The 72089-nt window shown below is 40.3% G+C and overlaps 4 protein-coding genes across 6 annotated transcripts in view; 2 read left to right on the top strand and 2 right to left on the bottom strand.

Moving 5' to 3' along the window:
• mtfmt (mitochondrial methionyl-tRNA formyltransferase) overlaps positions 1-131 on the bottom strand; it is a 4468-nt gene extending 4337 nt beyond the window's left edge. For both annotated transcript variants that reach the window (XM_035164164.2, XM_035164171.1), the window contains exon 1: positions 1-131. This exon is cut by the window's left edge and continues 243 nt beyond it. The gene's annotated coding sequence lies outside the window, so the exon portion shown is untranslated.
• Positions 132-1243: 1112 nt separating this feature from the next.
• vps35 (VPS35 retromer complex component) lies at positions 1244-18883 on the top strand. Its single transcript, XM_035152251.2, has 17 exons — positions 1244-1381; positions 3474-3572; positions 4168-4264; positions 5333-5456; positions 6781-6963; positions 9014-9233; positions 10282-10365; positions 11278-11387; positions 11935-12031; positions 12931-13079; positions 13431-13638; positions 14429-14584; positions 14937-15059; positions 15150-15329; positions 16154-16393; positions 17006-17149; positions 17294-18883. Exons 1-17 carry the CDS (start codon positions 1379-1381, stop codon positions 17471-17473), a joined length of 2397 nt encoding a protein of 798 aa, XP_035008142.1. The 5' UTR covers positions 1244-1378; the 3' UTR covers positions 17474-18883.
• Positions 18884-21048: 2165 nt separating this feature from the next.
• Positions 21049-28653, top strand: c1h16orf87 (chromosome 1 C16orf87 homolog). Its single transcript, XM_035152265.2, has 4 exons — positions 21049-21370; positions 23891-23987; positions 24230-24409; positions 26885-28653. Exons 1-4 carry the CDS (start codon positions 21305-21307, stop codon positions 27001-27003), a joined length of 462 nt encoding a protein of 153 aa, XP_035008156.1. The 5' UTR covers positions 21049-21304; the 3' UTR covers positions 27004-28653.
• Positions 28654-35678: 7025 nt separating this feature from the next.
• LOC118111039 (plakophilin-3) lies at positions 35679-67978 on the bottom strand. Of its 2 annotated transcripts, XM_035159321.2 has the most exons (13): positions 67589-67978; positions 56783-56871; positions 53887-54494; positions 53532-53655; positions 49469-49673; positions 49156-49315; positions 48320-48428; positions 45464-45628; positions 42780-42959; positions 42461-42614; positions 41987-42182; positions 41488-41575; positions 35679-36324 (listed from the first exon to the last, which is right to left on the bottom strand). In XM_035159321.2, the coding sequence occupies exons 1-13, from the start codon at positions 67791-67793 to the stop codon at positions 36283-36285; spliced, it is 2325 nt and encodes a 774-aa protein (XP_035015212.2). In that variant the 5' UTR covers positions 67794-67978; the 3' UTR covers positions 35679-36282. The 2 variants fall into 2 exon arrangements, with proteins under 2 accessions (XP_035015212.2, XP_035015204.2); XM_035159313.2 differs by lacking the exon at positions 56783-56871 and having other exon boundaries at positions 67589-67724.
• Between the last annotated feature and the right edge of the window lie 4111 nt (positions 67979-72089).

Here is a 72089-nt window from a genome sequence, read left to right as displayed (position 1 = left end):
GTCCAAATAGTCATTGATGACACCGAGGAAGTTTCTGTAGCAGAAATGGATTTGCCCTAAGTGTGTCCACATCGGGCGCTGCCATGTTTTCCACTAATGCTTCCGCCTCCGTCTTCTTCGTGAGCGATACCTGGTGGTAGGCAAACAATATTACTGCCACCATCTGGATAAACTGAACACTGAACTGGTATTCATGAATTAGTCTTATTTTAGGTAATAAAATAAAATGATATAAAATAATACTTTCTCTCTGGTTAAAGATCGGGGGAGATGATAGAAATTCCACCATAAACATTTTACATCACAGTTTAATTGATAATTTGTGACAATATTTTCTTTTCTTAGTTCAATTTAGACACAGTTTGGGGTAAACCTACTTTCTTTGTGTATTTTGAATGTTAACTCATGGTTATATCTCTAAATCTGCAGGTTTAACCTATTTAACCTCTTACGTTTATGTAAGCTACTGAAAACAACAACAACAATGTAGTCATCATCATCCTCATTAGAATTATTATAACAATGGTAATTGGAGTAGAAGAATATAGTTTAGAAAACAAGCCCTAGTCCTTTTAATTTTAACTTATTTTATGATTCATTTCTTTCTTTCTTGCCTTACAGTATTTTGGCTTCATGTTTGTCTCCTGCTTACCATGTTTCTTGTTTTTTATTTGTCACCGTTACAACGAAAAGTGTTGGACGAGACAGACAGGTCAGCTCAACAGCACAATAAGATGCAAACGAGAGAAGAAAACTGAAATCACGTCAGTTTACATAAAGTAAAAGAGGTCAATGTTAAAAAACAAAAACAAATGCAATCCTATAAATATTAGAGGACGGGAGTGTAAAACCCAAGTGACAAGTGTATACTGTATAAAGATATGTGTATATGGTTATTGCAGATTTTCCAGAGGCGAGTAAACAAACAATGCTAACAGGCAGGTATATGCAGAGGATGTATCTATTTACAGAGCTGCACCTGTTCCTCTTTTCATATGCAGTATCTTGATCTAAGTGCCATATTGTTTGGACATTTGACAATGGTTCAATAATAAAAAAGGGTGAAGTTCCTGACTTATAAGGATGGCGTGCTGACGTCAGGTTCCTTGTAAGGAAATCCAAAATATATGTGTCTATGTTACATAACTTTTTACATTAACTGTGACCACCTGGGGTTTTGTGTCGTTGGGTCTTGAACAGTCAACATGTGTACAGATGTTCAGCTCACTTCATGCATATACATCCTGGCCACAGTGGAGCTGAGGCCACGCCCGGTCTGTGATGTGCTGCTCGCTGAGAGCGGACCGTGAAGGCACCGTGAATGTGGGTCACATGACAGGCCAGCCTCTCCGACTGATCTGATACACAGCTAATAATCATGGTGAGCACCTTCCTAACACTGTTTCGTTCTGTTCTCATGTTTGCTCCTGGGTCAGGTCCGTGTTCAGTGTGGGTCAGTGTGAACAAGCACACTCCGCTGTGTGAGGCGGAACTAAAATTGGACTAGAAAGTGAGCGCTGCTGTGGCCTAACGTCAGACAGCGGCTAGCGAGGCTAGCAAGCTACCAACTGACTGCAGCTAGCCGTCTCTCGCTAATGTTCATTTAATCCACGTTATATATACGAAAAATGCCATCGTGTCAGCTCCATATAATGTGTCGGGTCAGACGAGCCTCTATTTCCAGCGTCGGAGATTTCCCGGACGGAGCAGGTGACAGCTAGCTGTTGTTTAGCATGTTCTTCCGCTTTGCTGTGTCATATGTTACAGTCGCTATATGTTGTGGCCTGAACTCAACAAAAACAAAGTGGAAACGGTGTCTGTTGGTTAACAGCGGCGCCATGTCCGCCACCCTGCGAGAGCACAACACCTTTACATTTCAGACATGTTTACGTACCGACACATGCACGACTGTATTTAGCGCAGACTCGCCCGAGTTACACTCAAACACAGTAGTTCGTTTTTAATTGTGTCACGTTGTCATGTGGAAGATAATGGACAAGCTGAGCTCGGGGTTAGTTTTGTGCAGTCTGGGTTTTATTCATGTTGGAACACAGAACATGTTCACTTACACTTAACACTGGTAGTAGGCTACACTAAATAAAGCCTCAGTAAACTCTTGTATGTCTTGTCATCAGTTTTAAAGTCATTAAAGAGATACTGCACTTGAATGTGCTTTTTGAGCTGTAGCTAATTTTGATGACGATGAAACACATAAATGCCTATTTTAATATCACATTAAAGGGATAGTTAACTTAAAAAATTGAATTCACTCATTATCTACTCACCACGATGTAGGGTTGGGTGGAGTGTTTGAGTCCACAGAACACTTTTGGAGGGGTAAACAGTGTTGCTGCCAAATCCAATACAATTGAAGTAAATGGTGACCACTTCTTCAAACGTAAAAAACAACAGAAAACAACATAAAAGGCCTCCATACTGCTCCTGTGATGTCATCCAAGTGTGTCCGTAAGCCCCGACATTCATATTCATCTCGAAAGGACGTCATTTACACCTTGTTTTTAGCCTGAATATCTGCTGTGATCCACGCACGAACGCAGATCCAGAGGAGGATAACAGCGGACTATGAATGCTCGGCCCCGTGCGTAGGCTACGTGGCGTAGCTTTGACACAGAAGCAATAATTGGACTTTATGTAGATTCAACCATTTGGGACGTCTCTAATTCATGATATTTACTTATCTATATTTAAAAAATTTGACACCTGGGTGGGTGGCCCCCTGCCGCCAGAGACTGTTCGTGAGTGGGAATATGGAGAGCTGCACTAAATTTCACATCTATGTTGACATTAAACCTTTTAAACCACCACATCGTCTACCATTTAAAGACTTCCCCATCCTCTCCTGCCCCTTGACTGTCTCTCTCACACACACCGTTTGAACCGCTGCCTCAGGACCACCACGCCCCTCAGACATGGTTTAGCCCCGGCTGTTTCATAACGACTGTGATCTTGGCCATCAGGAAATTCTGGAGGCGAAAAGCCTTTACCTCATACCCCTTCTGTCACAAAAGTGTGTGTGCTGCTACTGGAGTCTTAGACAACCTAGATAACTTAGCTTTAGCAAGCTATGGTATCTATGTCAGTGTGTGGGTGAGCAAGAGATGAGGATATATGGGCGTGTCTTAGCAGTGTCTTAGCCCCGCCTCCCTGCAGTGCATTATTAAGGCTTTTATTTAAATTTCCAGGGAGAAACACTTCAGCCAAAATGTAAGGGTGAAGTTACACTTTAAGTTTGTGTGGATCTTATTATAATGTCTCCAGAATAATAACCAGATAATGTGATATCGATCAAGTCCTCTCACTTTTTTGTTAATATTTTTCTTTTCCAGTTATTATGCTTATGAAGAAATAAAATTATGATGAAGTGCTGTTTTCCTGATTAATGCTGCAGAACAAAATATCTTTTAATATGTAAAACATCCAACATTTAAAGAAGTTGTGTTTCTCTCTTCCAGCCGACCACGCAGCAGTCTCCCCAGGATGAGCAGGAGAAGCTTCTGGATGAAGCTGTGCAGGCTGTCAAGGTCCAGTCTTTCCAGATGAAGCGATGTCTGGTAGGGGCGACTTCAGTCTGTGACAATCATTGTCATGGTGGTGATAATTTGTGATGAGCTGAGGGGAAACCACTGACATTTTCCATTTCATGTATTAGATGTCTTCAGGAGAATTGATTTCCTCGTCATATGTGAAAGAGGACTTATTGTCTTCACCCTGCAAGTCTATATTTGAGTCATTCAGTCTGCTGAAGAGTTAGGTTAAGGATGGGGTTAGGCTTCTGTCCATTTTTGTGAGCCGGGTTCAGATCAATTAATCACTGCCCAGCTCTGATTATTGATCAAATAGCAATTTCCAATTCCTCAATTTAAACAAAAGTAATATTGTCTGATCACCAAGATACATTTTAGAGATGACATTTGTTCATACTGTTGGATATCTATGTCAAAGCGTATTGAAACTACTGTGGATGACCTTACTAAGATATTCCTGGGTGGGTAGCTAAAATAAGATTCACATGGTAAATGGACACTGTCCACAATTTCTAATGACATTCATACCAAGGGAGTTAAGAGAGGTTACAGTTAATACTTGTCATACATGTGATATTATGCTACATATCTATTTGTTCATAGCTTGACTCTTGGTTTGCAGGACAAGAACAAGCTGATGGATGCTCTGAAGCATGCCTCTAACATGCTGGGTGAGCTGAGGACCTCCATGCTCTCTCCAAAGAGCTACTATGAGCTCTGTATCCTTTGCAGTTGTGGATGAAGACCGATACTACACTTTGTAATGGTGTTTTTTTTGTTCACTTTATACTTTGACAGCATAATTAATGTTAAATCTTCTCTAAACATGTTTGACTGTCTTGATAGTGCAGACCTTTCTCTCGACAACCAAGATTGTATTACCGTAACACCAGGAAAACAATTAGCTTCAATCATTCAATTATCTTGATTGTTATATTCTTTCTGAAAAATATAAACTCTAGGTGAAAATTCAAATAATATAAGTAACTCCATCAGGATCTTCAGCACACATGGTGATTGACAGCTCCTCTTTTGACTACACCTGATATGATGGACATTCTTGCCCAACTTTTCAGAAAATGTCACTTATGTCACCCATGTAAAAAAATAATTCCTTAGAGATGGCATGAGAGGCAGAACAACTTGGCTGGAAAGCAATATTGCACCCAGTGGATGTTGGCTGCAGGGGTATTATTGCAAAATCCAACATCAGGACAAGCCCTGTGCCACAACATAAAAGAAACATCACACACTGCAGAACACTGCAGCCAGTGGCTCTGGATCAGGAGGAATGACCCCATCTGGGCCCCAAGATATGAGGGACATACACCCAGGTCTGATCAGCCTCTGGTGGGCCTGCCTTAGAGGAGGGTATCTTGTGATTAAAAGGCAGAAACAGCTGATGACGCCAAGGTACACAACTGAAGATATGTCCCTAACATCTGTTGGTATCTTTCAGACTGAGCCCTGCAGGCACAACCACTAGATTCTCAATTGTGAGAAATGGGACTTTACAATTAGAAATGAACAACTTTCTCATGTTTCTGACCATATTGACGTCAGAACGTCCGTAAATTATGTCCGTATGTAAATTACGTGCTCAGTACAACACTCACACACCCAGAGCAGCCAAAGACGCCCAGATACCTTTTAGGTTTATTAGTGAACGCAACATACAGGGAATCACTCTTGCACTGTGTCCATGCAATAAGAGTAGTGTGAGCAGCATATTAGTGCAGTAATGCCTGTTAAAACGTATTGTTACTGGTCCTTAACAGTCTTTTCAGATATGGCCATCTCTGACGAACTCCACTACCTGGAGGTTTATTTGACTGATGAGTTTGCGAAGGGACGCAAGGTAGCCGATCTGTATGAGCTGGTCCAGTATGCAGGGAACATCATCCCCAGACTGTGAGTATCACCTGAACTGAACTACCATCAATCAGGAAGTAGCTTCAGATATTTAAATATAGACAGGCCTTGCAGTCTGTGTTCTGACTGTGAATCTCTGAGCCTCTACTCAGACACTGATGTGAAACAATGATTATCAGGGTTTAGCATTGAGTTTGTATTTTTATTTACTTTGGTGACCTGTGATTATTTACCTGGATGGGGCTACTGTCACTATCAGCCTCTATTGACACACTAGCAATGTTCGCATCAAGCTTGCCCTACTCTTTGACTATTGAAGGCCATTACATGAAGAACAAATTATAGTCAGACAAATTGAAATTAAAATATTTAACACAGAAAAGTAAACACAGAGTTAACCGTTAACAGTTCAAATGATTTATTTAATCTGTCTCTTTTGTCACCAAGCAAAAATGATCTACTAGTCAGCAAAGGAAACCTTGGATTATCGTAAATAATTAACATTTAACGGTTGTGGGGAGGGATGATTTCATATTGGTCAATGAATATGCTAATCAAATTGTTATTGACCACACTACCTCTGTTCATTTTGATTTGTATGTATTTATTTTTAATGAAATTTTATATATTTGAAGTAGTAATGTAATAAATATTAATAATATAGTAAAACATGTAATTGTTATGTATTTAGCTCAGCCAGTAGTAAATTGCATGAAGCTCTTGCTGTGATAATATAGTTTTCCCCTGGATAATGTTTCAAATCGACTAGCCGGCCATCTGAGGAGTTGGATTGCAAACTGCTGGTCAAACTCCAGGTTGAGCCTACGTCACTACCTGTAGCTTCCTAAAAAATCTAGTCTAAATAAAGTAAATATCATTTGAATGTCATTATAAATAAGTTATCCACATTCAGATAATTAATGAATATTAGTAAAACTAACAAACAAATTAACAAATAGCTTTTACACCTTTTAAACTCAAAGTTGTCCCAGCAACTTCTGTTATATTACTTCAAACTTTACTCAAGTGTGGTTCTGTACAAGTCTGGTTCTGTATAAGTTCCCTCTGGTTTTGGTAGTGTGGAAATGAAAAAAGGTTAACTGGAACTGTTCAATACATGTGGATTATATGGAGTTTTCTGATTCTGCTATGTCCCTATATCAGAATATACAACTATAAAACTAGTAAAAACACATCCTTCACGGAACATGGTGTGTATGAAATGAAAAAGCAGTGCACTGTCTATACCTCTATGTCTTCACATGCTTCATACTGGTGTTTGATCCGGGTTCATACTTAAAGTGTTGGCAAAAATGAACATTTTATCAGATCAAGACTCTTTGCTTTGCCCTTCTCTCCCCAGGTATCTGTTAATCACAGTGGGTGTGGTGTACGTTCGCTCCTTCCCCCAGTCTCGTAAGGACATCTTGAAGGACCTGGTTGAGATGTGTCGTGGTGTCCAGCACCCACTCAGAGGTCTCTTCCTCAGAAACTACCTGTTGCAGTGCACCCGCAATATCTTGCCGGATGATGGAGAGCAGCCAGAGTAAGTCAGTCAAGCCTTTTCTCTTTGTATCTCCAATCACTTCTCAGAGCATGTTGTCCTGGCCTGACCACCCCTTTGGTCACTTTTAGTTTGCATTTAAGTTAAGGTTGTTTCAATCAGGATTTTGGGGGCCAATCGCCAATCAGTGATCCTTTTGGAGTAGTATCGGCCGATACAATCACAGGGTCTATGGACCTGTTTACTCCTGATTAACATGCGTCTTGGGTGATCCAATTGACCACATACAATAGATCTTGCTCACTCTATATGCAAATAAACACTACAGAGCTGAATCCTACTCACAATTTTGTTAGTAAATGTCCATTATTACTGTCAAGTTGTTCCTTTTTGTTTTTTCAATTCAGCACCACATTAAACTCCTGTATCAGCCTGTGTCTTTGACACATGCTTCACCTGCGCTATCAGCAGCGGCATGAGTGACGCTGTGCAGGATTTTATAACTGAACTATATGACCAGGACACACACTTGAACTTCCTCTGACTGTGATGAAATCTGATGTTTTCAATTCACAGATAGATGATGAAGAAAGGCATTAACACCAGAGATGAGAGGAGATGCAAGATGCTTCACTCGTTAGCTATTTCCACCATCTGCTCTGAGATCTCTATAAATGCTTATCAAACTAATTAGAGTGACCGATCAATCGGATCACCCTTCATTTAAATTAGTTCTATAAACTATTAACTCAATGACACTGAAATGCATCTCTTTTCTAACACCCTGAATGCAGCACATGTTGGGAGAGCTGTTGGTGGTGTAAGAGTGGTCAGGACTTTTTTCTCACAGCAAGAATGTCCTGTATGTTGGAAACTCCCCCCACTAACTCCCCCTTAAATCAAGCTCAGTTTAAACAAATCCATCATGTTAATTAAAGCTGTAGATAATTACGGGTTCGAAGCTCATTGCTTGACATTCATGCATTATAGAAAAATAGAATAATGAAGAATAACTTACTAACAGGAAGATAACACTCAACAAAACAAAGGTCTCAAACCAGGAGCTTTATCTTTGAGCCACCAGGACACCTCCTGAACTCTGTGTCTCCTGTTTTCACAGTCTGAATTACACATATAACAAAAACTCTCTTATGATTCTAATAAACGTAGAAAAGGTGTCATTAGATTTGAGAACAAACAATCCTAAAGAATGGTGAATATGGGGAATGTTTCATTTTGTCCAGTTTATACATGGAAACTGTGCTCCCCTCGTAATGTCAGACCTGCGAGGGGAATTCACTGCCAAGTGTCTGGTAGACAGGTCCAGTCAGGCACAGCTCAACTTACACAGGGTCACCACCCTGTGGGCCCTCCACCTGCAGGGATAAGAATTGGGTAGCAGGGACCTGGTTGTACCGATCCCTGGCATGGGAGACTGGTCCGTGTGATGTGAAATAACACCTCTCTGTAGGGGAGAGTAGGTGTCGGAGATGGAGCAGTACCAAGTAGATATAGTTGGACTGGGTTCCACGCACAGTACTGGCTGTGAAACCAAACTCCTGGAGAGGGGCTGTACTCTCTCTAGGCTGGGATGTGCTGGCTAGATATTGACGAGTATTCAGAGTTGTCATCCTAAACTTCACCCCAATGAATGCAAGGGTTTTCTCCTTGTGACTGCAAGTTTCTGAGGCTCTGACTGTTATTTGTGCTTATGCACCTTACAGGAGATTAGGGTATCTGCCTCTTACAGAACTGGTTTGCTGTTAAGCTGAGGTCTGCCTGCTTAGAAATGTATGCTTGTTACATGAACGTGCACACTGACAATGGTATCTATAGAGTTTGTGCTGAATCTGCTTTGTGTGTGTGTGTGTGAGTGAGTGAGAGAGAGAGAGACCTGCACACAGGTCTACGGTGAAGCATCAGAGTAAAAAACACTACATTAGAGATCTGTTATGTGGTTAAAAAATAATATATATATCATTATGAAACTGTTGTGAGACAAATATAGTGTACATACACACAATAGTTAAGCACTCAAATGATGCTTTTAATTTTACAAGCTTCCTTGTAATAAAATGTCTTTACTCCACAGGGGATCAGAGGAGATGACCGGTGATATCAATGACTCCATTGACTTTGTCCTGCTGAACTTTGCGGAAATGAACAAGTTGTGGGTCCGAATGCAGCATCAGGGTCACAGCCGAGACAGAGAAAAGAGAGAAAAGGAACGACAAGAACTTAGGATTCTGGTTGGCACCAACCTAGTTCGCCTTAGCCAGCTGGAGGGTGTCAATGTGGACAAGTACAAACAGGTATGTGTTTGGCTGTAACACTTAACTAAACAGGAGCTTTCAGTTTGAATGTGGATGGTGAAAATGACTAAAATGTGAACTGCTGAACAGGGGATCCAAATCAAATTGTGGAAGTCCCAGCTCTGCGGCGAGCTCTGCATCAACAGCAGCCTAAGTTAGTGTTAAGTTTGTAGACTGACACAAGAAGCTGGTTCACAGCTGTGCATTGCATAGATCCTGCTTCAGAATTACTACATTGGTAGGTTAAATAGGTTCCTTTTGTGTTCCTAGATGAGTTCTTCATCAGTTTACCAAAACACGTTGACAGTTTTTTCTACAACCACTCCACTCTGAAATATTGTTTTTGTGACTGAAAGGGAAAATCTACTGCACATATATATATGTGATTGGATAGGGAAGTTATGTGTGAATTGTATATTAGCACTTAAGTGTAATGACAGTATGCATCAGCTGAATGCATTTAAAACTGTAACCAGTTTCTATTCTATTACTGTAGACAGAATAAGCCCTTTTTTGTTACATTAAATAAAAATACTATATCGTGTAACTGTTTGTTTTATCAAACAAACATATATTGTGTTAATTATATATTAAATTTGTTTACAAATGCTGTAAACGGTAATTTACATAAGTATATAACTTTTTAGGTTAACGCACTGTTACTTTTTGGACAGCCACAGCCAGAGGCATTTTGTTTGCAGGTTGTTCGTCCCTCTCACGCTTTTGAACTTGATCTTAAAATTTGGCACAAACGTTCACTTGGACTCAAAGATGAACTGATTACATTTTGGTTTTGAAAATAATTTTAGATTTTTGCCAGTGAAAAATCTGCCCTCATATATACTCATAGAGCACTTAATTGATAAGACCACACTAATACCGGGGTAGGGCCTCTGTCTGCTCTCATAACAGCATCAGTTCCGTTAACTGATTTAATAATTGCATGAATAAGCCAGTGTTATTTATTTTTACTTGTATCTTGTTACGTAATGTACAATTACAAAACTATGTGGGTAAATTGATATCTCTCTGTTTTCCCTCTGCACAGATTGTTCTTGCTGGAGTGCTGGAGCAGGTTGTGAACTGCAGAGACCCGTTGGCTCAGGAGTATCTAATGGAGTGCATCATTCAGGTATTAACCCTCTGTGTTGATGCCACCATTGACCTTATTGAACTGATCTGTTTCTGGCCATGATGTGGACTTGACCAATCCACATTCAATACAGTTTCTTTGTTACACTCACTATCACATGAACGCGAGTGATCCCAGCAGCCTGCTGACTTCTTCAAACACTGGCCTCATGTTACTTTACGTAGAAATTATCCCAGTGGATACAACACATTTTGATAGGCAGGCTTGAAGTTGACTGGTTTGACACAAGCTCTGGGCTGACTGGCTTCAGTGAACCTTTTTTCTATTAGTTATGGAAATGTATTGATTAACATGTTATTTTATAAGTCCCTATATAAGGAGAGGAAACGACAAAACAAAATGGAGAGAAATAGAAAGAGTGCACATATTGGTGAGCAGAAGGTGGAGGGGAAATCAGAATTTTATTTGGTAGTTATTGGATCTGGTTTGGACTCGATACAACCACAGGGACAGATGGATACATTTTTTTCATCCTGTCTGAACCCCAGCCCCTGTAGTTGGAAAGTTTATGTGAGTGTTTAATTATATGGTCTGATCAGGGTCTGTGTCTGTAGGTTAGAGGTTCCAAAATGGAAAGACACTGCAGATATACCCCTCCCTGATGGTGTTTCATGATAAATAAGAATCTTAACATCTAAATTTGTTTCCAAATCATATATGAAAGGTCTATTTTGATTTTATGTCAGTGAAAATGTTATGTTAATTTAAAGACAAATTACCGATGGCTATAAAATGATATTCAACCAGCCCTTGAATCCTAAATACAACTAGAATTATAACATTGTCAGTTTCTTGTTTGAAACTCCAACCTTCATTTTAGTTTCATAGATAAATAGATAATATAAAAGCCCAGCTCCAAAGTTCGGGTCTAAAAAACTCTTGTCTTGTCAGGTTTTTCCCGATGAGTTCCACCTTCAGACCCTGAACCCTTTCCTGCGCTCCTGTGCTGAGCTTCATCAACACGTCAATGTCAAGAACATCATCATCGCCCTCATTGACAGGTACAGTCGGATTCAGTGTAAACCAACTAAGTCAAAAAAATAGAAACTCTCTAAATACCTTTTTGTTGTCAATATTTGCATTTGCAGCTTTTGTTAAAGCAAAATGAACTAATTTTACATTAACTGATATGGATTGTTTGTGTCCCTGTAGTGACTGAAAAATACATTCAATATAATATCCAATATAATAGATGAGCAAAAGACACTAATGAAGAGAAACACAGTGTAAAATATTGTATAATATTTCAGTATAATCTAACTACAGACCCTCACCATTATGTCTCAAACATTATATGTATATAAAAGTTTTAATGTATTTTTCTGTAAAAGAGAAATAACCTCTTCCGTGGTTAATGTTATATAATAGTGTCCTGGATCACCAGATGGTAAAATAAAGTGACTGTACATGTTGTTTTACTAAAGAAAAAAGTGGATTTATTATTAAACTATAACGAAGAATAAACAAGACGACCTATTTGCTCCCTGTTTGTGACCTTAACAGCAGAAATCTACTCAGCTCTAATCTTTTTTTCATTTTTTTTTTCAGACTCGCTCTGTTTGCTCATCGAGAAGACGGCCCCGGCATTCCAGCTGAGATCAAACTGTTTGACATCTTCTCTCAACAAGTGGCCACTGTCATTCAGGTAGGTTATATTAGTTTAACCTGCTGTGTAAGACAATTTAATTAGTATGTAAGAATATAAAAATGCTGGTTTAAGTCGCATTCAGGCAGGATTTATTTCAGAAAAGGTGATTTTTATTTAACATGATCAATAGCCACATGTGTTTTTTCTCCTTCTACTCCACTTTCCCTGAATCACCTTTCTGTAACAGTCCCAGTAATAACAATTGATTGCAGTCACTTCACTCAACTCAAGGACAAGCAGTGGAGGGCCTGATGACTGCACTTTATTATTTAAAAAAACAGGCTTTTCTGGTTCCAATAAAACTGACTCCGCTGCTACTTGCTTTTGCTGTTGGCTGTTTTGATAGCTGTTGTTCCTGGTTTTCGCTGCTCATTTTCTACACAAGCGTGGGTTTCAGGAAACTGACTCAGTCATGCCCACTGTCATTGTGTTGCTGATGCAGGCTCATCTGTTTGCAATTCACTTTCTTAGGTAGGTAGAATTTAGACAAAGGGCAAGGCTGAAGTGTCAAACCTAATGTTTATTTGTCCTCATTTAAGGAGCTACCAGTTTATCTGTATGAGAACGCTGGGCATGATTGAACTAATCTTTATTTTGCCTGAGCAAAGCTCACAGAGCGACAGGAAGTGGGTTCAATGCAGAGTGTAGCAGCTGGTTGTGCAGAGAGATGTTTACACATGAGATAAAACAAAAAAGTGGAGTAAATCTAATCATCCAATTACTGATCTACATGGGTTTTGAACTTTCAGTCTTGTCAGCTCCCTCCAGTATGATAAACCAGCAGAATGTTCTTACTACACTGTCCCTCTCAAGCTCTACTGACCTCAAGTTAAAGTTTCAAACAAATGCTGGACTGACTATGCTGATGCTTGTATTGTATGTTCCACCTCCTTCAGTCTCGCCAGGACATGCCATCAGAGGACGTGGTCTCTCTCCAAGTGTCCCTCATCAATTTGGCCATGAAATGTTACCCTGACCGTGTTGACTATGTAGATAAGGTCCTGGAGAGCACTGTGGAGATATTCAACAAGCTCAACTTGGAACAGTAAGTCTCCATACACTTGAAACACGGGGTTTAAGTTAATGCTGTGTATTTGGGCTGTTCTGAATCGTCATGGGGTACCACCATATTACAAGGTCTTATAGGTGGGTTCAAGATTTGTCAATTTATTAATGTTATACAGTCATTCTTCTAAGCTGTAAGGCCTAAGATTGGTCAAATAGCAGGGTTGGAGGGTGGTATTATTAAAACATAAAAAACATAAACTTCTCAAGTAGTTGCAAATGCAGTCTTTAGTCAAATAACAAAAAACTGGAAGTTATTTCAGTTGGCATGAGAGTGGAAAATGATCAGGAAGCTGGATACCACTGTGCATACGCTTTATCCCACTTGCAGCATAGCGACCAGCAGTGCAGTGTCAAAGGAGCTCACCAGACTGTTGAAGATCCCAGTGGACACCTACAACAACATCCTGACCGTGTTGCAGCTCAAGCACTTTCCACCTCTCTTCGAGTACTTTGACTACGAGTCACGCAAGAGCATGAGTTGCTACGTGCTGAGCAACACGCTGGAATACAACACCACCATTGTGGCCCAGGAACAGGTCAGATTCCAAGCTAACACTACAGCACAAGGATGTCACTCCACTAGTTTGTAGTTTATTAGGTACACTCTAAGCTAAGAGTAATACAGTCTTACACACTGGTCCTGAAATGAATCCTACATTCATGAAGGTTATAATATTCTGTTTGTGTTGAAACTGTTAGAGAGGCTGAATAACAGAGAAACCTAATTTCATAATGAAATATATTTCAACAGCAACAAAACTACACCCTCAAATCATCACTCAAATGCCAATTTAAATCTAATACAATTTAAATAAAGACAGATCATTATACTCAAACTCTGGTCCTTATTTTAAATCAGTCCTCACTTTTAGAGGAAGGCTATTTTTTAAAAATAGTAATTCTGTCATTTATCTAGTTTCTATTCCTCTGGCATTTTATTTTATGTTTTTATTATCAGGTCTCAAGTTCTAGGTTTTGTCCGTTTGTTTTTTACACAACTACTCAAAATTGACTAGTCTTGCATTGGCAAGACCTGAAGCCAGGTTTATGCTTGATGGAAAAGGTTAAGAGGAGTCTAGACATATACCCAACTGTAGAGAACTATGATTAGATGTAGAATCAGATAAATTGGCGAGAACAGGGCAGCATTACCTAGTGTTTATTCAGGTTAACTCCTGACTGTGGTCCTCTCCTGCTACTCTGACTCACTTGAGCTGCTTGATGCCGGCCTCTGACACATGACCTCAGAGTGATTCACTCTCTCAGCCAAAAGCAGTGGGAAAAATGTTGAAAATTAAATCATCTCTCCCTCTCTGATGTCTTTAGGTGGATTCCATTTTGACTTTGGCATCCACGCTGATCCAGGACCAGCCAGACCAGCCAGCTGATGATCCTGACCCTGAGGACTTTGCTGAGGAGCAAAGCCTTGTGGGTCGTTTCATCCACCTTCTCCACTCTGAAGATCCAGATCAACAGTACCTTGTGAGTATCTCATGTAGTAGATTTTACCACATTCTACTGTGCTGGCCTTTATATTACTGCTGAATACTTTGGAAGTTATACTATAGTGTTTCCTCTTTTCAAAGTATTTTCCCTCCTTGGTCAATTAAGACTTTTGAACTGTGAGGAATTAATTTATATATTAATTTACTGAATGAAAATTAATGCTAACAGTAGCTGCCTTAAAAGTAGGAAACTGTATTTAAAACTTTGAAAATTGACAGCAAATTTTGAATTTTTGTCATAGTTCTTTAACTTACTGATCCCAAACATGGTTGGCAGACAATACGTCTGTTTTGTTAATTGAAGGTAACTTTCAGATTTTTGTGGTCAGATTCTGAACACAGCCCGAAAACACTTTGGCGCCGGTGGAAACCAAAGGATTCGCTACACACTCCCTCCTCTGGTGTTCGCTGCCTACCAGCTGGCCTTCAGATACAAGGAAACCTCCTCACTGGTGAGCAAACCACACTTTTCACTCCACCTCACATGCTTTGTGGTCTTTTCTGTACTGTTATTAAATGATCCCAAATGTGTCTGTCCTCAGGATGACAAGTGGGAAAAGAAGTGTCAGAAGATCTTTTCCTTCGCCCACCAGACCATCAGTGCACTTATCAAGGCTGAGCTTGCTGAGCTGCCTCTTCGACTCTTCTTGCAGGGGGCGCTGGCTGCAGGCGAGATCGGCTTTGAGAACCATGAGACTGTAGCATATGAGTTCATGTCCCAGGTAGTAAAAGACTGTCAGTTCTTTGACTCTCTTGAGAGTTCAGCCTTACATCATGTCCACACATTGAAAGCAGCCAAAGTATAGGTGTGAAAGTGAACGAAGATTAAAACCAAGTGTTAGGACCCTCTTGTAAACGAGATGATACACATAAAGGGGTTTATTCCATGATGATACATTTCTATATAAAACAACAAACCGTGTCTCCTTTTGGCCTTATATTCAAGTACAATGGATTAGGGTGAAAGCTACAGTTGCTGTTGCACATTTCATACAGTAGATACACAGAGTTCAGGCACACACTGAATACATAACTTTCCCACTGGCTCCATTGTTCATGCCATTGTTTTATAGACCTTAAACCTACTTGGTTCATTTTTGTATATCAGCAATGATGCCTACATTCATAAATAGAAAGTTGGCTCCATGCCGCAGCAGTGTCACATTACACAAGGAGAGGTTTTGACCAATAAGGCAGAGGATTTGATGTTGTTGGGATGAGTGAAATGTTTAAAAAATGTAAATATGAATTTAAGCATTGTTTGGGGGTTTGTGTAGATAAGCATCTCTGAGCAGTTTCATTCAAAATAGGTTTACTAGCCCAAGGCTGAAAAGCTATTTTAAAACATTCCCGAGGCAACCATGGTGATTTCAGTTATTTATATATATTTTTTGTTTTGTCTCTCTGTTAATCTAAAAGACTTATTCTGTAGCTCTCTCCTTTCACCATCCTTTGTCTTATTTGTATTCTTCTCTCTCTCCTTCCTCACTGACCCCACCTTTCCCCTTATTTCTCTTATTGCTCAATCCTTCCCCCTCCTCACCAGGCCTTCTCCCTGTATGAGGATGAGATAAGTGACTCCAAAGCCCAGTTGGCAGCCATCACACTAATCATCGGTACCTTTGAGCGAATGCGTTGTTTCAGTGAGGAAAACCACGAGCCACTGAGGACTCAGTGTGCGCTAGCTGCCTCCAAGCTCCTGAAGAAGCCTGACCAGTGCCGAGCCGTCAGCATCTGCGCCCATCTCTTCTGGTCAGGTCGCAGCACTGAAAAAAACGGTGAAGAGGTGTGTTTGAGATATATGCAAAAACAGATATAAATGTGATTTGCTCATATTGACCAGTTATTTGTTGCTATAAAAACAGTGTAATATGTCATGATTGACTCATTTGGTTTGATGATTTAATTAACTGGAACTTTAGCCCACTGCTCCACACAATGATAACCACGGTGCGTACTGTGGCTCCAAATGGCATCAACAGTGAAAGATGGCGGCCCCCATAGCTGACATGTTTTGGCTTCCATTTTGTACAATGGGAGAAAGTTGAGACACTTTGTCCATTTTTATGTAAAGTGATAGACCGAGCTCAGACTGACTGAATGTATATTTGTATGCCAAAGGGAACTAAATGTGTTGTGCTGTGAGTATGTGCCCCAGCACATTCTGTGTGAGTTAGGTTGTTGTTTTAATGGCGTCCACACAATGAAACTTTAAATCCATGATGGGAGCAGATGTTACAGAATAATGAAAAATGCAGATTAGTAAAAGATTTTCGATTTTCAAACTACTATGTCTCAATAATATACATGATTCTAGGAAGTTTGAAAGATCATGGTATGGACACTTAAATCTGTTTCAACAGCTGTTGTGGCTAACTAGTACTGTTGCACCTTTTAGATACGCGATGGTAAGCGGGTGATGGAGTGTCTAAAGAAAGCCCTGAAGATTGCCAACCAGTGCATGGACCCATCGCTGCAAGTCCAGCTTTTCATTGAAATCCTCAACAGATACGTCTGCTTCTATGAGAGAGAAAACGACGCGGTAGGACACCACAAATGTCAAATTTCCACACCAAAAATAATAAATCACATAGACATTTCCTTCTATATAATGTTAACGCAGTCTGTACAAGTTCTGTAAACATCACTTCACACATATAATGTCCTCCATCCTCCAACCATCCAGGTGACTGTCCAGGTATTAAATCAGCTGATCCAAAAGATAAGGGAAGATCTTCCCAATCTGGAGGCAAGTGAGGAAACGGAGCAGATCAACAAACACTTCCACAACACACTGGAGCATCTTCGCCTGCAGAGGGAATCCCCTGAGTCCGAGGGTCCTGCTTATGAGGGCCTGGTCCTTTAAAACTAGGCAGGTTGGAAGGATGAGAAGCCCATCCATAGATGTCTCACTATATTATGAGTATAAAACTACACACACTCACAAGGACACACAAAGGCGAGGGATAAAAATAAACATCAAGAAATGCTAAAAGAACTCAGCCCTTTATTTTTTTTATTTTATTATTATTATTATTCATTTTTGGCATCATTTTCTCCTCACTTTCCCTTAAGAGCAGAACTATTCTCTGCAACTGGTTGGAGATGTTACATTTTAAGAAATGTGTGTCAGCAACATTGTACTTAGCTTCGATTTGCAAATGTGGCAAGTCTCAGGCATCATTCCTTTATGAATTCATACTTGACCAATTTATCTTTAACCTGCATCACGTTATTGTTGATAGTAGACTTACTAGCTGTGATAGGTGTATACACTGAGTCATCAACCCCTCACTTGTTCACATCTTTCCATACAGAAAAGTGGATTTATTAGCTGAGCGTATAAAGGCTACATAACATTGTAGTTGTGTTACAGCTGTGAAACACGTGAGCTAGTTTCCAAATCTGAATAATGAATAACTCTGCTGTTCTTTAGGATGGCTTTGTGGCACATTGTAAACAGGATGGCACCGACCAAGTCTAAACAAATTGAACCACATGAAAACTTTGGCCCTGCAGGAATGACACAGATACTTTTATTCCCACTAAAAAAACAGACCAATGTTTCGGAGTGGAGCACCTTTTCATCACATCATGCTTTGACTGTGGGAACTTATGTCAGTTCAGTTAATGATTGTGCCAGCATTGCATGAACCTCAGTTCTTACGCCATCCCAGCTGGGCTGCAAGTTAACAACCTAAAGTCTAGTCATTTGTATGTGGGAAATATTTCATATTTTTTCAAAAGATCCTATATCCTCTCACTTCTTAGTAGTGCTTCTTTTTGATTCCATCATAATTGTCTCTCCATATCATGTGTATTAGTTTATATCTGGACTTCTCATCAATGAATTGACACGTTCAGAACTGCAGCATGTATTTGCATGCTCTAGTATGCTTGTACCATAAGGCCCAATTTACTCTACATTGATCCCACCAACTATAATGTCTGACTTTGTCAAAACAAATTCTGTGAAATCCTGGGGGAGCTGCAGCAATTCCTCAGGATTGTAGATGCTTGACAACTTGCCATACTGAGTACGTAACCATGTACTGTTTGTGTGTAAAATTTTGGAATTATTTGCTGCAGCATCTGACAGTGTCTGCTGATCTCTCTTCTTTTTATTTTTAGCTATTGTTGATTTGTTGAAGACACTCTTCACCAATTTCTCTCCCTTTTTGAATCTGTGTGTAAACCCACTTGTAAATCAGATAAAGAAGATTAAATAGCAAATATCATTGTCATTTACTGAAATAAAATTGAAATTAACAATAAATATTTGCATTTTGTTAATTTTACACACCGCATATGAATATAATAAAATCTTATCATTATTAATATATTGACTGGCTGTCATATATTTTGGGCTTATGTTATTATCTTGTATGTTTTTTTTCTTGAATTATGATAACATCAAATTTTTTACCCTGAAGGTGAGATTCCAAAAATTCCTGGTCAGTCTAAGAATATTGTCAAAAAACTAAATGTGTCCCCTTTGGCCTGTTTGTCTGATGACTTGCACAAAACATGTGAACAGTAAATCAGACTGACTCAAGGCATCGCATAAAATTGCATTTCAACTCTGACGTGATGTGGTAAACCGTCCACATATTTGTATACTGTACATGCCTGTAGTAAATTGTCGTACAATATAGATTTCATGAGGAAACACATGCAATATATTTAAAACCTGCAAGACGATTAGATATAAATGTTGATACAACTAGAGCTGGTACGATATGGTTAAGTGTTAGATGAATGACAACAATTGATGCCTATTCAATTTAAGTAATTTGAAGAATGGATGGGGAAAAATTGCGAAGGATGAAAATAAGCCACTTTTCCTAACAAACAGAAGGAATTGTGTTAAACTTCAACTCTTTTGTTGTAAAAACTCAACTGTTATGTTGCCACATTTTACAGTTACTCAAGTGCATTTTGGGGAAACAAATAGATATTCAACATAGTTACATTTTAATATATATTTTTTCCATATTCATTGTACAGTTCTTTCCCATTTCAACCTGGCTGGTGGTGAAGGGATGTGAGGCCTTCTGTGGCTCTGTCATTAGATACGTTTAGAAAGATTCTTGACATCATATTTTAGTTTGTGTTAAAATATATTTGAACATATTGAGCAACAAAGTAGCCTAACAGAGCAACTGAAGTCATGTCCTTCTGACCGGCTGTCAGTTTTCTAATCCACCTGATTATTCGACTGAAGCAATGGTGATCTTGCAGCTATAAAAAGGAAAGGTATGGGGGTCAACAGATTCTCATACTGTACAAATAAAGTTATTATTATTTTTACTGTATTAAGTGGGATTCAGACTAAAAACATTGCAGGGGTCTGTCATGGTGTTTTACCAGTGAGTGTGACACATTAATACATTCAATTGTTTATTAAATGCCAAAACACTGAACTATGGATTATAATACTCAGACAGGATTTTACAAGGGATATATTGTTTGACTGCATGACCTGTGCTGCGACTTGAGAAAGTAGGCTGTAAATAAACAATTATTAAATAATATGAATAAATACAGTTTTCTTAAAATGACACCACCAAAGAAGGAAACCAGCAAATAGGCCTACATCCCCTGATGGTTCCTAAAGCTTTCTGGTTTTTAAACACTCCTGTACAGTCTATGGGTTCTCATAAAGACAACATCAGGGGGAACATTTGCTAAATGTTAATGGATTGCTTCCTAATTGCTTCCTGTGAAGTCTCATGGTTAGTAAGCAAAGTAAATAAAAATAACAGCAATAATAATAATAACATATCTGCACGGTATGGGGAACCCAGCAAACAGGTCCCCTAACATTCCCTGATGGTTCCCTAAAGCTTACTTCAGTGTTACGACCTTTAAAGAAGCTGCAGCAGCATTGGGAAGTCCTTAATGAATTAGCATAGGGTGCGTTCACGAACATAGGCGAATCGATAATTGTTTCCTGGGCGGTCGTAACAAAAAAAACTCTGTAAGATGAATATGAACAGCAAGGCTCCAGAGACACATCAGACTAGTTCAAAATGTGGCGCTTACATATTTCACAAAGGTGAGGACAGTAATCCGATTTAAAAAGAACAAACAAACCTAAAACCAAAAGATTTAGCTCTACAGAACAACGCGGATATGGAGTATTTGAGTGGGTAGTATACAACTCGAGACCTATGAGCAGAAATGTGTTTAATTTTACTATATGGTTATTGTAATATTACGATATTTATTCCTTGAAATATGGCTGGGTGTGGATACAGGTCTGGACGTAGGACAACCTATCATCACAAACCCCGCTGTAGTCACATGTCAGCGCTGAGCAGTTTGAACAGTATTATTATAATCTCATATCATTATGATTCATTATGATGTCTTTCTCTTGTGATTGTACACGAGGACTGAACCTGAGTGCGAAAACTCTGCAGTGATTTCTTTTCCGCGCGGAACGTGAACGCTGCTCTGGAGGAGGGAGTGCGCATGCTCGCAGCCTGAGTAAAAATAATAGTGTAGTGTAGCTTAGATATGAGCTTATTTACAGGTTAGCCGTCAGTAAGCTTCGCCTCTGTGTGTGTCCGCCTGTGTGTGCGTCCTGTCGGGCCGTGTACGTCGGGACGAGCCGGGGAGCACCGTCCATGAGCCGCAGACACAACTTCCAGCTCGTGTAGAAGAGTCGGCGCGGCGCTGCAGGAAACGGACTATGTCGGCTAATAAAACAAAGAAAGTCAAAATGGCTACTAAATCTTGTCCTGAGTGCGACCAACAGGTGAGAGACCGAGCGGACGCCTCGTCCCCGTGAGTGTGAGTGATGTGGAGTTTATTGTTGAAGGTGGTCATGGCTGCACAGACGGAAATGGAGGGTTCAGTGTCAGTGATTCGTCCAAAACACACAAACACAGCAGAGACCTGAGGCTCAGCAACTTACTGCTGCTCTGTTCTGCCTCTGCCTCTCTCTCTCCTGTAACACACACTCTGATGTCCTGTTGTGACAGTCTGCTGTCCAGCACGTGTCATACTTGTGTTCTTTATATTTCATATTGTATTCATGTGAATTAATCACTAGATTTAAAAATGTCTGGGTGTAATTTACTATCAAGAGCTTAAAGTAGTTAGCTATCGTTTATGGACATTTAAACCCAAGGTGTATTACAGTACATTTGCTTTTCAGATACTTCCTATTTATTAACCAGAAAGTTATGTGCCATTGTCCAGGACAAGTCGATACATAATGTCCTTCTGGGAGAAGGAACTTGGAACCAGAACTGAAATAATCAATATTTTATGTCTGTGACTAGTAAATGTGTCAGGGGGAAATAGTTCTGATGAGGATGATTATTATTATTAGCATTGTTGTTGTTGTAGTATTTTAAAGGGGTATTACACCACTTTAAACTGCAATTTAAACATCCGAGCAGGTATATGTGAGTAAATGTTGAGTGTCTGAATCTGACATTTGAATCTCTTGAGTCAAAGCCTGTCTGGGCTGATAATAACACAATCAGAGGTTGTTGTTGTTGTTGTTGTTGTTGTGTCCCGTAGACCTAACATGCTGTGTGTCTCTCCCCCTGCTCTTTCTACACATGGACGGTTCAGAGTAGCATTTTATTTAATCATGGCATCAGTTACTTAAATATGCCAGACTTTTGCAATGTTAAAGAAAGTGATAAAAACAATTCCTCAATCATCACAGCATTCTTCCACCAAGTTGTGTAGTAATCCTTCCTGTGGTTTTGGCTTAATCTAGTTTACAAACCAACAAACAGACAGGGGTGAAAACACACCCTCCCTTAGCCTGAACTTAACCACAATCAGGAGAAAATAGTGTAATTTCTCCTAGAACGGCTCCTGCTCCTATTAGCGCTCTGTGGACACATGGACTGTTGGCAGCAAACTATTTTCACAGCTCAGCTTTCCTCAAAGAAGTTTATTAGAAATTATTATTATTATCACTAAAAAAGCATTTGTGCAAGGTCAGAAAGCTGCTCCTCTACTGACAGATCTCCGACTCACATGGCAGTATACAACTACACACTGGCTGCAAAGGTTGGGAGTGGCAGAGTTCTGAGGAAGCAAACTCTTTGTGTTGCATCACCTGTTTTTCATCACCTGACCCAACACTGAAACCAGCGATGGGACTTTCACACCCACTTCATGTTTTCTTAGTTGTGCAAAGGTGAGAGGGGATCCAGCTTTGAACCCTCCCCTCGCTTTCATTCTTGACACAACTATTTCTGACAACTGTCATGAACAAGCCGAGTGCAGCACTATGAAGGCCTCTCGGAGGAGACGTTCTGAGAATATGCACAGACTTTACATTATGTGGTGTTCCCATCATTTTGCCTTCCACTGTGGCTCTTCAGAACAGGTGTAAACACATGTGGGTTATTGATGTGTATGTCATATGTACTTGATCTGTTTGAGGTTAATCAGACACAAGGGATGCTTTCGCATCTATTTTGTTTGGTCTGGACCTTCGCATTATGTAGTGTTTGAACGACGAGAACGTTCATATTCAAACTAATGTCGTGTACTACATCTGAAGTTGGTGATACTGGTACTAAAACCATAATGATATTACAGTGGCAATGAAATTAGGGAAATATATTCTCCATTCAAAAAGATAGGCATAGCCCACATAGGTGATGACGACAGGACGTATGTATGTCATAGAAAATGAACAACTGAAAGGATTAGCTTGGTGGAAGGATGTAGTTTGGGTCAGGGAAAATTCCATTAGTGTGGATCCAGGATTTTTATTTTCCCCTTCAGTTACTTTACAAAACAGGGTGTTTTTCAACATTTTCTAGTATTATAGTTGTTTTCTTAAGTGTAGAGTATTCATGTGGATGAGATGTTAAAATGTATATCACATACATGTAGCAGCACAGGGCCGGGAAAGGAATCCAATGTGTAAATTGCCAATCACTAAGATCAGAATTAAACACTTGACAAATTCAATTTGTGTACTTTCTCTCTCTGATAGCCAACACATTTTAATACATTTTTTCTAAAGCTTTATTGATTTTATTGAAGTGTAAATAAATAACTATGTTGAGCCTTTCAACTCTGCTACAGTATGCAAGTAAAATCCTGCCCATGGAACATGATGTGAAAATCCCTTGGGTGATACCACTCTGCATGTATCTGCTTGTATAATTTAACTGGTTGAAAATCCCTGTCTTCTGTATGTGCTGATTCTATGAGTTGCTCTGCTGTGGCGTTCATGGGTCAAAGGAAAAATGTCACAGAGATTAAATCTCAGTGTTTCCTGTTTGTTTCTCTCTAGATCCCAGTTGCGTGCAAATCCTGCCCGTGTGGGTATGTGTTTATTAGCAGAAAACTGCTAAATGCCAAGTTAACGGAGCGCTCTCCAGCCATAGCAGGTAAGACTCAGCTGGAACAAAGCTCTTTATTATGTCGGCAAATTAAGTTTGACCTTGTGTGAAAAACACTTTCTTCATCATTCTAAGTGTGTATGGCTGTAAGAAACATTAGTTAAATAAAGAAGTGTATTACTTTTTCCAGTGCTGTCATTTGTGCAAATACATTTCATATATATTAACATATATTTCAGAGTGGTTGGACCACACTGTCAGTTTTTCATTATCCATATTTTCCTCTTTAGAGAAGCTGGACTTAAAACGTAGGAGGACAGAGCGCATTCGCAGAGAGCGGATCGACTCTCCTCTAACCAGTGACATGGAGAACAGGAGAAGGTCCCGAGCCAACAGCCAGTCAGATCCAATCCGCAGGGGAAGGGGCAGACCAAAAACAGTGGGGCTGAAGAAACAGGAAGAGGAGAAAGGTGAAATAACTGATCATTTATATACAGTTGGATATTACAGGCCTTCAAGTAGATACTGTCTGAAAATGTGCACCATGCGAATAATTTTGTTACTGTGCAAAAATGTTCGAGTAACTACTGCTTCAAAGTTTGATTTTCTGTCTGGGAAAGCAAATGTTTCTGAAACTGGTTCTGAAACGTATTATATTTATCATGTCATGCTACTGACCATTTCCCCCATGTTAAGCTTAAACCCCCTCTGCTTAGCTGGGTAATGGAAATATAAAAGTTACTTGTTTAGTACAGGCTGGTAAGGCAAGTAGGAGTCTGGAACCAGGAGTGGTCTGACTGCATTTTTATATCTCCCATACCATCACAGTAATATCTGTCATCATTACTGAATGTCAGAGAGATACAAGATGATAAAAGTATTAATTAGCAGTTGAGGATAATATTTGATGGGAAATTGTGGCTGAAATGCAAATAATAAGTGAGAAAAACATACATCACTCCTGACTAGTTTTTTTTTTAATTGATTGAAAATTTTGCTTTGATTGAAATCTTACAGATTGCTTCATAGATCTCAAACATAAGCAATGAAATTGGCCAAAAGACATGAACAAAGTCTTACTATACATGTACGTCTCTTACTTACAACCTTCTCATATCACCTTGCTCTTATGGACCATGTGTACGCCTGGTCTCAAGGATGCACGAAGTTTGCACATTCTTCCTTTATTAAAACAGGTTAAATCATCAAGTCTGGTTTTTGTGTATGCATTGTTCACACATCTGACCGTCCACAGTCCACTTGCTCGTATTGCTTGTTGTGCTCTCTTTATATTTGTCCTCTTAGTGAAGTTCTCTTCCTGAACATTCTTCCTCTGTGAAAGTCTTTTTTGATGCTTGTAAAACAGAAATTAGTTTTTGTCTTTGAGGTTGTGCTGGGTGTTAGTGCAGAGGACAAGTTCGGATTGTGTCCCAGCCCCTGCAGTCAGGGACATTTTACATGTTCTTCTTTGCCTTCACTTTAAATAACTTACTCTGTAATTGTCGCTGGAGACTGACTCGCTCTCACTACAACGTTGTTTAAAGATGAATCCATCATTTCTGAGCTGGACCGTGTGCACGGATAAGAAGTGTTTCATTATATCAGAAGATTTCTTTGTGGTCAAACTGCTCCCTGTACTAAACTTTGTGCACTAGTCAGTAAAGACGCCACACACCCAGTTCAAGTTCATGCAGATCTACAATGTTAGATATCAAATTCACCTGCTTACGTGGGAACGACTGACGGCTATAACAAGTTGTTCCACTCCAGTCCACCAGGTGGCCGTAATGCAGAAAACATGGCGGAGATCTGTTGGGCATGCTCTAGCTCTTTGGAAATGAGATAATTGAGTTAATGCTGGTAAAGAGACGATCATGAGAAATAAAGTGTATTTAAAACACCTGAAATGGTGGACTTACAGTGAGGAAACCTATTTTACAAGCTGTTGCAGAGATTTACTGAAATAAAAAGCTGGAGAAATTTGTTTTGGGTGGAAACAGTTCTTCTGTATCTTCATTATCAAACTACTAGAGTAGCCTCTGTGTTCTGTATGAATTGTTTATGTAGTTCAAGTAGATGCAGCTCAGATCAACCAACATGTAGTCCACCGTGTAAAATTGGGTCCTTTAATTTGTTGTCACATATTGTTTCATTGGCAAAAGCCTCCTGCAGAGTCTAGGGTTTGTTTAGTGTCTCTCGTCCAGAGAATCTTTCAGTAGTGTTTGACAGGATTCTTGTGTGGGTGGTAAAAGAGGTTGGTTGTGTTTTCATTCTGTTGTGGGACCAGTGTGAGGCGTTATTTAGTTTTCTTTTCTGTGTCAGACTTTTTATACCCAAACCACATCCATGTGAAAGAAGTAGCTCCTCTTTTAGTACCAGACTTCTTGTTTTGTTGCGACTCGTCAAAGCCCTTCCTGTTCACAATGACCACATTCTGTCTCACATTCACTCTCTTCCATGTGTGTTTGTGTTGCCTTCAAGTAAATTCCCTTCTTGCTTCAGTGCTGTGGGGCAGAGCATCAAGTGCCGTCCAAATGTCATAGATTATTGTAGTTAGTATTTCTTTACAGATCACCCACTGGGACTCTTCTGAGCCAGTACAAGTACAACCCAGCTGTTAGTAATTTTTTCATTCTGGTTTAGTTCCTGCAGTTTAAGCTTGTGATGCTCGTGGTATCAAACATCATTTTATTTAGCATCTTCAAAAACAGATCCCCAACACTGGCCTCCCCCTATCGCTTTCCCTTCTCATTGTGTCTTTCCCTCCATGTCCTTAATTCCCCCTGTAATGTAGGTTGTTTTTTTTTGCGGTACAGTTCTGTGTCACATTTGCAGAAGTAGGTTAATTTAGTCAAACTCAAATATATTTTAGTGTGATCATGGTTTAAATGATATTAGATAAAAAACCTTTTTCTGTGCTGATTGTGTTTTGTTTTCGTCCACAGAGAAACAAGAGAAGGAGGTGGATATTTACGCTGGTCTCTCTGATGAGAAGGCCTTTGTGTTTTCTGTGGCCTTGGCTGAGATCAACCGCAAGATCCTGGGTCAGAAACTCATCTTATAAATGAAACAATGAAAAACTTGAGAAACCCAGCACACAGGACCTACTGTAGGAAATCTTTTAATGAGGACGACCAAAGAGGACAGAACTGGATGGAGCTAAACTTTGACCTGGACGTGCTTCACTTGGATATTGATGAAGACGATGGATTTTTTTTACAGGATTCTAAACGTACTGTCATCGATTCCTGCTATGTGCAGTACACAGCATGTGTTTAATACAAATACGTATAGACTCTGTCAGGTCACTTTATTTAAGATGAATTTTTCCTCATTGTGAGTGCTGATGTTTAAAGTCAGAGAAAGCTGCAGTCAACTCACGGCAGTGTCCATATTTCCTGCAGTGATACAGAAGTATTTCTGAGACTGTGAGGTTTTGCCTATGTAGTGAATGAGTTGATGACCACAGCAGAATGCCATATATAATTGTATAATGTGATGATATCACAATATACTGTATGTATTATAAACACAACATACAACCTGAATAGGGCAGGCTGTCTGGGCTCAAACATCATTCCTTACAAATAGTTTTTAAATTGTCTCATCTTAGTGTTTTTTATTAATTAATTAATTATTATTTAATTATTATATGGACTCATCCTGAACAACCAAACATTTATTTGTTCACAGAATGAACAGTTGACCAGAGACCAACAGTGGAATATTATATATATATATATATATATATATACATTCAGCAAAAATACATTAAAAAAAACCGCAAGAATTCCATCTGCCATGTTTTGTGTGGTTATAACTGCTGATCTGTTTAATTCTCTACAAGTATGGCTCATCTCAAACCTATTGATAAAGTTTATTGAAAGGGATTTGACAGGTTTGTAGCTTAAAAATAGTTCAGTGGCCAATGGATGCTTTGTATTTTGCAAGAGACATAACCACCCAGTTCTGGCTTTTTAGCTTAGTTTTAGAAAATTCATTTTTTACCAACAGCAGTTTTAAATCTACTTTTTAGTCTGGCTTGCTTTCAGGTTTAGTTTCATCTCAGGGAAAGGTAAGGTAAAATAAACAGAACACACTCTCTGGTTCTGTGGGTCAAATCCAGCTGGGGACATGGAGAACTGTGAATAAAAGAAAAAGTGATACAACAACTCTATCTACAATCAAGCCAACCTCTGGATGTAAATTGGAATCTAAAATCTCTTAAAGAAGGAGCCTGATATGACTCAGAAAAGAATGATATTGTTTTTGGGAATGGAACAATGTTACCCAGGCCACCCACCACTTTATAAGCAGTCTAGTCATCTACACAGGGCTTTGAGAATTACTCAACTAATAGTTTGTTTAATTTTAAAAGAGATTATCCATTTAGACCAAATATAACACACCACTTAGTTATCCATTCAGAGGAACGATTAAAGACAAGATCTGCATGTCCCACAATGTCATCATCTCAAAAATGTTAAAACATAAATTCTTGTGAATAGTATTATGTCTCTACAGCAGAAAGTATTTTCACATTTAATCCCTTAATGTATCACAGGTCATTATTTGAACATTTTTGTCATGGTTTTTGTTCTATAGGTAACATGTAAACCACAACTGTAACTTTCTTTTGTTGAACACTTCAGTAATATGGTGAATATACTCTCACTTGGAGATACTGTGGTCAATAAAGTTTTCTTAAAAGAAAGGTTTTTTGGTATGAGTGTTGACTCACTAATATTGGTGTGTAGAGCCCATTCTTATAGGCTGGACAGGAAGCAGGTAACTGTAGTGTGTATAGCTACTTCTGCTGACTCAACGTTGTGCCACATCCCCAAAATCAGTGAGTGAGTGGTTGATCCATCTGTCAGGTTTGAGTTTGAGATGAAGTTACACTGGTTAGCCAGTGATTTAAACATTGTTTTTATTTCCTCTGACTTCCCCTTCCTTACAGGATAAACAAATCCTCACCATAATAATATATTTGAAGTATTTAGCACCTTTCATAACACAAAGTCATCAAGGTTCTTGTCCTGTCAGGCCTAACATGCAGTCTACAAAAAAAGTTTTATTTGATATATTTCAGATCATAATAAACTACATCAACTACTATATATGAAGAAGTGGGAAGGAGGATGAAACACGTTCTATCAGGACACTTTTCTTTTTGTAAAGATTTGTTTCATAGAAACACTCAATGTATAGATAAATTGTACTAAGATGTTTCATGATAAACCTTTGAATGAGAACAATTGTTTTGATTGCGAAATATGCATATAGATACATCAAAAGCACCTTTAGAAAAATAAGTAAATTATACACTCATTCAAACAAATAAACATTGGATAGATGGGACCAGTTTGAGGTGTAATAGTTATTATAGTTAAATATATTACAACTACATAGTGGAAATGTTTGGAAACAATAAATATGTAATGTTAATAATAATATGCAGGCTAAATGAAAGCCTCGTCGACTTTGATCAAACAAACACGTAACACAGAATCTGCAAAACAACAATTCTGGTTCTAAGATCAAATTTCTTCAATAAGAAGCTACACATTTTCTTGTGTTATGGATGTACAGTAATATTTTAATACAATTCCCATGGAGCTAAAAACATTGTTAGTCCTCTGTAAAATTAAATAGCATAACTAAAAATGAATTATCAATCAAATGTAATGTAATGTAATTTCTCATACTTCCTTTCCTCACAGAGGTGTTGTGTCTGTCAGGTCCGTTGTTAAAGAATATAGAAGCATGGCTGTTAATATCTGCTTCTCTTAAGTGATTATTTGGATTTGTATTATTTTATTGTTTTATTTTGATATCACTTACCTTGTGTTACTTCCTGTTTTGGGAATGGTGGGCCCTGTGTGTTTCACCTGAATCCAGTGATCCCTGCTGTTCAGTCTCTGTGCTCCCAGTCTCTCTCTGCCTGTCCTTTCAGCTCCTCAGTGTTTCTTCCTCCTGCTGTTCTGTTCCCTGTACTTTACATCACACAATGAGGACGATGCAGACCTGTTTTTTTACAGCAGACTGCCAAAGCACTTCACAGCAGAGACACGCGCAGAACCTATGATAGGTTAGAATCTGTGGGCAGTCTGCAATAAAAATGGTATTAAAGTGGGTGCCACATCGTATAATCAGATAAAACCGAGGACAAAGCCTTTTCACTATGTACCAGACAATGTTCAGAAAGTGACCTTGTCTACCTTTACCATGACGTTAGACACATTCAACGATGAAAAGGTATGTGCCAACTGTGCAGAGGCATGATGCACAGAATCTCCCCCCCTCATTTCCCACAAGGCCTTTTCATCTGGCAGTTCCATCACGTTGGACTGCTTTACAAAGCAGGGGGTTGTACCTAACCATGAGGGTGATCAGGCATACAGGCAGAGGTGGACTGATTCATTTAACTTTCAACCTGTGCGTTTAGCAAAGACCCCGCTGCTCCAGGGTTTGTTGAAGGAAAGACATGTTTAAACAATTCTATCTCTAATTTGTGTGGAATAGCACTGAATGTGTTCAAAGGAAGGAACAGGCTGGATTAGACTGATAACTGACAGGAAGGTTGGGATTTCTATATAAAAAAAAATGCACCTGCTACGAGTAGACAACATAACTTATGTAACCACTTCTTTCTTGCAAGGCTAAATGTTTTACTTTGTTTTTTTGAAGTGCACTCCAGTCTAGACATGGAACTTAATAAGATCAGTGACTGTCCATGAGTGGCATAGAAACTACTTGCCATGTGGAACTTTATTGCCTGTACAAGCACTACCACAAGAGGGCAGCAAAGATCAGCCTGAGCAGCCCCTCCATCCATTTGGTGTGGAAATGAAAAACTCATACATTTAAATCTGGAATAGCTGAGCACGTTAACATCTAAACTCTTCATTGTGTGATTCGATTCACTACCTCTTGAATTGCGTAGCTTTCTGCTTTGCTGTTGATGTAGGAAATGTAGTTGATTAAAGGTATAAGGTAATATACAACAGAACTAAACAGAAATTCAATTTATTGTGAGTTCAGTAATTGTCATGCTCTAATATCCTAATCCTAATTAACAATACTAATATTGATTGAATACTATGATGATATTAGCTTCTTACACACAACTTAAAGGTGCTATATGTACATGTAAGTGTACTGTGACCATGGTTTCTTGCTGGGGGTGTGGAATTCGTGGTGGTGGTCACTTTCCGAGAGCTTCAGCCCTCGTTGCTTTTACTAGACGAGAGGTTACGATGTAATACGTCCTCTGAGCGGCATTACGTCGTCTTCAGGACAGATGCTGCATCCAGATGTTTTCTAGGGATGCACGATAATATCGGCAGGTCATCGGTATCAGCCGATAAAGGCTTTAATAGGCCTTATCGTCATCGGCCCAAAATGAATATTTCTGCCGATATGACAGACCGATAACATGAAGCTGTTTACCATGTCATAGACGAGAAATGAAATTGCATCGTCTGTGAAAAGGCAGAGATGCTCAGTTTCATACCTCTCATACTTGACATATAGGATATAGGCTTATTATCATTTATTGGACTGAAAAGGAGGGCTATGTTTTCACTAAGGACTGAAGCTGTTTAAATATTGTGCCGTTTCTGGCATGTTGTGTGTAGCTCTTTGTGCAGCACAGATTGAGCTTAGTTTGAAGTTCCAGTTTTAAGGATTGTATAACCCCATTATGGGCCCCTATTTGGATTAATTCAGTTAATATATTATTGAGTTTAAGCAAGTCTGTAACACAGCACACTATGTCTATTGACTTTCTTTCAGTTGGCTTTAATTGCTGTGCAGTTGTACAATGCACTTACTTTCACATGATCCCTGTGGACAGAATTTATATTTAGTGACTTTTTTAGCAATTTTTGAAAAGGGGCCAAATTTGCCCTGGTTGTGGCTATTGTTAGGATTGCCTCAGGGAGAGGTAATCCTAACAATAGAGTCTTGTGGTGTTCACAGCCTTGATCGGACCTCTGAATTCTCTGAATGCCAAGTTCACAAGTTTTCTGACCTTGTTGAAGCCACAGAAGTTTATTTTCCATTATGTTGTGGATAAGCCTCTTTTAATTAATGTTATTTTATGTCTGAGGAAAATGCTGAAATTCCCAAATGCCTCATCATTTCCTGTCATCATGCTTTTGTATGTCCTGCAATAAGTTACCTGCCTGCTAGCTTGCTCGCATATTGCAGTTGCGGAGAAGTTGTGTTGTCGTGACTTAACCACTTGAACGCCAAGCATACACATGTTGTAACTTTCCTTCAGAGCAGTGTATACTGTAATGAAAGGATTGGATTTTGATCTGTTATTTTAGTGGCCCCGATGTTTATCCTTAGGATCAGCTCTGGTCAACTCTAATATCTGTGAATATAAAAACTCCAAGGTCTCAACAAAGAGGCTCAACACTGTTGTTAAACTGTCTAATCAAACATTTATTTATTATGTATTCAGCTTTACCTTCAGACAAATTGGCAGCAAAAAATATATTTCAACTCTGAGCCCAAATTTGATGCTTTAAAAGGAAGTGCTACAGACAATAAAGCCAGCCGTAAATCACCAAAGGGCTTGTTGAGATAAGCCTCTCCCCGACCAGCCCGTCTTCATGAGGGCTGGGCTGTGAGCTGCTGAGATGACCTCTACTCTCAACAGGCAAATACACTGGAGCAAATTTCCATAAAAGTCATTGTTCTGAAAAACTGAAGTGAATATTCAAACTCTAAAAGGTTACTTTCTCCAATAAGACAGGTGGTAAATTAGCGTAGAGACTAATAACAGCAAATGACCAGTAAACAAGGCGGCATATGTAGATAACAAAATTACAGACAGACAATAGATACAATTTAAAAAGCGACAGTAGAGGAAATTGAAACATGTTGCATATTCACCCCAAACCACCCTGTTCTCTCTACTTTACTATCCACATCTACTCAGTGCAGCTTGACATGCTTTACACCCCGAAGTCTGAAGGGAAGAGAATGGATGTAAGAAATTCACGAGAACAACTATCAGCAGTCTAATGACACTCTAACATTCACTTGTTGTGTTTGGTGATCTTTGTGTTGAAGTCCATCTCTTCCCTTTTTCCCACTGGAGATCCAGGTTTGTCATTCCCTCAGTCAGCCTGGGCCCGCCCTTCCTCTCTGCTAGTTGTAAGGCTTCTTCAGGTCTGCAGCATCGTCCACACCCTCCCACACTCCTTCCACAGAAATCCCCTTGTTTGCTCTTTGAATTCTCCACCAGCCCATCTCTCCTCCCTGCTGTGACTTTGTTCACCCATCACTGTCTGTCCTACTGGCTAGAATAGATAGTTATAATAATAACAACCAACAGCCATGATATCTAATGTGCCATGGGTACTAGTAAGGAAAGTGCTTAAGCGGTTGAAGCTAAAAGTAGACATCAATTAAAGTGGCACTGAAGTGCGAGCCTTCCATCTCAGAGCAGCATTCTGTATATACTACCCTCTTAGGCTGTCGTCTCAGAAATTGCATCAAACAATTTTGTCATTTTCGTGGAAGTGTCTCGTGACAGAAGGCTGACGCTTGTCAAGCTGCATTTTGTGGACATTTGCACATTGTGAATAATCCTGGGATGTTTCAATCATTCAAACAACCAATGAATCAAATCTTGTATAGCCAATATTCATAAATCACAATTTGCCTCAATTTGTCTCCCAGTGACATGCTGCTATTTATCAAATGTTTATGTCAATTATCTAAGTTTAGCATGTTGGCGAGGTAAGATTAGCTCATTAAGGCAAAGTGCAGCAGAGATGTAGGGGTGGAAATTATGTCAGTCATAAGAAGTTCACGTTTTCCCAAATGACTCCCAAAGTGTGTACAACAGCAAGAGAATGCATCACACAAATGTTCAGTGAATTCCGACTGTATCAGAAGTGTGTTCAGTCTGTTGCTAAACCAAACTCTGATATTCAGTTTAGTATAAAAGTAGTCTATACAGTACAATCACTGTACATAAGGGCACTTTCTCAGCAGCCGACTGTTTCTATCAGGTTATGATTGTTTCTGTTAATCTCTAAAGCTATTTTAACAAGAAAGTAACTGTAAATCACAGCCCTGCTGATAAATGTTCTTGGACACCAATGTGGAGAGCTCCACTGTAAAAAGCTCCTGATTCCCTCAGTGACATGGTGAGCCCTTTTTGAAAATGTATTGATATAGTTGATCCTAAATAGCTCTAGTCTGATAGAAATGTATTAGTTCTGCAGATGTTTGGTCATTAACCCCTGGACAAAGTAAAATGATGACCAGGGCAGGACCAGGTTAATTATTAGAATCTAACATCCACATGTTTACAACACACTGCATACACTGTTACTGTTCTGTGTAAATATATTTTTTGTTTTCTGTTTATTCTAGTGATGCAGTGCTTAATTATACACATACAAATAAATTGATTTAAAAAGAAAATCCCTTCTCTCAGTCTTGTCCTTGAGTAAAATGAATACTCCAAACAAGCAGGGGGCAGTATATTATGCTGTAAAAATAAAATAAAAAGCCCTTAGGTGCGTTCTTCTTTATGATGGTCAGACTGGCCCACAGACACATTGGGACAAATCCTGCTGGGCTGTTGTATCGGTGGCCGATGGCCCTCACCACCACACTATGTGCCCTTGTCAATCAGGGTGAGCATGGGAGTGTGCTGCTCGTGTGTTTGGGCTCACAAGCCAATAAGATCTAATGTCAGCATTAATAAATCTGACCTCAGTATAGGGCACTTGCTAACTTGTTACTAAACTTGAATGGATTTGTAATTGAATGGGTGCTGAGAGTAAACGGCTGCTACACAGGTTTAGAGCCTTCTCACAGCTATTACTTCTTCATCTTCTCGTGTTGGACTGAGGGAAGACTGACTCACTGTCACCTCTAGAGGTATGAAGTGGTATTAGGGAGAAAGTGACAGGATGAGCCAAGGCTAGCTGGTTAGCATGCTAACTTAAAGGGGACATTGTATGCCCATTTTACCACAAGTTGATATGGTTCCTTGGGGTCTTAATGAAATGTCTGTAACATACTTTGGTCAAAATACCACAAGGATCATATAAAACAGCACCCTTTTTACCCTGTCTAAAACAGCCCTCCACAGAGTGACCTGTTTTGAGTGCCTGTTCCTTTAAATGCTAGTGAGCCAGCTCCCCCTCCCTCCCCTCCCCCGTGATTTTAAACAATATAAATTACATATTTTATATGATATAAATTATCAAATATGCATCCCATACTTTGTATTCCCCTTCTGTTGTCCTGGAGTTTTAATTTTCCCAATCACATAATTAAATGTCCCCCTCTGCCCATCCACTACAAGCACACAAGCAGACAGACAGAGAGAGAAAGAGAGGGGTGGGGGGGGGCTATGAAGACCATCATTTACCCCCGAACCCCGACATTCAACGGGTACAACAACAAGCGGAGAAAGCAGAATCGCGGGCTGACCTTATATATACAGTCTATGGGGCTGACCAGCGCAGAGAAATGCACGTCCCGTGTGAACAGCCAGGCGGCTGCGCGCTTGAGAACGGCGCTGCGCTTCCGCGTCCGGTGTAAACCCGGCGTAACGAGTGTGGGGGTGCGGGGGGGGATGAGGTGGGGGGTGGGCCAAGGCCATGTAGGGAGACTTCCAGTGTATTGTGACGACACAATACACAGGAAGCTCATTCCAGTCACTCAAGCATGACGTTTCTGACTTAGAGGAACCATAACAAAACGCGCAAGTGTTTTTTTTCCAGAGTTTTTGGGTTGGTAGACATGCCAGATACCCACATTAACGTGTAGAAGCTCTAACAAAGTGGAATTTTCATGATATGTCCCCTTTAAAATATTTCTTTGACACAGTGTCAAAAACGCTTTACATTCTGTTGTAAATCTTAGAAACCCTTTTGAACGTTTCTATCATTTTACGCATTTGCTCTTAATGATACAAAAATAAATGTCCATGTATATAATTTCTGGTTTGGGGTGTTTGTTTTGCACCTGGCATTTTCTCTGAGTGAAAATATGTTTTATTATATATGTTTTTTAAATTGTCATGTCAGCAATCAGCACCACCAATCCAAAACAAATGGAGTCAGTGTCAAAATCCAGTCAAACCCTAACACACACACACACATATATTTGGGGGGGTGAACCACGTAAATGAGGGCAAACCTAAAGTCCATCCTTCCATTGGCTGATGTTCATTTTTCTTTTCCTGTAAGTCAGTCACAGTTCCATGAACAGCTCATTGAAGCTGTTTCTCTTCTTTTCCACTCAGAAGTCGTGATCCAGAGGTCAAAAGCTCAGAAAGAAGCATGTTACATGTGGCAGTCTAGACGGTGGCATCTGTGAAGTCCCGTCTGGTAAATCCTTTCTGAAAAACACAAAGCAACAATACAAATACTGGGTATGGTGGACAAACAATAAGGGTTGTTCCAAAGACTGATGCAGTGATTAGGTTAGCAATTCGTGCTGCCTACTACCATTTACTGCATGTTACTGTGCAGCACAGCACATCAAGTTAGAGAGACCTTTGCACTTTTCACCTCTGTATGTGGGTCTTTAATCCTGTTCAGCTTATTTAAAGTTCCAGTGGGTAAAATGTAGGTGAAAGTGATCTAATGGCAAAAATGGAATATATTGTGTAATCATCTAAACGTACGAATTTGTTTTCTTTACCCTAGAATGTGCCCTTTATATTTACACAGGGAGTGGGTCCTCTCTAAGGAGGCCGCCATGTTTTTTACAGTAATCCAAACTGGACAAACTAAACATCTTTTGAGTTGTTATGAAAACTGAAGGCTACCACATGTTCTCCTTCACATTTGGAAGGGGAGGGTAAGGTGAGGGGCATTCAGCTGCAACATGCAACTTCACCACTAGATGTCACTAAATTCTACACACTGAACCTTTAAACCCCTGTTGCTATATTACTCTAATTTTAAAATCATTACACTGGCTTCCGGTTTTTATAATCCATTTTAAAATTTAATTCGGAACTTATACACACTAGTGGTTTCATGCAATTAATCTTCAGTTGTTCTTGTCATGAGCACTTTTCATTAAGACAAATAGTTCACATTTCCATGCTGACGGTATTGCAACAGCTTATCATATACAGAATATAATTCTTTTTTATGGCTTATATCAGCATCCTGACCTAATCTTTACTGCCCCCATGTGTTGAAGCCTCATGCCTATTTGAACAGTGTTTCCCAGTGCATTTCACAAAGTGCAGCTTTCTGAGGTTTGGGATAAGTCTTTGGTTTCGGTTAGGCATCACTGAGATCGATGGTTCAGGTAGGGCTAAAATGGGTAAGATTAAAGAACAACTTATATGAAAGCAGCAGTTTGACTCAACGCACCCACCTACTTAATAGCTAAATGTATATTTTTATATGTGACCTATGTTTTTTGTGCTACAGTTCTTCACAGCAGGGGTCCATTTTTAGTTTAAGACATTTTGACCTTATAAAGTTGTTTCATGAAAATGTTAGCAACCAGTGGCAGTTACCCAACAGATGTGGTGCAACATTTAAATTCATTTGGAGTCACATTTTAATATAACTGACAAATCCTATATTGGAATATTCCCAAATTTACTCTTCTTTTAGCTCTGGTTTTTTCTCCACCAGCTCTTGAAAAATATATCTTCTAAATGCTCCACTTTTCAGTTTTGATATTGGATGTAGGATGCAGGTCATAGAGGGTTTATCAAACCCTTTTCAATGACAAGAGCAGCTTGATAAAAAGCAGAGACTAAACCCAAACTGAAGTAGCAGCCCACAAAACCTAGACAATGAGTTTGAAGACTTCTTGAACAAAGTGAGACAAAATGCTTGATAGTTAGCTGAGGGTTTATCACTCGGAGCAAGACCTTTCATGTTAGACATTGTCATTTGATCCATTGATAATTTGATAATGACAGTTTAGAGAGCAACTACACTTAAAAATCCCCCTGAAGAATCCCCCTTGTGCTGTCATCTAGTGGTGACTAATGCCAGGAGCAGACACCTCCCACACACAATCATTGTAGTACTCCTCTCGGGTTATCTCAGGACATTTCTTGTCAGTCTATCTTTTAAGATGAGGACAAATTGATTTTGTCAAGAAAGCTCAAACAAAAAAGCTCATAGTTCGAATGAGAAGGAGTTGCCCTCTGGGAGCCATGAACAGAAGAATCCTTTACTTTGCCTTTCCTTTTTTTCTACACACAAAGGAATGTGACCTCTGCATATAACCCTTCCCAGAGAAGTGGACACACACACACACACACACACACACACACACACACACACACACACACACACACACACACACACACACACACACACACACACACACACACACACACACACACACACACACACACACACACACACACACACACACACACACTAGGGGTGGTGGGTAGTTTCACCTGCAGTGCCCAGGGATCAGTTGTGGGTTTAGGGGCTTTACCCATTCACTGCCCCCCGCCCAAAGTCCCAGTCATTTCAGGGAATCAAACCCTTTTGTCCCAAGTGGCTTCTCTTACCTCTAGGCCACAGCTGACCCCACCGCAAAGCTCTTGGCAGTGTGTCCACTGGTTATATAGATGCTTTGGTGCAGTTTGTTTGTTCTGTGACTTGTGAAGACAGCCCAGACTGTGGAGACAGTTGTGTTTTGTTTTGTCTGTATACAGAAGGAGCATAACAGCGGGCTGCCAAGTCCACCTAACCAAAGTCCTCTTTTATTCATCCCAGAAGGCACAAGAGAGACAAACCCACAATGTCTCAGCCAGATTCTCATTCCTGCTGAGAGCGGTCACTCAAACACTCAAACTTAACAAAACCAGAGACACAGGCAGTGACTGACAGAAGGAGAATATTCAGGAGATAAAGCAGCATTCAGAACATAGAGCAGTGCTGTCACCGTGTAAGACAAAAATAAAGGTTTTAGTTTATATAAATCTCTCAAATCATACAATTGTAGCTTTCTATGGTCAAGTTCTTCCACTACAATTAGATAGCTGTCTATAAAAGGAGCTGCTAGGCTTGTTCATGTCCAGGCGGCTGTAATCCTGTTAGCCATTCACTTTGGATTTTTATCAACTTCATAACCTGGAGAAAACCTGTTCTAAGTTGTACTCTTTATCCGATATTTGACTTCATTTCAAAAATACTCCCATTGTGCTGTGGGAAAAAAATTCTGCAATGCCTTTGACTTTTACTTATGCATCATGAAGCAACATCTCAAATTCTTCAAGTATTCTGTCTCCTGTCTACTCTATTTTACAGCATTCAAATGTCACTATACTCACTACATAGATTTCACAAGATGATATTGAAGAATTGGGTGACTGAAATCTTGAGTAAATAAGAAAAAAGTAAGAAGCAAAAGTAAAACTTCATCACCACTGATTATCTAATGTATGACTTTGCAGAGTGAGAGCAACCCCAATGCAGATCAGAACTTTGGTAACTCTATATGTATTGACAGTCTGCTACAGAGAAGGTATTTTGTGTTTGCAGAGCCAAGTATCCCTGAATAAGGCATGGATAGAAGAGTAAAGTGAAGGAGGGAGGGATGGGACCAATTGCAAGAGAGAAATGGAGGTCTAGTGGGATAAAAAACAGATGTGTGCAAACATAAACCAGAAAAACATCTGGTGGAGATAAAGGTTCAGAGCACAATGTCAGCCAACACCCACACATTCTGCTTGCAATTTCAACGTCAGGATCACGCCTTCATTCAAACATAGCAACATAAAACACCATATTAACAGTGAAATGTTATTTTTAGTTCTGCCTCTTCAATCTGTTTATAACACTGGGCTGAGATTTTATCGTCTCAGAGTACAAACAGAACATAATAAATCTTTGGGGGATGAGTAGGGTCATCAATGAGTAATAATTAAATAAATATAAATTAACAACTTAACAGAATTCAATATTTGATATTCAGTTAAATCAATATCACAAAATAACTTGAATTCCACAACAATGCTGACCGGCAAACATGTTGCTACTTCAAACGGAAATGAGATAAATCCAGTGATTTGTTTATAAAAACACCCCAACGAGAAACAAAGAGGATAAAGGAGCTTGGTCCGGGCCGACCTGATTTACAGATTCAGCAGCAAGTGATGAGGACGAGCTCACACCTTCTGCCGCTCTTGTTATGAGAAACACAGTTGATTAACTGGATGGTGTAAGTCATGACTTTTACTGCTTCAGCTGTTTGCTGTTTTGCGCGACCTAAAACATCTCTCTGAGAAATGCAAATGCCATGAAAGTTACCACAGTCACAATGAGGCTACATTTTCGATGCAGGCTACAGGACTTTCATATTGTGTGTTGGGTTGTTTTTAATGAGTCTGGCTTCAGTTCACACACACACACACACACACACACACACACACACACACACACACACACACACACACACACACACACACACACACACACACACACACACACACACACACACACACACACACACACACACACAAAACTCTGTGCCCCCACCCAATAAATGTTATCACCAGCCGCCACTGCGTAACGATATGATCACAAAACCTAAAACATCAGGAAAAGTAATGGAATACGAAACTTGAAAATGCTCTCAGAAGTAAAACATTTGCTTGTCTCAAAAAATTCTAATGTTTTGTCTTTAACTTTATTTTGATGAGCACGATGTAGAAACGTTATCTAACACATTCACTGAATTGTCTCTGTCAGTGAGTGAGTCGCTGCTAAAGTGCCATGGACCAGAAGGAAAACAGATAAATAACTGAGACTTGAAAGTGAGTCAGAAACAACACCAGCTGTGCAAGAAAACAGGACCCTTGTCTGGACATAATGCGGGAAGTTAGTGTCTTGGACCTGTCTCACAAACCAAGGGCCCAACGATTTGAATGGAGACTTTAGTGATGTGGCTTCCAACTGGTTTCAACTGAAGTAACCCTGAACCACTCAGTAAGTTGACTGTCAGGTCACATGACAGTACCAGTGTAGTTCAGTTCTCTGCAAACACTTCATGAGGTTTTGGCTGACTCTGAAATCTAAAGGCCTCCTAGTGACTCTTCAGAATGGACTCTTTCACTCATGTAACAAAGTGAAATCACTGGTGTGAGGAACCAGACTCACTCAGAGTACTTTTTACTTAACATACTCTGGTGCAATATGATTGGTGTACAACACTTCCAAGTTAACAAGTTAATGTGCTTCATTCCTGTGGCAGATCCTCAAGATTTAAAACTCTTCATGTTACAAACGTCTGAGCTATGACACGGAGCCCTACCTCCAAATCCAAGCTGATGTTTAAATCTCTAATGCTTAGTTCAAATGGAAAAAAGTTTACATATAATGTAATTCTATTGACTAATGTCTTGGTGAGCGAGCAGCACTTTGTTAAACCTGCACTCTTTTGTCCTGAACCAAGATTTGTTTGTTGTTGCTGCTTAGCCAGCTCTTTAACAAAGGAACCATGGTTGCAGCTATAGTTTGTGTTCAACATTTGAATGTTTTTTGTTATCAGCAGCTGTGGTTCTCACCTGTTTGTAGTCTTTGTGCAGCTTGTTGTACTGGAACATGTTGTAGAGCACAGTTGAGGCTGCTTTGGCAGTTTTTACACTCCCAGAGCTAAACCAAGACACAGTGAGAAACAGGGAAAACAAGGAGGATTAACAAGGAGGAAATTCCAGAGCATAAGCAGGGGGGTGGGGGTGGGGGTGGAACTCACTGATAAACACTAAAAATGAGCAGATAATTGGCTGAAGGTTATATGTTTGTCTGGCCACTGGGAAATAACAACTCCAGAATATGTAAAGTAAACAGGAAACTGGGAGGTCGAAGCTCTGGTGTATCTGATTGTGAAACCTTAAAAATCTTGACCAATTATAAGGAGCCCGGAAAAGGTTACTCAATGAAACAGTTTTATAATATTATTGGTGAGCTTATATTTTGTACTTTTCCTGCTTTCTGAAGCACCAGCTCTTTTCTCTCACTGTACGACACTGATAGTTTTCACATTGTAGTGGAAGTCAGTCCTACCTGTTATCATGGAAGGTCTTAATGCCCACCAGTTTGGGAAGGCCGTTGAAGTGGGAGACGTCTCGTGCTGCCATAGAACTGCAGGTGACCAGGTGATTGAGTGCTCCACACATATTGGACACCACCTCGCTGGACGGGGTTTTCTGTAGACCATCACATGGCAGCTTGGACACAAGAGCATTCACCATGTTCTTAGCTGCAAGGACAAAGAGGAAATGGTGGTTGTCTGACAGGAGAAAATGCTCAGAGAATTTGTTCACAATTGAAAACCCTGAAAACTTTTACTCTAAAATACTCAAAAAGATTCAAAGCTGTAACTGCTGCCAAAGGAGTTTCTAAAAAGTACTGAGTTAGGGATCTGAATATTTTTTTGTTGTTAGATTAATGTTTTTGATTTTATGGATGACAGTTAGCGAGAGAGTTTTTTGCCTCAAGGAGAGAGGAAGACCTTGAATGATTTTGATGGTGTCTTACCCATGTTGTCTTTATTGGCAGAGTGTCTGGCCAGATTTCTCAGCAGGCCAGTCAAAGGTCTCAGCTCCATCTCATTGTTGGTGTCTAACAGATCCAGCAGGATGGGCAGCATCTTCTCCTGCTCCATCACCACACCACTCAGCACTGATGACCACTGGCAGAGAGGGACACACATCACATCAGCCTGAGTGAGATTCTCTTCTCATCATTTTGTGCTCTATCTGCTCTTGAAGGATCCAATTTCGAAGCAACAATAAATGACTTCAGTTTACATGAATATACAGTACGAGCATAGTTTCTGTGATAGTTAAGGGCCTACCCAGGTCTCTCCTGTGGTGATATTTTGCAGGGCTCCTATGGCAGCCTCACGGCTGGTGGAGCTGATGTCCCTGTTTTGTAGAACAACCTTGTACATCTCCACCACCTTGGGGTGCCACAGCCACTCAGCCCCTTTAGGTTGTCGGGACACCTCCGACAGTATGGTCAGGTTCTGGTTACGCTGCAGTGGAGAGAAGGAAAGGGAAAGAATATTGTTAATTTACAGTAGAATACAGTCTCAAACAGGTTTCATGATGAAAGTTTTTCTCTTGCATAATGTTATGGGCCTTGTGCATGTGTGCAACCTCTGCTTTTAAGAAAAGGCAAAGGAAGGGTAGAATTTTTATAAGACACCAATATCAGAATGGACACACACAGCCTGGAGGTGTCGACAAGCACAGCAGCTAAGAAACAAACAACACCATGGAGTTATCAGACATTACTGCCTCAGGGAGAATAGAGGCTGTCAGCTAAAATGACAACTTTGACTAGCAGAGCTTATCAGTTGTAAAAGGTAAATGGTCTGTATTTATATAGAGTGTTTCTAATCTTGAAGACCAATCAAAGCTCTTTACGACAGTTTTTTGCCATTCACCCATTCACACACACATACAGTGCATCTATGGGCAGCGCTTTTTTCTATGAGGGGCAATTCGGGTTTCAGTATCAGCCAGCCACAGCCACCAAAACTCCCATAGACTCTATATGAAGCTCAGCGTAACTTTCCCACATTCTGCCCCACTCTCTTCCAGCCCATCATACGGTTGCTGTCAAACTTTAAATACCTTCTCCTCTCTTCGGCAGTCAGCCGTCATTTCAGTGATCCGCTGTAACATGCCTCCACCCCAATCTCCTCCAGTCTTCAGCAGAGTCATCATCACCATATCAGGATCCTCAAACACCACCAGTGTCTAGAACATAGGTCTAGAACCTGGGGGGATTCCTATTCTACATCGTGCTTTACCCCTTTCTAGTCCTGATGACATCACAGAGGGGTCTAAAACACCAAAGGACTTAAAATATTCACCATCACCTTCTCTTCTGCATGGCAATAAATGCTTGTTCAACCGTTAAATCGAAGCCCCCCCAGGTATTAACTTCCCACTAGCCAGAAATGACCCTTGCATCTTGCGCTGATGATGTCAGAACAATTGGGGGATGGAGCATGTTATTAAAGTCCCACCGGTACACAAACTACACCAATCTCCAGTCAGTCTCAGCTGTTGGGCCATCTGCTAACATGGAGGAGGAAGGATATATGTCAGCCAGCATCAAGGGGTCAATCGAGTCCTAATGTCGGCCATCTTGTACCCTTGCTAATTAAGCTAAAGTTAACTACTTTAGATGACTTTGCCTGACTTTTGAAATGTTTCTAGCAAATTCATTTAAAAAATGGGGTTAGGGTTAGTGATCTTAAATATGCTCTTTATGGCTACAATACAGATTGTTCTAATATCTAAAGCTACACATCCCAGGCAAAAAGGCAGCATCCCATGGAAGGCATGGGAATAATTATTATATCACTGTGTCCTATTAATATAAATCTGTTGAGACTTTTTGATTCTACCCCGTTTTGCTCGTAAGCTTACATACAAAAGATTATTGTTTGGCCAACTTAAAAAAATACTTCATTTCATAACACATAAACAATTTTTGTTTGTTAAACTTTAATTTCACAAATTACATTGAAATAATTGCCAGCTAAAATACACTTTTTTTTTTATTTGTGTGTTGCCAGTTTTTTAGCAGATAAACATATTAACACACGGTTTATTATTAAATTTTGCTCTTATGTTTCTAGCTATGGAAAGGACAAAAATCACATAACCCTCCAAACTCACACAGTGCACAGTATCATTGTTTGTGTAGCTCCATGCACATTGCTGCAAGTATGGGGCCTGTGGTCCCTAGTTACCCTCGTAAATCTCTGTTAGGACAATCACTGTTCAGGGGGAGGGGTTTAAATGCACAGCCAATTTGGCTATTTGTTTTCAAGACATTTTGTTAAGGACCAAATTCCAACCAGAATCATTAGGTATCCTTTGGAGACTTTTCCATGCGAGTTTCTAATGTAGTCCAGCCAGGACTCGTCAAGACACATACATTTTCCTCTGGACTTTAGTGTTAAACAGATGCACAAACAAAGGAACAGAGCACCACTATCCTCAGGCCTCACTGAAGCAGAATTGTCCTCCCTGTCCCTCCTTCATGTAACCTGGCTAATAATCTCCTCTCAGCAATGGTCTATCACATATAAAAAACACATGTGTACTTTTCTTCACTCTAAGGGTGATAATGAGAACATACGTGTAACATGGAGCCTGATGTTCTAGGGCCTCCATTGAGATGTATAAGTGGATGTACAACATTTGGCCTATTCAAGAGTGGTTATCTGGCTAAAAACTGACGTGAGCACAAAGAAAACTATAATGACACACAGCAAAGATCAAAATCAAGATAATCAAGAACATGTCACTGCACAGGGAATAAGAGCACTGCAGCATCAGCTAGAGGGATGTGACAGGTGGAGCCATGGCAGACGAACTGGACAAGCTCGCTCGATACTATTGCTTATCCTCTGGCCTAAGCCAAGAAGAACTAAACTGATTTATTATTTTGCAGTAAAGGGGTAGATGTTTTGATAAGTGGACAAGAGTGTGATTTTATTAGTGTGATGAATTTTACCTGTGAGTTTTTTTTGTTGTACATAGTAAAGCAACCCAGGGTGTCAATGTCCCTGGAGGCAGAAGCTCTCGATGGGCCCTCCAGGCGGAGTCGCACTGATGAAGGAAGCTCCGTGTACAGCTGGTAGGACAGATTCCTCATCACACACACTGAATTCTCCAAACCCTGGACAGAAAAGAGTGGAGGCAAATGTACGTTTACGTTACTAACTAACTATATCGAGTTAATAATGAAACATGTTAACTCCAAATCTGGGTAGAAGCTTGTACTCTTATGATCAGAAACTGTACAACTGCGTCTGACCTCAAAGAAGAAACGACCCTGATTCACACAGTGGAGAACAGGTGTGAGTACTGAGTAACACTATGTTGATATGATATGACCTCCATCAGGATACAAGATGTTGGTCATGTTGCACAGCTGTCGTCCTTGGTTTGTCTGAATAACCCTAAATTGCCAAAGTTGGTTTGTATTTATATATTGAAAACTTAACCATCTCAATATTTTGAGTGAGTAATCACCAAGATTTGGGACAAAATTAAAGCAAATGAGAGCGATCCCTCAGCTAGTTAACGGTTCACACAGAATTTGCTCACGTAAACTGAGAATTGATAGGAATTGAAGGACAAGGATTTGAAAGTGGTCCTGTCAGCAAATCATGGAGGGGAAGGTCTAAATGCTGACAACAGCATCACTCAGTATGATCTATTTGCTTCACTCAAATTTATTCAAAATCACATTTTTGAGTTTAGATACAATATGAGAACAGCCACCATTAACTTTCAGTCTTAGCACTGAGATCCTCCTCCAACATGTTTGCTCAATCCGGTGCAGGAGGTGTACATGTTGATGTTTAACAGAAGCTGCCTGTTAATCAGTCATCTGCCAGTTGGTTAAAGGCTTTTCCAAGTTAATCATCCGATGAAATTCCAGTGTAGCAGGTGTTCAACCTGTCACTGCTCCAGTCTGTAGTCCCCACATGTTTCAAGGAGACCATCATTGTCCCTATTCCCAAAAAAACTAAAACCCTCTGCCTGAACGACTACCGCCCAGTAGCACTCACCTCCACCATCATGAAGTGTTTTGAGCGGCTAGTCAAACCCTTCATCACCTCCACCCTCCCTGACTCTCTGGACCCTCTTCAGTTTGCCTACAGGCCAAATAGGTCGACTGCAGATGATACAATTCAGCATTCAACACCATCGTGCCCCTGAAGCTCGTCACCAAGCTCAGAGACCTTGGGCTCAACATCGCCCTCCGTGACTGGATTCTGAACTTCCTGACGGGCAGACCACAGGCGGTGCGGATAGGCAGCACCACATCCTCCACCCTGACTCTAAACACTCCCCCAGGGCTGCGTCTCAGTCCTCTCCTGTACTCCCTGTTCACGCATGACTGCGTGGCCACCCACAGCTCCAACACCATCATTAAGTTTGCTGATGACACGACTGTCATAGGCCTGATCACCGGCGACGATGAGAAGGCCTACAGAGAGGAGGTCAGAGCCCTGACATGTTGGTGCCAGGACAACAACCTCCATCTCAACATCGGCAAAACGAAGGAGCTGATCGTGGACTTCAGGAAGAGACAAGGAGTAGAACACGCCCCCCTCTCCATCAACGGGACTACGGTGGAGCGAGTCAGCAGCTTCAGGTTCCTTGGGGTCCACATCAGTGATGACCTGACCTGGACCCACCACACAGACTCCATCAGGAAGACGGCCAGACAGCGGCTCTTCTTCCTCCGCAGGCTGCGGAGGCTCAACATGGATGCCAGGATTCTGTGCAATTTCTACAGGTGCACCATAGAGAGTATCCTGACTGGCTGCATACCGCCTGGTATGGCAGCTGCACCGCCCTGAACCAGAAGGCTTTGCAGAAGGTGGTGAAGTCTGCCCAACACATCACCAGGACGGAGCTACCATCCATTGAGGACCTCTACACCCAGCGGTGTAGGAAGAAGGCCAACCGGATCATCAAAGACCCCTATCACCCCAGCCATAAACTGTTTTGCCTGCTGCCGTCTGGCCGACGGTACCGCAGCATCCGGGCCCGCACCACCAGGCTCAGAGACAGTTTCATCCCCCAGGCCATAAGACTTTTAAACTCCTCCAATCTGCAATAACTCCACTAAACCAGCACCTTAGCATATTTGCACTATTGCACATAATTGCACTATTGTTTTTTTTCTTTAGGTGTATATATATTTAGATATATATATATTTTATTTTCTATTTTAAATTTTTGATATTCTATTTTATATTATTTTATTCAATATTTTTTTGCTTGTAATATTCGGAGCATTGCTATAAGAGAGCCTGTGACCCAAGCATTTCATTGCCAGCGATTGCTTAATGTAATTGTTGTGCATTTGACAATAAACTCTTGAATCTTGAATCTTGAATCTTGAATCTTGAATCTTGAATCTTGAATCTTGAATCTTGAATCTTGAATACTACAGTACTATATACTATACAACTAAAACACACCTATGACTATTTAATAATAAAAATAAAAAAACTATTTCAGCTTTCTGGTGCAGTGATAAATGCACTTGCTTAATGAGTTTAGATCATTAACTTAAGAGCCCTTAGTCTCACCCACCGACAGACAACCTCTGAGCTGCTAAATGCACGCTTGCGTTTTCCTGAATGAGGCTCGACCCATTCTGAAGCCGTCCCACAGATTTTTAAAAACTCAATTTGTTGTAACTGCAATGTGTTAAAGAGAAGGGCTGTTGATATTCCAAATGTTTGTAATTTCCAAGAAATATCACATATATTGTAGTAATCAAACTTAATCATATTTAAATCAGACACCGTTAATTAAAGATTATAAAAATGTCCCAGGCTGTTACCTTGTCCTCAGGCATGTCCTCTTGTGTGATGTAGGACACTAGAGAGTCCACCAGACCTCGCATGTCTCTCATCTTCTGTCTCGTCCTCTCATTCACTGAGCTCAAGTTCCTACACAGACACACACACACACACGGAGCAATTTAAATCCAGACTAGAATCAGAATGCAGTAAAGCTGTCAGACAAAAATGCATCTCTGATCTCTCTTGAATCTCTTAAGTTGGACCTTTATGAGATTTCTGCACTTTGATGTAATTCTATCTGTGGTAAGAAACCAGGAAGTCAGGACTCAAACCTACCTTACAAGGTCAATTCAGTTCCATAAGAAACAAAGAATTAGGTTTCTGATATGGTCATGACCAATTTTTACATTGACATGCAAGATTTAAAGTTTGCTGAGTCATGTGTTTCAACTTATAATGGTTACTTGGTTCAATGAAACCGGCAGGTGATGGTTTCCAAAAGCAACAACCAGGTCCTGTCCCTAATATTGACTCTGGTTCAATAGTTTGGCTCCACAGCAATAGCAGAAAAGATTCATGGCTACTTTACTGTATCTATCGAAACGTCTGAGTCTCCTCAAATGATCCAGAACACATCAGTGTGTATAAGTATCTTCAAATGCAAATCTATGGAGAGAAAAAGCCTGCACCTCTGTCCTGTTTCGTAGTGTACAGTATATAGTGAAAATGACCATCAAACCAACCAACAAATCCAGAGAAAAACAGTTCCCTGCATCTACAGCTGCAGACTGCAGAGAGAATCAAAACAACGTATTTCTCTGACTATTCCTCTCGTGCCATTGTCACGTCCAAGTTTGAGCTCGTATGGAGTCACCTGAGGCAGCCGCTGGTGTTGTAGAAGATGTCTCTCTCAGATGGACTCAGTGGAAGACTGCTACACAGAGGAATCAGCACTGCATCTGTCAGCTCTGATAAAGCTTCTTTAGACAGCTTCTGCTTCAGGTTGTCTCTGGAGGACAGATTCCACAGGACGCCTGCAGCAACGACACATTTTATACACAAACTCAAATATACAGTAAACTTTAAATAAAGGTAAATCACCTACAATACCTGTATTATATGATGGATTACTGATTAATACATATCATATCATTCAAACCAGTTTGAAACCAGGAGACCATTATTACCTGTGATGATCTTTTGAAGCTCCTCGTCAGGTTCGCGAAGGATGCTGACGAGATGGGTCAAACCACCGGCATCTATCAGTGCCACCTTGTTGTCAGAGTTCTCGTAGATGAGGTTCCGCGTGGCGCCCGTGGAGTAACGCTGCACTTCCTGGTTGTCGCTGGTGAAAAGCTGAACCAGAGCTGGAATGCCGTACAGCGCACGCACCTTTAAGAGAGCAGATCAGGAACACACACCACACACTGTAAATAAACAAAGAGTACGTTGAATACTTTGAATGAATGTGTGATGAAGTGGTTGTGCTACTTGAAACGATCCAACACACAAACACACATCCATCTTTGTCTTCTTTTTCACAACACATGAAGGATTGATTCCAGAGCAGGATGTACTCTGTCTATTTAAATTAGTGCAAGTCTTTCTTAGTGGGTGAAACTCAGTGCAGTACTGTGCAAACGTACTTTAGATGTTTCGATTTTCTTCCATCACGTAACACCATCATGGAGCTGAGTGATCCCATATTCATTCTGCAGCACGACGAGCCATAAAGAGCTGTCGACAGTGATGAGAGGAACGAGGAGTCCTGCAGCAGAATGACTGCACCTCATCTGCCTCTGACTGACCTAAGATCAAAGCTCAACATCTCTAAGATGCTGGGATCAACCTAGCTTGAAAAACTGTGTATAGTGTACAAAACTGTGTGCAATGTATACATAGGAGAATTGGTGCTGTTGTAATGGCAATAGCTCGTCACACCAGTTTTTTTACTACACTGTAAAAAGTGGAATTATTTTTAAAAGCATCTTCACCTAACATTCAATTACACGAACACTTGTCTGCAGTCGTATATCAGGTGATAGAAGAAGAATTTAACTGGCACATAAATCAAGTATATAGAAATATTGTATTGCGTTGTATTTGGCGAAACCTGTTGCCATATTTTCCTCCCCTTCACCAAACCTCGTCTCAGATAAATTTCTTCTGAACTAGTAACACTTTAACAGATACATTGGAAACCACAACACACCCAATCATAATCTGTGACCATGCACATGTATCACTGACTGTAAATACTGAGCCCCTTCACAGCCCCTCTTTGTTTCAACACATCAGAACAACCCACTTTGTTGCTTTTTACACAGACAGCATACTTCAATGAAATGAACATTGCCCTACAGAAAATTAGTAAATGGTAGACAGTCAAAGCATAATCGCGGGGAAAATAATATACTTCTCAAATAGTCAAAAATCAATAGCAGAAAAGAGGAACTTTACAAAAGCAATCCATCTAAACCAAAACAAGACAAAAACAAGACAAAAACATATACAAAAAAACACAATTCTTTTCAACAACAGAATGTTCTTAGCAATTCAATCAATTAGTGTCACTAAGTAAAGTACATACCTCCACCAAGCAGTCCCCTTATGAAACATATTTAAATTCAGAGGTAAAAAATAAATAACAATTCGAGCCACAGAGAAGAAACCATCCAACATGAAATAAATCACGCCTTTCTCATGTACGTATTCCCCTCTGAACATGGAGCTGACACAGAGGAATTTCTCTACAGCCTGGATTTACTCAAACCGTCTAAAAAAGAGGTTACTTCTGGTACATGTATTATCATCCTGACTGTATTATCCTTTCTCTGGAGATATAAGAAGCAAATTCACCTTGAACTAGAACAACTACATCACTTGACACGTTCCACACACTTAACACAAAACACAAACGTGCTTCTGGGAAAGTCATTCATCCTCTGGATAAAAGAAGAAATGAAGCAGCAGAGCTGGCATCACAGCAGAGTTTTACACTTCACTGAGAAAACACACAGGGATACCAACTCTCTGCTCAGCCGATCACTACAGCAAGACAACAGTATTATAGGAATTCAGACCATCAACTCACAAAATAAACTTTTACTAACAAATACACATGACATAATAAACTGGAATATATCTACTTTCCCTCTTCTCTCTGATCATGTGTGGAACTCCTACACATGATGAACTCCTACCTCCCACTCTGCACTGGCAACATCAGGAAATGAAAAACGGACATTTCCCCCGAGCAGTCAGACTCACTTCACCTCAGTTACACCCTCATTGAATCCCCCTCTCTCACTAATGGAACAAATCATCATATGAAAACTCTGCCTATATAGAAAAACAAAAATCAAAGCAGATTAGAATCAGCAAACCCTCTTTAATAATACATGGAACAGTGGTGGGGTGACAATTGCCCTGCACATACACTGTATACAGCACAATCAGTAAACTATTTAATATTGTTATAATTCTATTTCATAATAACGCCATCATGCTGTTATTTACACCGTGTGATTGGTTAACATAAATAATCGGTAGATTGTGTCTTTAATATTATTGGTTGCAAAAGTCAATGCATTACAACACTATATGATGTCATTTTCTGATGTCATGATGATGTCATTTCTGGAGGATCTCCAGAGTTCAGTGCATGTCTTAAGCAGCTTATGTTACACCATAATACAGACTGGAAGACATTTTAAAGAACAGTGTGGTTCAGATCAGTGCAAATATTTTGTAGGTTTGGTTTTGTAAGTTCATTAGTCAAAAACAGGGAGAGCACAACAACTTAAACATTGCCCAATGCAGAAGTTGTGGGTTTGTTTTGATGTTTTATACTGAGTGTACAGAGCTTTTCAACAGGGCTCTGTGTGGAGGAAAAGTACAAGTTTGATGTAATTGATGTAATTATTTTCTTTATTGAGTTTAATCTTGCAGACCAAAGAGACAGTATTAAAGATTATATCCTGTATGATCCTGAATTATTTTTCAATCTATATAAGGTTTAGGTCATAGGATGCAAAGATAGATGTGTTATTGATCTGTGCATGACATCAGAAAAAGGCAATTCTCTGACTTCAGTGTCACGTCACTTATTATAAAACATCATATGATTTTCTGATCAATATAATGACCTCCCACTTGATCAATTAGCTCCAATGCTTACAGTAATCGTCTGGATACACTCTCCCAGGTAATAATCTCACTAAGTGGCTAAAAAACACATTTGTAATGACCCATTAAATATAAAACTATATTCAAAACACATATATCCCATTAAATGTATAGAATGGGACTATTTAACACTGACTCTTGGTTACAATGCACCCGCAGCAGTACAGAGAGAGGTAGAATTAAAGAGGGAAAATGGGGGGAATATCATAGTAAAACATTTACAACCTCTCTCCCGTTACTTCTTCCTCTTCCAATCATATAAGTTTTGATAATTTCAATGTCATTTTTCCTCTACATGCAATCTGTACATCTGTACATACACACCTCACTTCCTCACTGTCTGGGAAAAAGCACAATACCTGCTCTCCTCTTGGATTTTGTGCATCTAAAAGCAATGCTGACCAAACAAACTTGGACTGAGAACAAGTAAAAAAAGAGGGAGGTGGACGTTGCTGACCCACCCTGCCTGTTTCCCTCTGAGTTTCCTGTGTTGCTGGAGGCCCAGGTGGGGGAAGTGTTGTCTGATAAGGTGGGGTCTCCAGCACAACTGTAAAAAACCTGCTATTTGTCAGTTATACTCACACTAAAGGTACAAAACACATCTGCTATTATCTTGCATATTTCTTATTGCGAGATTCTCAATCTTCTTTATAAAGCAAACCATTCTTGATGTTCCTCTGGGGAATGTGCTATACATACTGCAGTGTGATGTAGACAGCAACACTGTTTGGCAAGTGGTTAGGTTATGTGTGTGTGTGTGTGTGTGTGTGTGTGTGTGTGTGTGTGTGTGTGTGTGTGTGTGTGTGTGTGTGTATTTGTGTGTAGGAACTTGAGCTCAGTGAATGAGAGGACGAGACAGAAGATAAGAGACATGCGAGGTCTGGTGGACTCTCTGGTGTCCTACATCACACAAGAGGACATGACTGAGGACAAGGTAACAGCCTGTGACATTTTTATAATAAACGGTGTCTGATTGTCTGTTTCAGTTACCGTCTGTGTCAGTTTGCTTTGTCAAAATATGTCACCAAAAAAATGACATACAACCATGTACAAGCATGTTACCTGTTTTTTTGCATCGTTGCTATGGTAGCACTGGTGTTGTATGTATGCAGCTCCCAGAACTTGCAGGGCCGTGTCTGATTCAGACAGATATCTGACAGCTGTTGCCATGTCGAGACCCTGTATCCTACACACACACACACACACACACACACACACACACACACACACACACACACACACACACACACACACACACACACACACACACACACACACACACACACACACAATAATGGCGTCACACTCCATCAACACAATGACACACATTAATTAATTTACAAATCATCTGACTGAGCTACAAATTAAACCAGGCCAGTTGTCTTAGCTGTGTTAATGAATGGATAACATGTCTCACTCTGCCAGGGGGTCATTGCTGTGTATTGATGCTCCATCCAAGACATCCACTCCTTTCCCAACGCTCCTCACACTGCGGACCGAGGCAGTCCGTTTCAGCGGGGCTTGGTACTGCCCTGCACCCGTCACATGGTTGGTCCGGGACACATGCTGCTGCCACTGTGTTCCCCAGCCATCCCCTGCCATGGGGACCCCCCTGCCAGTCCCAAACCAGCCCTCCCTCTCAAAGGCATAGCCCTGCTGCTGGTTGTGCTGCTGCCGGTTAGTGATGCGGCTGATGGTGCGGTGGGAGGGGCCTTTGTAGGAGGACTGATGCGGCGGCTCCTCCGACCAGCGGCCTCTTTCTTGGGCTAATATCCCACTGAGGCTTCTGCTGTGTTGGGGATCCACAGAGACTGGGAAAGAGGCAGTCTCTGGAGGAACCACCACAGTGAGAGGTAACCTCTCCTGGTCAGCCTGACACATTGACTTGGACCGCCTGCTTCTGTTGTGTGCCTGCACAGTCTGGAAGCTGCTCTGTACCATGTTGCTTCCTTTGTGGCTCAACCTGGAACTCGTCTCCATAGCAGAGCGAGAAGAGAAACCAGAGTGAAGGGGACCTGTGGGAACCTGCAGGGTGGGGGGTGTGGGGATATATAAAAGGTTAGCAGACACACTGCAGCAGATTATTTTGTCTGAATTTCTGATATTAAAAAGATCATTTTCAAATTTCTCAGTTTAGTAAAAGTTGTATAGTTATACAGAAGCTCTAACAGTACGGACAAGGAGCCAAAAAATCACTAGTGTCTTGTTTTTTTAACAGTTTGTAAGATACAGTGCTTGAGGTGAGTAAAACGGTTCAGGGCAGCATATGTTGGTGTAAGACTTTCCGTAATCAGCAGCTCTTCCTGCTCTCCTTAATTCAAGCCTCTTTACTGTAAACTGCAGGAAGCTCACTGATGCCTTTGTATTATTAGACTGGAGAGTTAAACGCAGCAGGAGCAGGGAAATGTCCTGTTTACATTTTTCTTCTGTCTCTACATTGTTCTGAATTTGCTCAGCTTCTGTTTTCCTTCCTTTGTGTGTGTGTGTAATTTTGCAATAAATTTACACAAACTATAATTTAACAGTTAAACTAAATTAAAAAAAGAAATGTTGTTTATTAAATAATTAATTAAGCTCAAACTCAAGATCCTGGTGAGGAACCTAATCTCAGTATTGTACAATGTTAATATTCCTCTTAGAAATACTGGCCCAAACTATAATGGTAAGACAGAAATGTAGTAAACCAGAATAATCATTTTTTACAATCAATGGTGAAATTGATTACTTATAATGCAAATCCCTGCTACAGTCCATCACAGCCAAACATCGACTGTTTGGATAGCTACCATCTCCAAACCAGATTGCTGGTGTACTATAGACTGTATATCAAGATGGACGAAACATTTTCATGTCCTCCCACTGAACAAAAATGAAGCCAAAATATCCTGGATATGGGCATTGTCATCTTGTATCGATGACATCATTTGGAGCAAGAGTCTGAGCAGTACTGATTGTGGGGTGGAGCCATGGTATTGAGGTCAGAACCAAAACACATGCTTGACCATTCGCTAGTCAGTATTCACCTTGTATTCATTGCATGAAATGACTATTAAAAACCAAACTGTTCAGAAATACGAACACTTGGACGCACATCAGTGTTATAAGAATTACCTTAAATGACAAAAAACGTCTTTATTTGATGAGTACTTTGACTTTCTTAATTTGGTCCAACCCACTAACATGGAGGAAGCAGGGCTTTTGAACTTAGATAGCCAGCCACCAGGGGATGATCAGAATATTTTGGCTTCACTTTTGCGAGCTGTCACGTCGTCCATGTTTCTATATAATCTATGGTACTGTATCTTTGGACTGCAAGATTAAACTCAACTTCAAATCATTACATTAAACTTGTACTTTTCCTCCGCACAGAGCCCTGCTACATACACTCAGTATAAAACATAAAAACAAACCAACAACTTTTGCATTGGATAATGTTTAAGTTGCTCCCCCTCCTCCATGTCTTTGACTTAAGCTTCAATAAACTTGTCCGAAACCTACAAAATATTTGCACTGATCTGAACCACACTGTTCTTTAAAATGTTTTCCAGTCTGTATTATGCTGTAACATAAGCTGCTTTCAGACATGCACTGAACTCTGGAGATCCTCCAGACTTTCTCTGGAGGGGCTGTATGTGTGAACTTAAATGACCGACTGAGAGCCTCCGGACATACTGCAGACTTTCTCCGGCCAGTGTGCTAGTATAAAGTCAGCAGAAGGCCCGGAGGAGTCGATGTGAGAAAATAGCAGGATATCCTCCACAGGATTCAACGCGAGTGATGGGATGTTGATGGCGTTTGTAACACGTGACAGACGGAAAAAAAGCAAAAAACAAAAGCAAAGTAAATAAAAATGAAAAAGCTGTGCCATAAACAAAGAGGACACCCGCAAAGATTTCAAAATGGCGATTAGGACCATCGCCCGTGTTGATGTGCTGCAATAAAGAACATGTGACCTCTAAGCAGAATTCATACGTTAACTGTCTCAGATGCTGCGCCACCCCTTACATCACACTCTAGGAACTTCTGTTTTGTTGTGAACGCAGCTGAGCGAGGATTTCCCGTAGTGTTGTTAATGTGACAGGCGACCTCCACAGAAATTCTCAGAAGTTCCTCCGTAGGTCATGTCTGAAAACGGCTATAAGGGTCCATATTGGACATATTATGTTTTGGGCTTCTCACAAACATACATCTCCTTTCACATACATATATTGTCACTCGCATATGTTTTTACCTTAAAGGTGTAAAGTATATGCACATGTGAGAGTGACAATATACAGCATGTGTCCTGTACGGCTCCTGGCGGTGGTACTCACGGCCATGATGCGGCTGGGTGTGTGTATCATGGATCTGGAGCTGAAACCAAGGGTATGTGCTAAGCTCTTTGTCTCAGGAAAGTTGTAATCTAGACAAAAAGAGAAGAAAGATTAAATATTAGTGTTTTGATCATTACAGGGTTTAAAGAAGACAGTGGCAGCCTCATTGACTTCGACAGGAACAAACTGTCAGCAGCTGGTGTTAAGCTGACACAGTCTAAGATAGATTCATATATCAGAGTCCTGCACTGGGAACTGTTCTGGTAGATCAGCTTGTTGACCTTGATAAATGAGTCTCTCCAATGAGTCTTTATTCTCTATCACTCGCTTTCTCACACTTTTCTTATGAATGATGTGATTTATTAGCCAGCTGTGGGCGGTTTGTGTACTGGTGCCTTGTATCTACAGTTTTAGGTCATTGAGTTTCTGAAACATGGTGTGTAAGTTTCATGAGGAAGGTATTACTTTGGGCATGTTCATTACCCTCTTCCCTCAATAGGACTCTGATCTCACCCTCACCCATCAAACACCCTGGATCTAACCTTCACACGTGGCAGCCATCAGGACTCACTGTGGAACAAACAGCCCTGTGATCGCATCCCATTTCTTCACACAGTGGAAAAAAACGGATACAAGGCCTCACGACATCATGCTGTGTCATATACAGTGTGACCACTGCAGCTTGGAGGAAACACACTGGCAGCCCTCGTCATTTCTCAGCCATTGTCTGAGCCCCATCTGAACATATCCCCACACAGTCCATCCTTTACAAATCAGCCTCTTTCAATTCAGCAAAATCAATCATTCAATCAACTAGTCAACTAGTCAACTAGTCAACCAACCAATCAATCAATCAATAAAATAGTCAACCAACCAACCAATCAATCAATCAGTGAGTGAGCATTACTTTAGGTGGAATGATGTGTAAGAGGCCAATAAAGTAGTTTATCAAAACACCTTTTCAACAAACCTCTTTATCAGTGGTACCTGCAGACAGTGAATCACAGCAGCAGCAGAGGGAGGAGGACAGTAACTGACTCATGCCCCTGTTCTCCCTTGACTTCACAGGAAAATTAACTATTTTATTGACAGCATGTCATTTTTTTATAGTGAAACATTAGGACTTAATAGAGATCTCCCTGCTGTGAAAATGTATGTCTCTCTTCTAGAAACAGTATCAGTTGTCATGTCAGAACTTCATGTTTTAGGAATACAATCTGACCTATTGGAACTTACTTTACTTCCTTTGATGTTTGCTTTATCTTGTCACTCAGGCAGTTTCTCCTTTGTGTGAAACCAAGTGATGGATCATTCTTAATTTCTTATTAACCTCCTCCAAAGTTGAGTTTTTGCTTTGTCTGTCTATTTTACAAGTGGGCCATTTTGTCCGGGCCACAAGAAGGCCAGAGGTGCTGCATCATTGTGTGAAGTGGCCCACATCCATATGCTATCTGGGAATCTACTGCACGTATGGAAGGCATCCTCAACACGGACTGCAGAGTATGATACCAACAATATAAGCCTGTAGTGTCCACAGCTGTAAGCATTCGAATCAGCAGTGGTGTGTAACTGAGGCCAAATGGTGACACCCAAGTGAAAGAAGGGCTCTAGAATGGGTGTGTTTACTGTGGAACTGCAACAGGCGGGGGCCACAGCCCTGAGTGACTGTACAACAGCAAGAGTGATGTTAGAGTGATATATGTGAAAGAGGACGTGTAAACAGTCATCAGGTAGAACTATTGTGCATATTCACTTCACCCTGCAGACAGACATGATGAATGGAAGTGAGCTGCTATCCGTTGAACAGAGAGAGGAATGGGGTGGGAGTGGGGGTGAGGGGGAGCCCACTCAGTCCAGCCGCACGGAAGGAAGGAGGGAGGAGATGCTGCAGGGAGGGGAGCTGTGCTGCGCTGCATACCTCAACAGAACAATCACCAGGTCAGAGCAGAGGTCAGGGAAGGTATGCTCACACACCACCACCACAAAAAGGAAAACACATGGTACATAACTGTATATTTGCAACAATATATTAAAGGTAACTGCTGTCTCTTACCACACAACAACAGAACCGAAGAGATCATTACATGAGAGGTTTCTATTTAATCACATGTAAAGTTTTAGTATTTAAAGAAAGCCTCCACTGATTTTAAACCCCACCTCTTCTAATTCAGCTGTTGGAAGAAGAAATGAATATGCGCATCCGCATTGTGACAATGTTGTCAGCATCGAAAACTACAACAGCTCTTTCCACTGCCACCTGAGCTGGGGGTCAAACCCAGAACATGAGGATGCAGCACTTCTTATCTAACACCCCAATCAAGTCAGAGCAGGAACAGGCTCAGCTACGGGCCGTGTGGGGACAGACTGACACCATCACACATCACTATGAACACAAATGAAACAATTAGGTCATGTGTGCAGACATTTGGGGTAGAAACTAGGATTTACTGTCCATGTTCATCTATTTATATAAATGTGTACATCTACTTCTATACTAGACATCTTCTATTCTGTTAGAATTCAACAACCATTTAGCCTGCTACCATCATGCTAAATTCTGCAGGTTTGTAATGTTACAGGATTTTCTGTTAGAGCACCTGAAGTCTGGATGTGCATGAAACATTGCTGAGTAATCAGTTGATGAAAATAGTTCACTGGTATCAGCTGTGGAAGACAACTACATCTCCCAAGAAACACAGGGATAATAATCATCCATCAGGGAGTTTAACATTTTGATGACTGTGCAATGGAAAGCTAAATTTTGAGATTATAATTTGTAGAGATCCCTGATTCTGGGTCAGGTGTTTGACATTCTATCATTTTTGTGTGGAGCTGAGTGAAGAGCTAGTGTTTGAACTTCTCTCTCTAGTTCTTTTCCCCACGACTAATTGTGACTTTGTGATAACCCAGGGCAACCAAATATATGCCTGTAATTAGAGACTGTGCACCATTCAGCATTTACATATTGAATTTGTCATTATCTATGATCGTCAGTGTTTTTCAGTCCTGCTTTCAAATGTGGCCATTTGGAAAAATAATAAAGACTTCTGATTTCTGACAGGATATCAGAGGAACAGCATTTAACAGAAACTGTCGGATCAAGCATCACCTGTCTTTACTGTATATGTTTCTGAACTGGTTGCTGGTGGATCTGTTAGTATTTCCTTATGTGTTTGCAAATATCCAGACCTCTCCCTCAGGGTGTAGTCTCAATTGTACCCTCCTTACAATATGTGTATGTCTCCTCGCTGTCTGAGGGTCTGTGACTCACATATCCACTATATGACAGAAACACAACTGAGAAACAGAATCATCTTTATCCTGGTTCAATAAGGATTTAAGAAATACAGCTGATCTGATCACCGATAGAATATTTAAATCTTATCCAACACAGTTTGACCTTGAAGAGACATTTGGACCCAAGTTGTAGACTTACACAACAAAAACCACAGAATTTCAAAATATGGGAGTGTTGCTATGCGAAGAATAAGTATGTTACCGCTCTGTCACAGTTTTATGACTGTCATTAGGCCCATCTTCCAACATGATGCTGTTTTCTCTTTGGCTTCGGCAAAACAAGAAGCCTCACCATGATTTACGTGCAGCTCCTCTCTTTCACCATGCTCCATTATTGGGTTGTGGTATCCAGCCAAGCTTTTCTCAACACTATGTTTTCTCAAGACTTTGCATTGTTGTCATAAACCCATCTTCTCCTGAAGCTGCAGTCCTTCTCACATTATGTCCAACAAAGCAACCTCTGCTCCAACACTATCATTTCATACCCAATATCCAGAAGTCTAAAGACACTCTGCATGTTAATTACACCACACAATACAAACATGTTGGATAGAAAAAACAATATAATCTCAACACTTGAGGTTAAAATGTCTAAATATTTCCATAAAAAGGTCACATGACAATTTAAAACAACAAAAGCCACAAACCAGCTCCTCTAAATCTCATGTTTGTTAAATCCAGACAGAAGAAGACGTGGTGCTATGTACCTGACTCATTTTTCTTTCTCCTGGTGTCTTGTTACGTTACTGGGACAATACCATGAAATCAGTGGAGACTCCAGTAGACAGACAGTCGGCCAATTATTTTACTTTTAAGTGGAGCTAGGCTTGTCATTCACCTCTGTATCCATTCTTCATGTTAATCTCAGTTAATTAGCTGCTGGTGCGTTATAATTAGTGTAAGACAAGAGTATGTTATAATCCTACTCATCTAACTGTGGGTTGCAAAGTGAATACGCACTTGTGTCAAACTGTTGCTTTTTAGTCTTCTGACCTGCGTTGTTGAAGAAAGATTATGTAGTGTCCAGAACTGAAAGGGTCCATCCTCTGGGAAGCATGAATGTGCAGTACCTCTCATGACAATCAACCAAACTCGTGATCTGGGTCTGCACCAAAGTTTATGGGGTCCTTCCCTGATTTATACGGTATTTTCCAATAACCACATAAATTTGTGGTAATCTGTTCAGTGGTTTTTGCATAAACTTGCTCACAAACAAACCAGCCAACAAACAAACAGACAGGGGTGAATATATAATCTTCCTGGTGGAGATCATGAAACAAAGCACTGAATCTTGCCTTTATGTAGAATTGAAAGTTTGTTACTCCTGGTAGGGATGGTTGCATTCCTTGCTTGTGTCCTTATGCCCTTTGCTTCTTGTCTCTCTTAACTGAGAACTGAACATTGTTTTTTTCCACAACAGTTGTGGATCAAATGGATCTGAACATTTCAAATTTATTGCCTCAGCTGGTGGAAAAACTTGTTTTTGATGTTTTTCCATAGTCCCTTGGTTACAAGAAAAAAAATCAAGGGTTTGGACTTTTGAGCTATATTATATATATACGTCTTGGGACAATAACATGTACAAATGTGGAGGGTCAGACATTCTGTAGCTGATGGGAAAGCTTGTATTGTTAGTGTAATGTATTCAGATCAAATTATCGCAATTAACCAATTGAAAACCATCAGACCGAGCCGGCCTTACCCTACTGTCTGAAGAGCAGAGCAGTCTAAAATAGTCTCTGACAGCATGTTGTGAAGAGGAGATTGGAAAGGAATGTTCTACACACAAGGTGCTCACTGCGCCCAGGGGAGGGGTGTTGAAGCACACGTCAGCTAACTCTCTTTTCTCTTCCCACATGTTTTTTACATTACCATTCAAAGACTGCAGCGGGCACCCCCTGTTCATTCACGCCGGTCCATGCACGCATCTCCTGTGACTGTTCTCATTTCCGTCAAAGTTTGCACTGTTACGCTTTACTCACCCTCTCCATCTGTTTCCTTTGCTTTCATTATAGTTGTGGCTGCACTGCACCATGATTAGTTTGGATTCAGACGACAATGTGTGAACTTCATTCAATCATTCCTTTCCACCCAACGTCAAATGTCACACAAAATTAATTCTGCACTTATTTCACTAAATGTTATACGCCCTTTTCACAGCAGACACTTTGACATCTCATACTAGGTGTTACTGACAACATTAGTGATGGCTCTGTTCAGTTCAAGTGTTCCAGTAACACATAAGCATGTGACAGTGAGCCAACAATACAGACACCCTGGAACTGAAGCAGCTAAATGGAATTCAGCCGTCAATCATTTAATTATTTAGACCAGTACTGTGATTCATCAAAATAAATATGAGCTGACTTTGATGTCAGGATCGAAATTTGACTTACTTAGGCTAAAAAGAGATAAAAGCCATGCCACCATAAGCTTAACTGAAATCCTAAACTAACTTTGTCATATCAATAGTTTTCATGTATTAGCTAATTTACAGGAAATGTCTGTTAATGTAGCATTTGAAATCACATTGAAGTATAAGGAAAAGGTTATGTAGCATATTTTTCAGCAGTTTTTAGACACATTTGAGGAAACAGTATCTCAACCTTGAACCTCAGTCTGCAGATTTCCACTGGTAGCTGTTGACTAAAGACTGAGGGCTGGCTTCACTGTAAGATGTGCGTGTAACTTCCATGAGGGGTACTAACTGGAGAACACACACTATCTAGCATTTAAATATTAATAAAGGCCATCTTCGCCCCATAACATTAATACAAAAATGTATTGCCTAGGTGATCCGGACCACTCTACCTCCTGAGCCACAGCTGCTCCAGGGTGAAGGCACATAGTGTTATGTGTCAATGTTGAGAAGCATCATGCTGACTGTCAAGAAAAGAAAAGTATATGCAGAATCTGGCACCTCGAGAGAGAAGTGAAAGACAAATCACTGTGCAGAGTTTGTGCGCTTCAATAAAGTTAATACTCTTCATGGTGTTTGGCAGGTTGCTACAGGTATATCATACACACACATTTAGACAAAGCTTTTGGCAATAGTAGAGGGCTTCTGACCATGGTCTTGTTGCAGTCTTCAAAACCGATCACAGAATTTAAGTGGGTTCTCAGAAAATTGTCAATGCTGTGGGCTAATGTAATCAGCCATTCTGAGGGGTCCCCTCTCAACTAGGGGCCTCATTTAATCGCCTGCTTTGCCTACCCTGCTATGGAGTCGCTGAATCGTCACAGAGTTTCAGACGTAACAAACACAAAAGCACTTTGTTTATTTGTGGTATCGGTGCAGAGTTTGATATGAGGGAGTAATTACTGTTTTTGCACTAAAGATGGGGATTTATTTGAGCAAGTTGTTTTGGCTAAAACCAGCTGTGAGTAGTGTTGTCATCATCATCGTCATCATCATCATCACTACCATCTGACAGCAGATGCCTCACACCAAAGTGAAGCAGTTCCCCTCATCGCATTAGAAAGGGTGATATGTGAATGGCAGTTACAGGATGAAACAGACAATGACTGGAAAAAGACTTCCCTCCCCTGGTGTAATGGAAATTGTATGATCAGTGAACAAAAATAGGAGATTAAGTCGAATGAAAAGTGATTTGTTTCGACTTGGATATATGCAGTTAATGATCAAACTAATGAAAGAGGATTTCCCACAAGCCTACGTGCAGAGTTTATTCAATATCCTGACGACCTTCTATGGGTCACACTCATCTCCTATTGTCTTATCAGGCAGAGGCAGCGGTGGTAAGGGGGAGGGACTGATCCTTCCTCTCCCATACTTTCCTCTTAAAGGGATAGTTCACCCAAAAATGAAAATCCACTCATTATCTACTCACCGCCACTGCTCCTGTGGTGTCATTCTAGTGTCCATAAGCCCGACATTCAAATTCGACTAAATGTCCACTGTTATCCTCCTCCGGAGCCACGTACAGGCGTGGATCACAGCGGGGCTTACAAACACTTGACACCACAGGAGCAGTCTGGAGGCTTTGTATTGGATACAACTTCCGCTAGAAGCTGATGTAAGAAGGAATAAAGTGACTTTCAAACATTCATGAGAAATTACTTCATGGTCTGGCCACTAGAGTCCTGTTATATCAGACCTCTGATCACGGACCACAATAACAAGCAGCCGCCCATGAGCATGATGTTAATACAGTGATGCTACAGCTCTTTTATAGTGTTCCTACAATAATGTGTTTCAGCTGTTATCAGAGCCATAAAGTTGGTTGATGACTGAGCATGATTTTCTTAAGAAAGTAGCAATGAGCTGGAATTCCACATATTCCACATCGGTTTCCTGCACGCTGTCTGTGGAGCAGATTTCCCAAAGCTGTCCCATCTGCTGTTGTTTTGTGTTGAGAGAGCTACTCTTTTGAAAAAAGGTTGTAGTGGAATGTGCTTTCGTATCAGCTTGACAATTGATTTGGTGTGCAACTTTCATTTGGTACACCCGAATATAATTTTGGTTGAATTTGCTTAATTATTTATGCTTAGGTCATATGAGCAATCAGGAGCAGAAATCAATGCAGCAGAAAGCATTTCCAATAACTAGAGTGGATGGCATCTTTAGTACCTTTTCCACTGGTATTAAAACCCACTAACACCCACTAACATCTGTAACAGACATCTGCAATTTCAATGGATACAATCAGCCTTCACTCCTAGGTCAAACGACGGCAGTAGACACAGGTTTTCATCGGCTCATGCTCCTTTCAGCAGTGATGAAAACATGACTTCTGAGTGAACGTGTTCATTTTTTCTTCTCTTCTCCTCCGTATTTTGGCAGTCTAGGCGCTGACACTGCACCTTCTCTTCGCACAATATGATGTGGATTGAACTTGCAGGCATTGGAGCGTAAATAGCCATGAACGTTTGTGTGCTTGTTTTTTTTTACTTGTTTTGGTCTGGGACACAGGATGTCTGTTAAAAATTGTCCAGGCTGGACTGAGATAACCCCTGGTGAACTCCTCGTTAGTGTTTGTTTAATGACCACACACCAACATTTCACTGAAGCTTTTACTGAAGAAAATCGTTTGATAGCATAATTTTCCAAAGTAAATAAGTAAAAGAGACTTTGTTTCCCATGACAAACTCAATAAACACCATTAGGAGTTTCTCAACATTTTGTTGACAGGAATAACTTGAGGGGTTTCGCTCTGCCTCTGCCTCCCTGTGTTCAAACTGCCATTCAGTCACATGAGGAAAGTGGAGTAAGACTGCAACAAACAGGAATCTGCTTGTCAGATAATTGTTTTCAGATTAAGAAAAACGCCTACACAGCTGAACAGGATATCTGCCTGTTGCATCTTATATTTGGACTAAAGTCGCATTAACAGGACGACTTAATCTGAGTTTAATGTTTAATCAGGTGTTTGGTGAATGAGGTTACAAGGGGACCCCTAAAAAAGATGTTTCATCAGCTTTATAAAACTCTCTCTGAGGTTTCTACATTTTTTCCCCTCTTAATAGTTTTTTTTTTGTAGTTTTTCCTTACTCTTGTTAAGGGTTAAGGACAAAGGATGTCGCACCTTGTTAAGCCCTATGAGACAAATTGGGATTTGTGAATATGGGCTATACAAATAAGATTTGATTGATGTTTGGTCAAAACAAATCGACGGTACAACATAGGTCCAGTAAGAATGTAAACAAGAAAAGAATGTAATTATATAAACTATAACATATGATAACACTAGAATGTACAACACTGTAAATCCATTATTGAGCACAAAGTCACTGAAGAACCAGAACTACATCTATCACTAATTATACAAACGTCTTTCTGAAATGTGTCTCTTGCTTATTAAACCTCAGAAATAGCCAACGTACAATGTATGAAAACATTACACCAGCTCAATAAATCATTCAAACTTATATATAAACCACACACATGAACAATAATAAAGCTAATAAAGTTTTATTTTATTTACTATAAAATCTGTGGAAAGAAACATAATTCAATTATTATATTTCTGCAGTTCACTTCTACAGTTGCAGAAAGAAAGCTGCCACCAGCATTAACACAGGCCAAAGAGACGGACCATGGGCAGTGAATTATTATTTGATTGACAGAAAATTGATAAAGTCTGATGATAGTTTCAGTCTCACCACAATATGTAACCTTTCTGCAGTAAAATGTTAAAAACAAACCAACAGAAATCTGTAATATTATTCAAGCTGTTTCATTTGTTGGCCAGTCAATTTCATATCCTGTAGTGGTCAACTACCTGAATCCAGCTTTTAAATTTTCAATACACTCGTAAGATCTTTGTGGTTTTTAACAATATATATTAACCAGATGAACGATTTCAGTTGTCTGATGTCTGGGTCTTGAGTTATCAGAGAAACTGAGCAAAGGTTGGCAGCTCGGATCACAGCTCCTCAGAGACGCCATATTAGATCTGCACAGCGTCAGAGAAACACAGATTTTTAACAGGAAACTGCATTTTTCAGGGTTACACTCCTTCACCATGTCACTAAACTGTCCCTGGTTGTTTTGACTGAGCTCTGCTGGCTGAAAGTGACATATTGTGTGTTTGAATGTACAGATCTGATGGGCGTTCTGTGCAGTTGTAAGATATTTCATAGATTTAATGAGGAGTCCTTTCGTGCCTTTGTCTTTGGGTAAGTTTTGTTTCTCTTTAAAAAAGATAATGTCCCTTTAAAGCTGCAGTAATCCATTTTTTAACAAGTCAAGTGACTGTGTGAAATGTCCAAAAATATCTCCATAGTGATGAACCCACCAAGAATTCTCACCAAACTTCAACAAAACTATTCAACATTTCAACGTTTTCACCACAACTGCCCCTTCAGCACAAAACAGCCAAGTTTACAAGAAGCTGGTGAACAGAGCGGAGCGTCACCAGCTGAGCGGTAAGACACTCTCCTCAGCAGTTGGTACGAGCTAGAGCAGACTGAATTTATAACTTTAGACATTCATCACATGGCCCATCCCAAACACCCACCCCATTCAAATCAGTGTGTGTAGACTGGAAAACACAACCACAACCTACATCCTCTAAACATCAGCACCTCAATAAAACCTCCACATTACAATCTCGTTAAAACCTTATTATGGGATTTATTGTATGAGAGTGGTTAGTTTCAGACCAATGTATCTAATGAAGTAACTGAGTGCATACTGTATATACAGTAGTTTCACACAGCTTTTTATTCTTATGTTTTAGGTTTTTGCTCATCAATCTAAACTCAATAACTCATATAGATATATTTATTATTATTTTTGTATGATTAGACAATAGACTGCCACATTTGTATTTTCTTCTCTCGTTTTCTTATTATCTTATCTGCTTTCTTGTAACTGTGATGTACAGAAACATATATAACCACAGATAAACACAGATGTGAGCAGAGAGGTTTTAAATGTTTTACAGATAAACAGTGACACAGCAACAGGTCAGTCACCTGTCTGTAGTTTGGACTGAACCATGCAAATGCTCCTGGGTCAGATATGAACCGTGCTGTGACTCTCACCTGTTGATCCGGCCAGAGAGTCGTCCAGTCTGGTCAGGGAGGAGGACCTCTTCTCGGCCAGTCTCATCCGGACCTGCTCCTGGACCCTCCGCGCTTTAGCCACCGGGTCCGGGCACGGACCGTCCGAGGGAACCATGTAAGCGGTGCAGGAGGATTTGGGCTGCAGGGCGGACAGAAAGCAGCGCTCCGCCACCGCGACACTCATCCTCACAAGTAAACTTCTGCAACCAGGAGAGAGGGGAAAAGAAGGTCCTGCAGCGGGAGACGTTCGTCCAGCAACAGGCTCTGGTGTGTGTGTGTGTGTGTTCTTGTGTGTCCGCTGTGAAATGGCAGCAGACCCGCAGTCTGGAGGCAGGGGGCAGGAGGCAGGAGGCAGGGGGCAGGAGGCAGGAGGCAGGGGCAGGAGGCAGGGGGCAGGAGGCAGGAGGCAGGGGCAGGAGGCAGGAGGCAGGGGCAGGAGAGGCAGGGGCAGGAGGCAGGAGGCAGGAGGCAGGAGGCAGGAGGCAGGAGGCGGGACCTGCAGGACTGAGGAGCAGCCAGAGGCCAGCAGCTGTCTGTCAGTCTGATCACTTCATGTTACTGCTCATTTAACAGCACTGACTTCTACAGGCTGTCTGGAGACACTCTGAGGCTGGAACCACCAGTGACACAGGTCAATATACTGTTTGTGTGCAGAGCTTGTGACGAGGGAAGTTAGAAAACTTGGTGTTTATCTGCCTGGTTTATCTGCAATAAAGAAAGACAATGTTTTTAGTCAAATTAAATATATATATATACGTATGAATAATTTACTTAACTGCTGTTATTTTTATATGCATTACATTTTGGCTAGTCAGAGGTCTGTTAAACAATCGACACAAGTTCACAACTTTTCAAAATAAAGGTCTGTAATTCAGCTCGATATATTCTGCTGAGGATCAAGGACAGAGGATGTCGTAACTTGTTAAGCCCTATTACACAAATTGTGATTTCGTCACATGATCTATACAAATATAATTTGTGTGAATGATTGATTTATGAAAACAAATAGTCATTACAACATAGGTCCAGTAAGAATGTAAACAAGAAAAGAATGTTATGATATAAACTATAACGTATGATAACACTAGAATGTACAACACTGTAAATCTGTTATAGAGCAACATTAAGTGAATGTCATACTTTTCCTGTGAAGACAAATTGCCAATTAGGAAGTGATTCATTGAATGTCGTTGCCATGATTGTGAAATCAAATGATCAAATGTACAAAATGATCTGTGACTTTAATGGCGCTTGACCCAGTTGCAGGCCACGGCTGTAGGACATAGAAGACACGGACTGAAGGCACACTGCCCCGCCCCCACTGACTGTTACACAATGCTGTTTATTTTATCAGTATCGAACGTATCACTTGTCCAAATCCAACCAATTTCGACACTACTCTTCCCTGGGCCACTAACAGTACACATACCCATAAGAGTGAAGCTGATCAGACGATCGGTTTCGTGACATATGTGTTCCACATATAGACAGATGTTTGTGGAATTAGTAAGTAGATATTCACTGATCTCTTTGTACTGACCAGAACAGTGTCTGATGTTCATAGGTCTACTGTTATCGTTTCTCTGCTGTAATTTCAGCTGAGTCCCTTCACCTCTTGCTGTTAAATGTTCATATGGCTCAAACAATCAGTTTGTGGCATTTACTTGAACACTGTAAAGTCAGTTGTTTGCAATATAGCCTAGTGCTAATCTGTGTTTTCTATTTTACATGTATCAGTGGCAGCATGGTGATGAAGTGGTTACAGCAATAAGGTTACTGGTTCAAATCCCGGGTTGGGTCTTTCTGTGTGGAGTTTGAGTTCTCTCCTCGTGTCTGCGTGGGTTTTCTCCGGTTACACCAGCTACATCACACATCCTGAAGACTTTCAGAATGGAATTAGGTTGATTGGAGAATCTAAATAGTTAAAGGTTACACGTTTTAGATAATTAATGGATTTACATCAGATGGAAGATGTTTGACTATGTGACTAAAATCAGACCTCACAGAGGCAGACTGAATTCATTCATTATTTTTCAAAGAAGAGATCCACACGTAATTAGTCTCTTTTCTCTTCTTAGGTGCAGACACAGTTCTCTTTAAGTCAAAATTTGTCTCTATTTTTTACAAAAGTCTTATTTAAAATAACCTGAGACATCAGACAAAAGTCATGAACCTACTCTACTAGTTTGACAGGTTATCGAGATGCCCATGATGCTGTGGGACACAAAGGCTTTTTCTTTCACCACATGACAGAGCTAATTTCATTATTTATCTATTTTAGCGTAGTTTCTGCTCCTGGTTCGCTGACACTGCTTCCAGCTGCCATTCTTTTAAGAAACAGTCCACCACTGTTACAGCATAACTTGGCATTTTCTTCAATTTATCACGATGACACCTCCAGATTACAGTTTATGCACTTATCTGAAGAAGAAGAGCTGCAGGAGTCAAGGCAGCAGACTCACAGATGAAACTGATGTGTAAATGATAAGATGAACCATGGCTCACTATCACATTGTTATGTCTGTAGCAATCAAATACAAAACAGCCATTGTTAATGTCATTAATAACATTTATTTTCTATGAGAAATAAACATATCTGCTGTGAAAACACATTTTGGCTTATGAGGCAGTTTAAGTAGGTGATTCAAAGTCACTAGTCCCTATGAACCAACAGATATAAAAGCCATTAAAGTGTAATCAAATGAAGTATCCATCTGGTCTCATGGAAGTTCATGAATATCTTTCCTCAAATGTTCAGTTCTGCTGTGGCCTCAGGTGACACTGGGGCTGCCATGACGCCCTGAAAGAGCACAGCATACAAATATGTGCTGTAACTGTTAAAGTGACAGTGAATTTCACTATATACACTATTTATTATGTATGTATCCCACAACTAATTCAAATACAAAGTAAAATATGTGCCACCTCAATAGATGAAAATGGATGATTGTAAAACATGCAAGAAAATAAATAAAAGAGCTCATTCCTAAGTCGAACTCTCCCAAACACAGAGCCTGCAGGGACAAATGCAGAATCAGAGAAACATATGACGGACGGCTCTGTTTGATGTGGACAGTTACTTAGACTTTATCAGTGAGCTCTGCCGTGGACACTCCCCACCCCTGCATGTCATGGTGCAGAACGCATATAGAAGTAAGTAGGAGAAGGTAATTGTTACTGTTATGATGCACCTAGTCATTACTGGACTGCACGTATATAGTGACTTGAATTCGTTTATGCACATTTCTGATGTCTTTTAATAAAAAGATAAATATGAGCATCTTTTCATTAAAAGACTTAATATATAATTCTCAACAGATACTGTATGTGACAACATACTAGTTTATGGTATTTGCAGCACAACAGCACAATATGACGCTGCACAGAGTTTGAGGAGCTGGGGTTAACAGGGGCCACAAAGCTCATCTTGTCCCTGGGGCCACCTGGAAAGTTAAGCTAGTCTCCATTAACTCCATGAGTCCAATGGGCTCATCGTGAAAGCCTGGAAAGCTTGTGATGTGGGGGACATTCCTTTTATTGCAGGAAATTGTCAAATGATACTTTGCTCAATAGATGAATGTTGTGTTGACTGCACTTGTGAAGACACATTCTAACATGAGTGTGTATCGTATGATGTGCCCATCCACCTGCAAACCATGACAATGACACAGGAAGGAGATTCTCTGCACGTCAGACAGAGGGTGCACGTAGGCTGTGAGCCTACAGACAATGTCCATGCTGCAGAGACAACCAGGTCGGACAAACAGGATTTAGGTAACGGTCTGTGCAGGCCTAATGCACAGCTACTGAACTCACCTGTTAAGTTCCATCACGTTTTACTGACTCACAGCTTCACTCTAGGACTCCAGTTCATTTTTATTATCCTTTTAATTTAAATTCTTGTTGCATTCAGGTGTGAAAAATACATTCAGGCCAAAATTTCAGCTAAACCTCATCAAACTGTCGAGCCTGCCCCTATGGAGGTATGTTCTCTTGAATTCATTATGCCTTTATCGTCATCGATATTAAAACACAGTATAGGAGAAAATAAATAAAGCAGGAGGAAACAGACAGGACTGACCTAGCTACTAACTGAATTTGTTGTAGGAATAAAGTGACAAGACTGTGATACAGAGTTCGATTGTTTGCCAACTCAAATAGAGGAAGAGATTTGGAACTTTCCATTTATATATGTGCTTTGAATGAATTAAGAGTTTCAACAAGCTCAAGCGTTTTTGACCTATTCGTGAAGCTGTGGACCACAGACATTCAGTAGTCATCAAACCCACGAACGTTTGTCATTACTCTCACTCAGACTGTGTAAATGCTTGTTTTGACGGCGTGAATATCAATCTTCCTGAAACGCTTGTCATAGCGATTCTATTACATTTTCATTTGCTACAAGATTAAAATAAGATATTCTGCTGGTTTTAAAAAAAATGTCATGGTTATTTTAAAAGATGTCATACTTACATTGTTG

The sequence above is a fragment of the Hippoglossus stenolepis genome, chromosome 1 (genome assembly GCF_022539355.2).
Source record: "Hippoglossus stenolepis isolate QCI-W04-F060 chromosome 1, HSTE1.2, whole genome shotgun sequence".
Classification (NCBI taxonomy): Eukaryota; Metazoa; Chordata; class Actinopteri; order Pleuronectiformes; family Pleuronectidae; genus Hippoglossus; species Hippoglossus stenolepis.
This window is presented reverse-complemented; position numbering and strand designations above follow the sequence as displayed.

Excerpts from the sequence above, each read along its gene's own strand:
- vps35 (XM_035152251.2), top strand. Across the intron at positions 6,964-9,013 it reads GATGATGGAGAGCAGCCAGA|GGGATCAGAGGAGATGACCG; the intron begins GTAAGTCAGTCA and ends TTTACTCCACAG. Across the intron at positions 11,388-11,934 it reads ATCATCGCCCTCATTGACAG|ACTCGCTCTGTTTGCTCATC; the intron begins GTACAGTCGGAT and ends TTTTTTTTTCAG.
- c1h16orf87 (XM_035152265.2), top strand. The coding sequence starts at position 21,305 with ATGTCGGCTAATAAAACAAAGAAAGTCAAAATGGCTACTAAATCTTGT. Across the intron at positions 21,371-23,890 it reads GTCCTGAGTGCGACCAACAG|ATCCCAGTTGCGTGCAAATC; the intron begins GTGAGAGACCGA and ends GTTTCTCTCTAG. Across the intron at positions 23,988-24,229 it reads GCGCTCTCCAGCCATAGCAG|AGAAGCTGGACTTAAAACGT; the intron begins GTAAGACTCAGC and ends TTTCCTCTTTAG.
- LOC118111039 (XM_035159321.2), bottom strand. The coding sequence starts at position 67,793 with ATGAGTGTCGCGGTGGCGGAGCGCTGCTTTCTGTCCGCCCTGCAGCCC. Across the intron at positions 54,495-56,782 it reads CACCCAGCCGCATCATGGCC|GTTCCCACAGGTCCCCTTCA; the intron begins GTGAGTACCACC and ends CCCACCCTGCAG. Across the intron at positions 41,576-41,986 it reads AAGACCTTCCATGATAACAG|CTCTGGGAGTGTAAAAACTG; the intron begins GTAGGACTGACT and ends GTCTTGGTTTAG.